Below are 72,089 nucleotides of genomic sequence, written 5' to 3' on the forward strand. Positions count from 1 at the left end.
GGAGGCCAGAAGAGGTTGATGAAAGCCTGGACCTAGCGTTAGGGGTACTTGGGGGCCGCCCTTTGTGTGTTTTGGGAACTAAACTTGGAACCTCTGGGAGAGCAGCAAGCTTTAGCCTGTAAGCCATGTCTGGAACCCCTATTTGTGGTAAACTCCATGTTTGACTGTACATCGGGCACTATGAGACACAAAGAAAATGGAGTGGGTGCAGAAAAGAAATAAAAAAAGAAAGCGAGAAGAGAACACATGGTGCTGGGTCTTTCAAAGCAAGCCTGTGGAATGCCTCACCGCACAGACAAAACAATAGACCAGCCACAACGGGAGGAAGGAAGAGAGCTCGAACTAAGGGGCATTTTTACTAAATTAATAAATAAATGAAAGTGGAAAATTCTCTTTGGCATAGAAGGGACATCTGATCTCCAATTGCAGTGTGTTGGGCACGGTGGTACCTGCTGCCCCTTCTCCTCGGCTTCCTGGTTTGTTCTTCAGTGACTTAAATGCGGAAGCGGGGCCACCAAGGCCATTTTTTGTTGCATCTCTTTCCCCTCATTCAAGTGGGAGCCTGAGTGATTTGGCGGCGGCTGGATCTGGGAACCTGCCTGCCAAACTCCACCTGCTGAAGGGACTTGCTCCAGCTGTTTGCCAGCGCTCTTCTTCTGCAGAGGTTTATCAGGGAAAAGAGAGAGAGCTAATAAAAAAAGAAACCATGATGAATCAGGAGACAGAGAAGACTGGAGGCTCGGGCTGTAATCGGCCTCCTGCTTGGGAGCTACCCCGGCTCTGCCCAAGCACCCACCTGGATGGAAGCTTGAGGAGGGTACTTTGGGGGCTTTGAATGAATACTGACTTGAGATTCTGTTGTATTCCCTCAGCAAGGAGAAATGACACCAGCAGTGCCACTCTGCTGCCCAGGGGACCTGAGGTGAACCCTTGGTGCGGGGTGGGGTGTGACTAAGGGATGTCTTGGATCTCAGAGGGGACCTCCCATCACTCCCGGAATGTCTCGCCATGTCAGCAATTGTGCACACATATTGTGAACTTTATAATTTATAGTGAGTTCTTTATTCCCCACTTCTTGGTCTTTATCTCTCTGTCTCTGTCTGTCTCTGTCTCCCTCTCTCTTGCTTACTCTCTCTGGTGCTAGTTCCAACCCAAGGCCCCTATCCCTCCTCCCTCAATTTATTTATTTTTTTGTTATTTTAAGTCCCATGTAGGTTTATATGCCTGCAGGTGCCCACAGGTATCAGATCTCACAGAACTGAAATTCTACACTGCTCTCCACTGCCCACGGTTGCTTGAGAACCAACCCCAGGTCCTCTAGAAGAGCATTGAGGGCTCTTACCCATTGAGCCATCTCTCTAACAGGCCGCCTCTTAAGTCACTGTCTTGCTTTGTGACCTAAGTGACCTGAAACTCCTGATGCTCTGCCATAGACTCCTGAATGCTCCTGGAATGACTGACATATGCTGCCATGTCCACCTTCAATGTGTCCCTTAGAGGTGAGGGGGCTGCTTCATCTAACACATCCAGTAGATGGTGTTCTCTGATCTTTGGGAGAGGGGAGAATATGGCTTTCTTAACCCAACAGGAAGATACCCACTCAACTCCACCCCACCCCCAAGATGATGTCCTAAGAGATTTCCAAGAGTAACCTTGACGTCAGTGATCTTTGCTTTACCTGAGATTCAGAATGCATCATGCGTGCAGATGTCTGAGGCTTAGGTACACAGGAGTCCATTCTCTCTGACTTCTAACCTTAGTGCAACCACTCAGAGATTCATCTGGAAGTATTCTGAGAATGACCGTGCTAGGGGAAGAAGGGTAGAAGGAGAATCCTATCCCTAAAATGTCTATATTCAGGAGTCGGCTAGTAACATAGTGATAAAAGAAGAGAGAAATGATGTCTACGTACCACAGTGTTCTCTAACTCTGGGCCTTGATACAAATTTTCCCATCATAACTCTTGCCTTGGCCAGACTTGTATACCCTACATACCCTTGCACACAGCAACCTATACACTCCTGAAGGCAGAGGGGTCAGGGGTCTAGCCTAGAGTCACAACATTTCACAAAATAAAATCTGCCGGGCACATTGCAAATGGGGGATCTGGGTGTGAGGGTTCATGCACTTGTTCAACAATTGTTTACTGAATGCCTCAGTCTCAGGGAAAGACAAGATACCCTGCCCAGCAAAGGCATACACTAAGAAGAGATCATAGAAGGGTCGGAGGGATGGTTCATCAGTTGAGAACTTGCTGCTCATCCAGAGTCCTGGGGTTCAATTCCACACACCTATATGACTGCTAACAACTGTAACTCCAGGGGACCCAGTGTCCTCTTCCGGCCTCCATAGGCACCAGTCATACACATGGTGCATAGACATACATTCCGACAAAACACCCATCCATGCTCATACACCCATCCATACTCTTAAAATAAAATAAAATTTAAATGTATAAAAGGCCGTAAAACCTATTATCAGAAATCCATCAGTGACTTGACAAAAACAACAACAAGAAACAGAAAACAAAACCACAAAAACAAAACAAAACAAAAACAAACAACAACAACAACACACACACACAGGCAAAGTGGACAGGGAGACAGTGGTCAGTGTTTGTGGGCTCACCCTGAGATCTGCAGGTGGCAGAAGAAAATCTAAAGGGAAATTGAAGCAGAGGGCCAGAGATGAGTCCATATGAATTTGTTTAGTTGAGGTAGGGGTGAAATATTCTTTAAGTTCAGGAATACAGGTCCGTAGCCCAACTTCTGCTAGCTGACCCTTGTTCAGTGCCTGCCATTTGCCTCCCACTGGACTCTGCTCCCTGCACTGCAGGGTACTTGTAGACAACAGGATCATTTCCTGGCTAGTACAGTTGAAGGAGGGTGGCAAGGTAGGAATGTTGAGTCGGAAGGTTGTGATAGAGCAAATTGCTTACTCTATAGTGGCCTGGAAGCACACAGACAGAACACCAGGAAGTGGCCTGAGCGGTCCCCCCACTACTCAGTAATGCTATGAATGGGTAAGCCATTCCTGATGTTCAAACTTACATGATCAACTACTTCCTTGAAGCCCTCCCCATCCTCCCAGAATACCTTGTATTAAGGACCAAGCATTTAACACACCTCCCTAACGATGCAACCCTTTACTACAGCTCCCCATGCTGTGGTGACCCCCAACAATAAAATTATTTCCGTTGCTACTTCATAACTGTGATTTTGCTACTGTTCCAAATCTCTGTGAATGTCTGTGTTTTTGGATGGTCTTAGGTGACCCCCGTGAAAACATCATTTGACCTCTCCCCCAACCCCTAAGGGCTTGTGACCCACAGGTTGAGAACCCTTGCTTTAACACATGACAAGGCAAAACGACAGAATTTCATGTCTGAATGGTGGCACACAGCATGCATGCACTCAGAGCAGAGATGTTCTGTCCTTCCCAAGGACTCGATGGTTGCACATTTCCTGGGGAGTTCCATGGCTTCTTGCTTTACAAAGCACCATGCTTGCTTGACTTGATTTTCTTTTTCTTCTCTGGGCACAACCCCCTCTCATCTGAAACACACCACAAGGCGCACATTTGGAAAACAAGCAATCGGTTCAGCACATCCCCTGTCAATCCCCAGTTTCCTTGGTGAGGCCCCGGGGCAGATTTCCTGGGCCCAGCCCAACATTGGCTTCTTCACCTCTCCTTGGCAGGTTTCAAGCTTTTCAAACACGGGTAAAGCAGGTATTTCCCAAGACAGCTCCTACATATGTGGCAGGGATTGCGTTTTAATAAGGGCTTTCAGAAGCAACCTTCTGCTTCTGAGCTTTGCAAAACACTGCTCTATAAAAAGTTAGCGAGCCCCTCGCAGTGAGCCTTGTTAGCTCCCCTCGCCACTCGCTTCCTGTTCGTTCCACGATTAAACATTTCGCCCCCCCAACGATATGAGGCATTTTGTGAGAGCGGAGCGATCTTGCCGCGAAACACAGGGATTTAGAGGGAGCATTTTCTTTCTCCCAACCCCTCTTTCTCCAGACAAATAGGAGATTTACAGTAATTAATGCCATTTAGATTAATCTATAAATGTTTGAGGAAGTGATGTTATTTGTTTTAAGTACTGCTCTCAGTGAGAAAATGCAGAGGCCCCTCCAGTTTCTGACTTTATTCTCAAGAGCTAATGAACTGAATTCTTAGTAAACACATTGGCAAGAAAACGCCTATGAACCGATAGAGACGCTGTCTGTGGAGGGACACGGAGATGGGGCTCATTTTGCACAATTGACTTGATAACCTTTTTGGATCACTGGAATTAAAGACTGATTAATCAGCCGTGATTAGCATCTATTGAAGCCTGTGACACTGTAGCACTGTCACTCTCTTTGTTTTGTTTTAAAGCCTTTTTTTTAAAAATCTTTTTCCTTTCTTCTTTGTACCCCCTACCACACCCCACATCTCTCCTGGGGTTAATGCTCTCTTACACATTTAACTGCTACTCGATCATCCACGATGGGGTCAGAGGTAGTCTTTATGGACTTTTAAAATTAATACTAGACAGTTCTCTCCTGACATGCCCTTGCTTCTGCAGCCGCGCTCTGCTGTTTAATTGTAGAGGTGGCCTCTTGTGGCCGCATGCTCCCAGTGTTTAGCAAGGGTTGGAAATATGGATGTTAGGAGAAAAACTGGCAGATGGCTGACAAGGCATTTTTACTCATAACACACTGGTAAAACTTTAACTCAGAAGATTTAGTGCAAGAGCGTTCCAGCCAGCAAGCTGCAGCCATATGCAGATTTTTTTTCAAACTTCTAAACTGATGGTTTTGCAAAGTGTGCATAAGCAGCCTTTATTGATTATGATGTTAAAAATTGAAGGCGTCAGTATCATTTAGCTCTAGACAGTTTTAAAGGAAAAATGAACATTCGTTTTCATTATGAACTACGGAAAGGCCAGGGGCTGGCGAGGGCCACATTCATTATTTCTTCAATTCCAGGGAGAGAGTCTCTCAAGTCAGTGTCTCTTCAAAAGGGGGGAAAGAAAATGCGGTTCACTCGATGAATGGGAATCAAGAGGTATTCACCAGTTCAAGGTGAGATTGTGTGTGGCACACAGGAGCGATTTGGTGGTGGGCGGTGGGGCCCTGGTGCTGGACCGCTTCTTGGCACATGGGCAATAGTATTTATAAACGCAACTGGCGTGTGTTGATCTCATTCAAAAACTGTGTAGATAACAGACTCTGACGGGAGCCCACAAGACCAGGACAAGCAAGCTTGGAGCCTGTCACATGTGATGTGATTCGCCATACAGACCTTGTTGGCAGCTCACCTGGCCAAGTCCAGCAGCTTCCCCTTCTAAGACATTTTTCCTTCTTTGTCTGTGTCCAGAAATAAGAAGCAGGATGCTGGGTTTGGCTCTGCCGACGACGTGGATGTTCGTGGCGTCTGCACAGGATCATACTGCAGTTCCCCCTCTGCTGAGTTAATGTTTAAAAGGCCCAAAGGCCATTTGTTTCTATTACAGCTTAATGGCTTAATATTTTCTCTTAAAATGGGAAATCATTGCTAGGTTGGAGAGAAAAACAACAATAGCAAGAACAAAAGAGCAAGGGATTAGAGAAATCGCTGTGTTCTGCTCAGATAATCTCTTCCCCTCTGCCGTTAAACACATACCACCCAGCCCTCCACCCTGGGTGTCAGGTGTTGCTTGGGGCTGCTGGAGAAATCAGAGCTCCCAGAGACAGATCCAAGCAACTCCATGCTGCTGAGATGGTGACAAAAGACGCAACAAATCTGACAGAGGTGGAGAAAATGGGGTGAGAATATGTTCTCAGAGAAGATGCCAGTGTGCTGGTTGAAACATTGTCTCTGTACTCCCGGTGTTGCTGGAGTCTCAGTTGGAAGAGCCCTGGACTCTCAGTTCCCTCATCAGCTCCATTTAAACAAATGGGATGGAGATTTGAGGTACTGATTTGATTGCCAGCAGACTAATAACTTGCCCCCAAATCCCCCATGAGACCAGGAAGAACTTCTCAGGAGAGTTGTCTTGTGGGAAGATAGGAAGTGCCGCCATATTGGATGGTAGAGATTTCTGCTCAACTTACTAGTATCCTACATATGCTTCATAGGAATAACCATGTCGCCTACCTTGCTTCACAGTCTGGAGTTAAAGGATCTGTCACCACAGAAGGTACAGAGGTCACCAGGGTAGAGAAACAGATCAACATCAAGACAGTGATGGTTAGTGTCTGTTCTGGAGAAGTTGGTGCTGGCTTGCACGTTGTTAGCACCAACCTGGAGATAATGAAACATTTGGATAAGTGAAGTAGAGAGAGTCGTCATTATGGATAGAACCTTCCTTCCCAATCACGGGACACTTTGCTTCTGGGCGATAGATGCAGGTAAATTCATCACCAAGAGGCTTCATAGCATCATAGGGTCATTACACAGGCTCAACTGCCAGTGGGTTTAATGGAGAGCTCTCACCCGGTGCCCTGACAAGTGATGGAGTAACTGGACCAGTATCAGTCAGACTTTATTTTCTGTAGGATTGGGCAATTTGATTGCCAGAAACTGAGAGCTGTGGAGGGACTGGCTCCATTCCCTGGCTGAGGGATCAAATGTTTGCACAGCCACCAAAGTTGAGCCCTGGTCTTTTGTCTTCTTTTCTGTACAAAGCTATTTTATAAAGTGGGCGGGAACATACATTTTGCCATAAAGTAGCATTTTGCTGGGTGTATCGGTTTTATGACACGGGGCCTTCGTGGGGCCACACGTCACATGAGATCTGCCCACGTAAGGACTGAGTTAGAGGCATCAGGATCTGACTTCTCTGAGCTCCACTTGAATTGAGATTTTCCCATTTATATCCAGTTGGGACCGGTATCTGAGAGCTGCTGACCTGAGGACCACGAAGACCCAGCAGCACCATTCAACTCCAGAGCATCCCTCATCTCTTATATAGCTCCAGGCAAGGGTAGGGGTGGAATGGGCCATCTTTACTGGTCCAAAATTTGAATTAACTAATGCTTATTGGATGGTGAATTATAACAGAAACTGTTAATGTGTGGGAGAGCCACATGAATATCAAACAAATTCATTATGATCGGTGCTATTACAGTGAATACCAAATGAGCTCATAATGACGGGACAATGAAACTGTTACCAATAGATTTTATTCCTGTAACAAATCCTCCATGTAAGAGCCCCTCCTGTAGTGTTAATTCTAATATAAGTTTGCATCTGAATATTAGCCTCATCCAGTAAATTATGGGTTCCAATAGCCACCCCATAATGTCCAGGGGTGTATTTTGGGTTGTTCGGTTTTCTCTGTGCTAAAAGTCCTCTCCGGCCCCTCACTTCCATGGCCACTCAGAAGGCTCACATCTTACTTCAAATGGTCCATCATTCCTGGTCAATCAGTCTGCTTAGCATTTCTGGCATCAACCTTAATGCAACAGGACAGAATGACAAGTCTCATCCATCAATATAGACGGGACATACACTTCTGAGAGAGCTTCTCTTTCACCCAGCAGGAGTGTAGCCCAAGTCAACAGACACTCAGCATGAAGTCTTACTGGAGATGAAGGCTTGGTGTCTCTTGGCCGACACCTGGAACCCTGTAGAGCTACAGTTTTTAAACCCACTGTCTCCAACTGGTCTAAAAGGAGGTACAGAGGGAGGTCCCTAAAGCTGCTCTGGGCATGGCAGCTGTAATTAATTAGAAATTTGTGGTAGCAGGAAGGGCAAGATGAAGCTTGTCATGGAAGAGTTTCTGGTGTTCTAAGTGGCTCAGGTGGTCTTAAAGTTAGAGAGAGACACACAAAGACAGCAAGACAGAGACAGAAACAGAGGGAGGGAAGGAGATAGACAGACAGACAGATAGACACATATGTATGTACATACATAGACAGGCAGACAGACAGATACACAGACAGATACACAGACAGACAGACAGACAGACAGACAGACATAGAGCGCACTTGAACCCTTGAACAATCAGAGAGGTGACCCATTCAACGTCTACCAAGCCGATCTGTGGAAGACCCAAGAGTTCAGGGCTGTCACTAACCTAATACTAAAATTGTAGCTTTCCCTTCAGACTGCGGCCAAGTTTAAGTTCTCAATACTTATTTGAATGAATGCATTTTTTCTTTTTTGTGTATGTTTTATTTGCTGTTTCCAGGGACCGAATGTTGGAGTCCAGCGATTAACAAGGCTTGTATTTCCTTGCTCCTTCCTGCCTCCCAGTCCTCCAGGCTGCTCAGTCACTCTCAGAGAGGTAATGAAGAATCTTTTAGTGCTCCCAAGAAGACCCTGAAGAATCCCGCAGACCCTTTGTGTCAGGGTGGTTAGCAATGAAAACAACACTTGGTTTGCTGTTGCTTGTATGCTGAATGCCTTAGGAAGGACAGAGCGACTTAACAGACTTAACAAAGTCCTCATTAAAAGACCCTTAGTGCTCTTCTTCAATAAGAATAAGGATGGTATTAGTCACACCTTCAAAGTGTTCTGGACTGATCACAAATGTGCACACACACACACACACACACACACACACACACACACACACACAAGGGTGCTCTCGCGAACACACCATCTTAAACCAAAATTCCAACTGGCTGATTCCCAGGCTTACAGTTAGCTCTCTATCAAGAATTAATGCAACATCATGCACACACCATTACTGAAAAATTCTACGCTGTTTTTTGCCAAGTGTCCCTATATAATAGTTTTATCACAAGTCTGACAGCCTCCATAAAAATTCCAGGCATTCTATATCAACAGCCCTCTTTGTACTAAGTTATTAAACATTAAATTTTTATTCGTCATTTGTATTCTGTTATGCAAAATAAGCTCCTTGATAAGATGTGTCTTCTTAATTGGGCCCTTGATGCTTCTTGGATCGGAGTTGTCAGATTAGCTGGAAGAAGAGGCACTGCATTGAGCCAGCGAGCTACCAGGAGACCAATAGCTTTGTAACAACGATATTAAGTTAGAGAGGCCAAGTGGAGGGCAGCACCAGGCTCAGGTGAGGCTTTGCATCTGTGCATGTCTTATGTTCGAGCACTTTTCTCCTGGCATCAGCAGGGCTGATGGAAATAGATTTGTTTGTTGTTTACAGCATGCAGCTGTGGGCAATGCTGCACGGGAGTTGTATAAGATTGAAGCAAATTTGTACTGAGACTAAAATATTGAGCTTTGCTCCCGTCAGCAGTCTCTGGAATCTTATTGTCGAAAACTTTATCTAGTTGTAACCTTCCCCAGGGTGATTTTCATTTGCAGCTGCCCTGTTCTGTCTCTCATCTCCTGTCGCTGCCCCCCCCCACCCCCAGCCCCAACTGCCACTGCGGCTTTAGTACTTAGCGGGAGCCAGCCAGCCCTAGGCCGGAAAGCAGACTCTTCCTGACAGGGCCACACACAAGGACCCAGTGACAGGGCGGCCATTTTCTCTCCTAAACCCCAGCTTCATGCTGCCTCCTGCAGCTAATGCCTGCTGCCTCTCATCACCTCCCTCTTTGCCCTCCTGCGTGCTGTCTAGGTGGGCTCTGATCATCTAGAGGGTCACCCACTTGCCAGTCCAGCCTATGATATTTGGGCAGTTAATAAAACGTCGGTGCGCCTTTGTAAAAACCATTTTACTTTTACCATATGATGTCTATTTTGGTACCTGCAAGTGTCTCTTTGTCCTGACGATGTGGGGAGGAAAATGAAAAGGATTTCCTCATTCCTGCCACTGCCCAAAAGAAACAAAAACCAAAGACCAAATTTTCAGGGATCCCAGGACAATTTCAGTTGGATAAAATGGGGACATACCACTGTGGGCTGTGGTCAGGTCCGGGTGACCTGTATACGAGGTGGGCTGACTTCTCTGGGAAAACGCTTTGTGTCTTGGAAAAGCAGAATGTGTGTGCAGCACATATGTATGAGGGAATCTTTCTTTATGTATGCTCGTGTGTATGTTCATGTGCAGATGTCTGCATATGTTTGTCTATTTTCAGGTATGTGTCTGTGGGTAGCTGTGTGTATGTAAATGTACAAGTACATATCTGTGTGTCTTTGTGTTGTGTATGTGTCTATGTTTGTGTGTGTTTCTGTGTGTGTAACTATGTCTGTGTCCATATATATATGTATATATATACGTTTAAGTACATGTGTGTTCATATATGTATACAAACTTTTGTATCTCAGTAACTGAGTATCTATGCATGTCTCCACATGCCTTTAAGTATACACATATATCTCTCTGTGTGTCATATCATGTTTTTATGTGTACATATCTACATATATGTATGTGTCTCTTTGTATGTATATGTGTGTGTATGCGTTTATATGTAATTTATGTGTCTCTGTGGTTTTTTATGTATGTCCCTCTATGCATACAGGTGCATATATGTGTATCACTAAGTATACACATATATGTATCTGTGTGTGATTCTGTGTCTCTGTGTACGAGTATATTACCAGTCTCTGATGCCTGGAGCATGGTGTTTTCATCGTATGCAATATCAGTCCACGATAGTCAGGATGTCTTTGGGATTGGCTAAGTCCTCCCTGGCTGACTCTCCTTGACCTGGAAGCTCAGAAACTGTCCGGCTGAAGCTGCCACTTGTGCTGAAATGAGCCCTGCCCTTCAGACTCCAAGGGAGGATGGTGGTCTTCAGCCATTTGTTCTTCCTCAGAGAAGGACGGGCTGTGGTCACAGCTTCTCAGTGGTCTACTGCTCCCTGAGCAGGGGCTTTAGTTTTGTTTGAGTGTCTGTCCAGAGCAGGCTCTGTTCTCTGGCCACACCATGCTCACCCAGTAGTGGGTTCTTGGCTTAGGCTGTGATGCCTATAAAGCTTAACTTGGCTCAGAAATTCAGAAGTTTCCATCCATGTCCAGCTGGTGTCCCAGCATTCGGGTCTAAGATGAGACAGAACATTATGTTGAGAGAATGCGGTGGAACAAAATTATTTTTCTCATGGTGGTCACAGAGAAGGCAAGAGGGGACCAGGAAGAGATCCCAAGTATATATTCCATTGCCTACTTACTCAAACTAGGTTCTGTCTCTGGAACTTTCTACCATCTCCCAATAATGCTTCCAAATCATCAGTGGGGTTCTAAACCCACTAGCTTAAAGCCCTCCAGGGCCAAACATCTGTCCAGGGGTGGATTCACTAACTCAGAAGTCTACACCCCAATTACTGCTTTTCTAATCAGGATATCAGTAATTTACATCCCCCCCATCACAACGGTGAAAAGAATATGCATTCTATGCCTTCATATAAAAATCCTTGAGATTTCAAGAAATAGAAAGTCAGTAGCCACCACACATGGTACAGACCCTGACAGAACTCAGCTGGTCACAATGCAGAAAACAACTGATGGTGGTGTGCCCTGCCCCTGACGACATATACACAGCATAGTCCCTGCCCCTCAGGCATGAGAAGCCCTGTGGACAAGGGGACAGGGAGATTGTAAGAACCAGAGGATCAGTGTGCCTCCAGCATGATGGTGACTTCTATGTATAATTGGGAAGCCTCATCCATGAAATCTCAACAGTATCATCACCTCAACAAGACCAGCACAACCACGGCGCCAGCTGACAAGCCAATGCTGAAGAGCTACAGGCAATTAACAGGTGCTGAGAGAAGGAGGGTCAGCCTTCCGCAGAGATGAGAGATGAAATCCGTTATCCAATGTCAAGTAGTAAGCCCAAAAAAGATACATATACAAATAACAGCAGATTTGGCAGGTGACATTTACAGACAGACAGACAGACAGAAAGAGATGTAGGTATGTGTGTGTGTGTGTGTGTGTGTGTGTGTGTGTGTCTACAACAGTAGAAAATAGTGAAAGCAAGAAAAGAAAGAAAAAGACACCAAGTTAGAGGAAGTCAGGGAGGTGTGGAGTGGATCTTGGATAAGTTGTGATAAAAATACATTGTAAGAGATTCTCAAGAGGAAATAGAGAATAAACTCAAAATCGTTGGAACCAATATATAAATAAATGTGTGTCCGGTGCCATATCCAGGTATAGGGATGTTGGCTTCGGAGATGGCTGGATCCTGTGAGCCTTTCTCTGCTTCTGTTCTGCACACTGCATGTGGTCTCCTCTGCGGTCAGTTCTCCCCACACAGCACCAGGCTGGCCACCAGCAGGGCCAGCCTTGTACTGGGCAGGCATCCCAATGGAAGCTGCACACCTCAGTCTTCGGCACGAGTTGAGATTGCAGGTTTTGACTACTGTAGAAACCTCACCGTGAGACCAACCTCCAGGACAGATAGAAAGTGAGGGAGGACTTAGGTACTTATGACATGGACGGAAGAAGAAAGGCTGATCTATTGTTACAACTTTGTGGTGAAGGTCCTACCATTCTGCCCGTGTTCTAGAGCCTTTCAGAGACATTCCCCCCTCCCCCACCTTCCTGCACCAGACTTCACAGACAACGGTGTGAGGCAGGCCCCTGGAACCTTTTTCTGTCTCCTGAGTTTATGTCCTTCTAGGTTTATGACTCTGTTCGTGCACATCTGTTGTCATGTAACTCCCGCCTGTCCATGGCTCCCACTACGTCAGCTCTTGCCAGTCCCAACCCGGCATAACCTTAGAACCCACAGACAGCTTGCTTTCCAAATACCCAGCTCTTGGTGGACTTAGACTTATCTTCCTGCGTCAATCTCATGACTACTGGGATTACAAACCTGTGTCACCATGCTCAACTTCTACATCTTTCATGATAACACAAGCAAGCACTACTCTGCGGATTCCCCCCAGTTGTTGAATTCAGTATCACTTGAGCAGCATAATGAACACAGGCTAAAGTCTCAGCCAATTAGATGGGCGAGTGCCTAAGCGCTCAAAGCTCTGAACTACCTTGAATGCAAAGGAAATAAAGCAAGCACACAGAAGATTCAAGACCCTCCATCCTGGTCTTCTCTGGTATTATCACAAGATGGGGGTGGCTAGAACATCTGCAAAATTAAGACCCCCAAATTGCCACCAAGAACAAAGAGACCCTGTGGCCTGCCCTATTAGCTCCCACCCAGGTCCCGAGTCATGGGAGAAATGTGAAGCCTCCATTCTGCGGGTCTCCCCACACGGAGACTGTGAGACTGATAAAAAGACAGACATTATCTACATTCTAAATACATATAGGTTAATGAAAAGATCACTATATTCTGGTAATCCATAATTCTCCCAAGATAAAGGACTCCCTCCTGTATATTCGGGAGCCAATAGCCACTTGGTTTGGAGTGGCCTTAGTTTCAGCTCCTGGCTGTGTTTTGACATTTCAAATTTGTAGAGGTCATGTGTGCAGCGGGAATGGCTTGCTAGAACACTGATGATAATATTCCTGGCAGGCACAGGCTCTGGAAATTCCGGTTTCACGATATCTCATTATCTGCAGGTGCCATAATGGGAAAGGGAATGCAGAGCTGTCAATCACGGAGGAACGTTTGGAAACGCCGCAGCCTCATAAAAGCTTTCCATGACTTAGGCCCTCTGCTCAACGAAGGCGCTCAGAGAGAGCTGCCTTGCAAGCAGCGAGGCTGCATCAAGCAAAATGGCATGGACATGATGGGGCTGGCACCTCTCATAACCCCACTTGTCCCCACATCTGAGTCTCAGGAAAGTGTCTCAGTCTGCAGAGGAGACAGAGGTCCCCTACGTCATACCAACCTTGGGCATCTCCCTGCTAATGCCATCATATGAGGCATCATCTGTGACCCAATACCAAGACCTAGAAGCTGTATACTTCATTCTCTGAAATCTCTGAGAACCCTGGTGAAGTAGAAGGTTCTCAGACAGGACACTCGAGAATGAGAGATATTTATAGTGTTGGAGCACTTGGAAGTTAGGTATCAGCAAAGGCAAGATTAAGGGGAACTGGGGGCCAGAAAGCTTTGTTTACATTGTTGTTTGACCCTCTCCAGGGATTAATTTGGGTGAGTTTCAAAAACTTCTCAAAAGATGGGCTGGAGAGATGGCTTAATGATTAAGAGTACTGGATGCTTTCACTGAGGACCTGGGTTCGATCCCAAGGCAACACATGGTGGCTCACAACTGTTTGTAACCCAAGTTGTAGGGGATCTGATGCCTGCTGTGGCCTCCACATGCAGTACATGCACACGGTACATAGATACACAAACAAGCAAAACACATACACAGAAACAAAAAAAAATTAAAACTCAAAAACTTAAAAGAAACTTTCTTAAATCATAGTTAAACGTGAAGGCTACGAGGTGTGAACAAGTATTTTTTTTTAAAAAAATCATTTAAAAGTTAGTATTCAGGGCTAGAGCATTGATTGAGAGTGCAAACCACTCTTGAACAAGACCCAAGTTCAGTTCGTAGAACGCACGTTTAATGGCTCAGAACTGCCTGAAACTCCAGCTTTATGGGATCCGATGCTTTTGGCCTCCTTGGACATCTTAACTCACAGACTGGACACATGTACACTTATATTTTTAAAAAATTTCTTAAGAGATGAAAATAAAACTGATATTCAGCCAGACGTGTTGACCTGTGCCCGTAAGAATGAGGCAAGAAGATTATGAATTCAAATCTTGCTGCGCTGTATGGTCCGACTCTATCTCAGACAGGACGAGACAGAAGGAAGCAATGTTCAGACATGATGCTGCTAAGTGGAGTACCATAGCTCAGGTGCACAGCACTTCCTTAACTTCCCTCTGTGTGGCTAGACTGGGCTGGTGCATCACCTCATTTCCTGAAGGACAAGAAGGACAAGACACAGCCATGTGAATGAACTTAAAGGCCTCACACAGATTAAGAGCAGGGGCTGTGCCTACACGTGGCACCCAGGAAGGACAGGGCTCTCACAAAAAGCCAAGAGCTAAACGGGGGCCCTAGGAGTAGAAAGGGCCGTCCCTTCATCCCTTTCTTTCTTCCCTTCATCCCCCATCCATCCCTCTGTCCTTCCCTCCTCCCCTCCCTCCTGCTCTCCCTCCTTTTTGTCTTCAAGTGGCAGCTGCATTCCCCTCCAGTGTGATTTCCGTAAGAAGAAATGGCTGGCAAGACTTGCTGTCTTTGTCACGAAGTTGGACATTCAACACTTACATTTTCAAACTCTACGTACAGTCACTGTGACAACTCATATGTACATATGGCTCAGCTTGATCATGTTGACCCCACGAAGCTTTCCATCTTAAATCGTGCTGGCAACGTACTTAGATTCTAACAATACAAGAAAATGGTGTCTTGAATGCCCGGTTGACAAGGCCTCCGGAGACAAGTAGAAGTCCCTCTCTTGACAGCAGGACATCAGAAGGCTCTGTCCAGAAGAACCGCATGACAAAGTCATTTTGTCAATAATGGAAGAACTTTACTTATGGGATAAATTTTCCTTTCTTACAGATTGAACACTTTTGTTCTTAATAACATTCCTTCCCTTTCCTCTCCACTTCCTCCCCTCTTTCCTTCCTCCTTCCCTTCTTTTTCTCTTCTCCCTTCTCTCTTCTGTTCTCCCTCATTCTCTCCCTTTTTACCCCCCTTCCCTTGGAGTTGCAGGCTTCAGCTAAGTGTTTCTGGGCCAACAATAAAGCTAATGAGTCTTAAAAGCCTTCCTTGAGATCCTGCCTGTGGGGGACACTTGCTAGAAAGGAACAGCAGCTACCTTGGAAGGCCATAGCCCAGGACTAACAGGAAGGAGCCCCTTTTTATCCTGGAGGTTAGTATGTTGGGGTTATTGTCGATGACATCTGTCCACTCTAAGGCCCTCCATTTCTCCTGAGGACAGAATAGGCAGGAAGTGACCACCGTAGAAAATGGCTTTCCTCAGCAGTAGTGTGCTGTACCTAGGACAGGGTCACTGACTGTGGAAAAGACCAGTCTGTAGGGTGGGATAGAGATTGAGGCAAGGGGGGAGGAAGCACCCATGCCATCCTCCTCCTCACTTGAATGATGCAGAAGGAGGAGTGGCAAACCCATGTCAGCACTCAGCCAAGTAAACTGAGGCTAGCAGACTTAGGATGAAAGTCCAGACACAACATTTCATTGTCCCTTCAAGCCTCAGTTTCCTCTACTATAAAATGATCTTAACCTATCCAGTCTGGCAAAGCATAGTCCTAATTGACAGAGATCGTATGAATGGAAGAGTTAGTCCAGCCAGGGAGTACCAAAATTAGTCAATAAAGAAGAAACAGAAAATTATTTATGTTAAGTCAAAACCCCCACATCCTGGAGTTGGAGAGACATTTCAGTGATTAGGAGCATTTATTGCTCTTGCAGGAGACCCAGGTTTGGTTCCCAGCATCCACATGGTGACTTATAACCTGTAAGTCCAGTCTGGGAGATGTAATGCCCTTTTATCCTCCCCGCCCCAGGCTCCTATATAAATGTGATACACATACACTCACACAGGCAACTGGACATGAATGAATGAAATATAAATCGTAAAAAAAAAAATCGAAGAGCTGTCTAAACAAGATTTGAGATGTGTCAGGAAGTTGTGAGTTCTCTGCTCCGGGAAGTGAACTAGCAGAGAGGAAGTGGCTAGCTGTCAGAACACCAGTGTCTGAGTGAGTTGTCTATTGCTGTTAAAATAGACACCATGACCTAGAGAAGGCAAGCTACAGAAGAGTTTATTGGGACTTTTACTGTCAGAGGGTTAGACATCATGGTGGGACCACGGCAGCAGGCAGGCAGTTGTGGTGCTAGAGCAGTAGCAGAGACCTTCCAAATCTTCATCCATGAGGTGAGGCAGAGCGACGAAGAAGGATGAAACTTCAAGCCTACTCCCACCCCAGTGACACAGTTCTGTTGGCAAGGCCATGCCTCCTAATCCTCCCCAAACCAGCTGGGTTTTGAGTGTTGCAATGTACAAGCCACTGGAACCATTCTTATTCAAACCATTACGGTCAAAAACCCTTTGTGTTCGATTGGGCTTAAAGAGCAGTTGTATAACTACATCCTCATTATAAATGGAGAAACTAACATACTTACAAGAGGATCAAGCCCTGCAAGTGTAATTTCTGTGTACATATGTGTGAGGATGCCTGTGTTTGTATGTGTGCACATGTGTGCGTGCACACCCTTGCTTATACACAGATGCAATTCTGAACAGGACAAGTCAGTGGGATTTCTAGCAATTCCAGTTTTTTAAATAAAATGAATAAGGGAATACGAAATGTTGTTGTTGTTACTATATTATTATTGTTGTTGTTATTATTATTAATTTTCTGTGCCCATGAGGGAACTCAGGGCTTTGTATATGCTGTGTTACATTCCTAGCTCAATAATTTTATTTTAAAATCCAGCATCACCAGAGGCTGAACTCCATAAATGCCCAGCGCAGCAAACAGCTGAGCCCTCATTATCAAGCGGAGTAGCACAAGGCAAATGAGGGCACGCTTGCATTCCCTGGCTTTCTGTGGGCAACTTCACCCAGACTGTTAATCCTTGAAGTGACTGGCCTAGGTAAGACATTACCTTTGCTAAAGAGGGAGGAGGAGTCAAACATGATCTTTTTAAAAACATTTCTTTACTCATTTAAATTATGTGTATGTGTGTGCCCAAGCATATGCTTGAGCACACTATGCCTGCAGGAGTCCTCAAAGGTCTGAAGGGGGAATAAGTCCCCCCTGAGCTAGAGTAACAGGTGACTGGAGCCTCCATACGGGTGTTGATGGGAACTGAACCCTTGTCCTCTGCCAGAGCAATAAGAACTGTTCACCACTTAGCCATCTCTCCAGCCTCTTCAGATATCTTCTTGATTCCTCATTTTCTAGTTTCCTGAGCTCTTTAATGCCTTTGTCTCTTCTTCCCCTAGATTCTGGAATGCCCTTCCCAGACCTCAGCATTGAAGGTATAGTCCCCAGTTTTGAGCTACCTTGAGCTGATATTAGCTTTAAGAGGTGAGGCCTACTTATAGGGTGCTATTTCTTCACGTCTCTGGGTCCAGGGCTTCACAAAAGATTATGGGATATGGGCCGCTTCCTGTCTGGTTTGCCTCTTAGCCCTGACGTGAACAAACATTACTGTCTCTCACTGGCCTGCCAAGATACGCCACCTCATTACACTGGCCTAAAACAAGCAAGCTAATGGGCCTAGGGCAGAGAGGGCTCTTCAAGCTGAGGTAAACTTTTCTCTTTATAAGTTGGCTGCTGGGGAAGCTGACAGCACTGTCACTCCCTTACCCAGTCCTACTGTCCAGCCTTAAGAAAGGCATCAGCGCCTCTCAACACGTTTGAGCTGATAGGAAACAGGGCTGGGCCTCAGTCTTATCCTGCGACACTTTCCTGGCAGAAGGAAAGATGCCTGTAGAAACCCATCAGAAGACAGAGACAGCAAGGACTTTCTGGAGCTCCGACCCCGACCCACACTTGCAGATGGCTGTTGGGTTTGCCACGTGTAAGCAACTGAATCCCTAGTCGACCCAATGAGAAAGCACGTGGTGCATTTTCTCCCTGTTAGTTGGTTTTGCCCTGAAGTTTCAAGAGATCATCCTTCTATCTCAATCTGTATACTCTTTGGTCTCAGACTTATTATCTAACTTCATGCAAGAAGAGCCACCCTAAGGCCCATCTTAGATTGTTGACCCCTGCGGAAACATTGAGCGTGGTTCCCCACCCCTGCACTCTGGCCCATTCATCCTGTCCCAGTCAGTCTTCATTCCTGATGCCGCAACTGCAGCCCACTACCCTAAACCTCACTGGATAAATCTGGAAAGATGTCCCATGAGCGTCTCTGCGTGTGAATGTGTGCAAGTGTGTGCATTCGTGTACATATGAAACTGTACATCTGTATGCCTGCGTGTGTGCATGTGCATGCAAGTATATGCATGACTGTGTGTTCTTGTGCAATTCTCCAAAAATACAAACTGATAAAGGTCCCTCCTTTCTTCCCTCCTCTTTCTATTCCCTCCTCTTGCCTTCCATCTTCCCTCCCTGCCTTCCATCTCTCTTTCTCTTCCTTTAAAAAAGAATGGAGAAAGGCTGGAGAGATGGCCTAGCAATTAATAGAACTTGCTTAGAAGGCACGAAGTTTGGATCCCAGAAGCTTCCTCAACAGCCCACACGTCCTCCAGACTCATGCAGCACCAGTTCCAAGGGATCGCACATCCTTTTCTTGTATCCGTGCCTACACGGACACACGCATGTGCACGTATGCTCATGAAAACACGTGCAAATACATACATAACAAAAATAAATAAAATAAATCCTTTAAAGAACCAACGTGAAACTCCATTTGCCAGTCTGAAAGACACACTGGGCTGATCACTTCCCTTCACTCTGTGTCAGAAAGAACGGCTTTTCCTCCTTCAAATGAACGTGAGTCAGAGCAGCTGGGAGTGACTTTGTCGTTTCTGACACAGGCTCCTCACATCCCAATCCCTTCAGGCACTTGCCTAGCCTTCCTTTGCTGGCCTCCCCCTAAGGGCATCCACACCTCAGAGGGAAACCCCATGTCCCAGTTCCACTGGGGATCAGGGGAACTCCCCACATTATGAAAACCTCCCCACGGGGACTGACTGACACATATTTTACTTTTAAATGTTTAAGCTGATTGATTCTTCCTGACAACATTTTCTTACAGGCTTTCCCCGCCTAATGAATCTGAAGCCTTTGCGAGCACCGTGTGATTGACAGAGCCACAGACTGACAGCTTCAAGTTTCTTCGAGGACTAGGGTTTGTGGCAGCCTTTTTGGGCCCAGGTGAGCAGGCAGTGAGAAGGATGTTTCCATTTCAGAGCGTGATCTTGATTGCTTGTCTGAGTCTCCTTAAAAAAAATCACTTAGACTTTTGTGGATTCAACAAACATTTCTTGGGTCTCAAAGACTTGTACCTTGGGCAATGCCAAGATACTCCATGAATACAATATGCCCTTTGCCCGTTAGGGAGCTCTGACTTGCAGGGTTGGAGAAGAGGGAGCTCCAGAGGACACAGATGCAACTGTGCCTGGCTTTGACTACAGGAGAGGAGGTGTTAACCAGATTAACCTTGCAAACAACAGGAGCTTGAACAGTGGTAAGCAGTGAAAGGCATCAACTCCCATTTATGACTTGGCCAGGAAGACCCCTCTCTCAAGGACACACATTCTGCCGTGACTGAGGGATCAGGAAGACAGATGTGATGCCGAGACTGGAGGGCCACTGAGGTAAAATATCAGGAGAGCGCACAAAGTGCGTGTCAAAATGTTTGGGATTTATCCTATAGCCAGGGTAGCTGTTGAGCATTCCCAAGGAAGTAGATAGCAAACGAGTGGGAAGTCCTGCTTACAAAGATATTTCTGCAACACATACGACAGCAGATTAAAGAGGGGGAATCCAGAGACCAAGTTGTGAGAGTAGCCTTAAATAAATCAATGGGTTAATTAGCTTTTGCGTCACTGTTAACAAATATCTTGACGGAAACAACTTACAGGAGGAAGGCTATGTCTTGGTTCATGGTTTCAGAGGGTTCAGCTCAGGGTTTCTTGGCTGCACATCTTTGGGCAGAACATCGTGAAGGTGAGAGTGGGTAGAGTCTCCTCACAGCAGACAGGAAGAGGAGAAGGAGGAAGTCACTGGAATCCAGTCTAACTTCCACAGACACACTTTTAGTGGTTCATTTCCTTGTGCTGGGTTCCACTCCCAGAACCTAACCACACAATGCCTGTTGCTGACTCAAGAACTCAACATGGGAGATCTTTCAAAGTCAGACTACAGCCATCAGCCTTCAGAAGGTTCATTGAGTGACTCTTACGATGTGCAGTGTTGGGAGCAGATAAGTTGAGGAAGGTTCTCCTGTTGGAAGTGGGTAGGTTTTGTTTTGTTTTTAAATACCTATTTTATTTTTAAGTTTGTCTCTGTGTGTGTCTGTGTGTGGACAGGAGCGCATGAATGCAGGTCCCTGGACACCATAGATAGGCATCCAATCCCCTGAAGTTACAGGTGGCCATGAGCAACCTGAAATGGATGCTGGGGTCTGAATCCAGTAGAGTTGTTTCTCCATCCCCTCAAGAGGGATAAGTTAAGGGAGGCACTTATGCTGGAGACAGGTAAGTTGATGCAGGACTCATGGAAGAGGGTGCTTTTCTCTCTCATCTCCACCATCAGGCACCAGCGGATTTGGTCATGACACCACAGATTAAAACAGCAGTAACAAGTCTACCATTTCAATCTAATAGGGATTAGGCTTGAATTTAAGCCACAGGTAAGGCTGAAAACCCTTCATATTCTATGTAATAGGGAGACCATCTTCAGTGTCTTTCACCTAATTATGTAAAATGCAGCCCTGCTAATCAGTATTGACCCTACCCTGGTGTCTGACAGTCTGTCTAGACTGTCAGACAGCAGCTCCCTCTAGGCCATCCCCAGGACTGTTCTACCATGTCCTGCTCTGGTTCTTTGGGCGAATTGTAGCCATATGTCTAGTCAGGCTGAGCATCTGTTTGGAAAGAACGCATTTGTAGCAAGTAGACTTCCCACCTGAATACTTCAAGCCTCGCACACAACCACGAAAGTGTCTATCACTATCCATACAGTGTAAGATCAAGGACCATCGCTGGCTCTAGGAGCCCATCCATAGGCATCCTCTGCACTACAAAGTGAGTGTAACTCACCAACCCAAGGTCTCTAATGTTGACTTGTGCCAGGAGATTGGGGCTGTCCCACTGAGGCCACCCTGCTATTGTGTTCTCGTGGACGATATTTAACCCTGTGTTTTACCTTTAGTGATTTCCCCCCAGTGGTTACTTCCTTCTCATAGCACAGTTCCCATCACCTCATCACTGTTGAAACTAGGATGGGGTCGGCAACACCACGCCACCATTCATGGTTGGTGAGTTTTCACCCAGAAATCCAGGCAGGGAAACAAACAAACAAACAACACCATCTAAACATAAAACTCAAGAACTTTCCAGGGACTCTTAACCACCGTTCCTGGAGATATTGGAAGCAAGAAGAAATACCTCTGAAAGGCTCCTCCAGAAAGACTAGGGGAAAGAAGTTTTTCTTGAGGCCCAAGGAAAATTTGGCCAAGATCTGGGACCGGTCACAGCCTGAATCCCAGGCAATAGCTCAGAGAGTGACATGGCAAAGCAGTAAATTACAGAGTCTTCCAGGAATGGTGCCAGAGAACTTGACATTTCGCCTTCCCTCACACATTGGCAGCTGTCACCATGGGTAACAAAATGCAGGCACTACCCACAGCTCAATAGGTAGCCTGTCCCCCAGAACTTAGAAGTGCCATCTCTATCTTTGACAGTCCTGTGTCTGGGGTCGCAGCTCCAGATGTAGTTTTGATAAGACGGAATGGTACACATTTAGTGGGAATGGCATTTTGTGAATGTACACACTGGGTTTAGAATAGAATCAAGGAAGCTGACAGCTCGAGCCTGCAAAGGTTTTATGTCAGAGTCTGTGTTATACCATGTGTGTTCCCCCCATTCCTAAAATAGGACACCGTCATTGAGAATGATGTGGAAAATTCAGAGAGAAGGCACAAAGGTGATTTAGAAACATCCATCCTGATATAATTATCATGTTTGGTTACAAACATGAGAGAGAGAGAGAGAAAGAGGGAGGAAGGGAGAGAGAGATGAGATGGCATTATATACAATTGACAAATATGTAACTAACAAAAATATTGCATAATTTAATATAGGTGCAACTGAACCTGCTATCCTGAGCACAGTGCCCCCATCGGTCATAAGAAGTCTCATAGCTTCTTTATTCGGGATAGGCTGGCACTGTATTCATGAAGATTGGGTCGACAGGTAATTAATGGAGCAAAGTCATCTGTACTCAGCAATAAAACATCCACCCATTCACTCAGTTACATATTGACTTCTTCTAAATCACAATTAAAGTAATCAAAAATTGAACCTATATTCCTATCATTTTAATAACTTTTTTTATTCCTTGAAATTTCCCTATGTTTACACAGTGCATAATTGACCCAATGTGTGCACTGTTCACTTCTATCTCCTCAGGCTCCCTCCTGGATTCATGCTCTCTTTTTATTTAACTGTTATTAATAATTCTCTGAACCCATGTAGTCCTGCCCATGAGCACATGAGTTTGTGGTCATCTACTGGGGCGGATGCAACCTACAGGGGCTATTTACACCAAGGAGAATGAATGACTGTCCCTTCCTCAGTTGCCATCAACATCCAGTAACCCTATTGGTAACATCCAATAGGACTAAAGCCTAGTGCCTCTCCCTCCCCATGCTGGAATTTTGACCGGCTTGATCTTGTACAGGTCTTGTTCAGAGAAGCAGGGCTGCTGTGAGTTCATGAGTCCAACACCCTGTCAGGTCCAGAAGGCACTCTTACCCGTCTTCTGATTCTTGTATTCGTTCTACTTTTTCTGTGATGTTCCATGAACCTTGTGTGAGGGGAGATTGGAAGAGAGCTGAGCATTCAATGGTCACTTAATCTCAGTACCATACTCATAAAGAAGCTTCTCCGGCCCAGGTTGCAAGCACCACCAATTTATAGATAGAAACAAAAAATTAGAATGCACTTCCACAATGTGAGCAAAATATCAACAGCAGGATGCTGCTCTAGGCTTCTACCACCCCAAATGATGCGCTTTTTGCTAGGTTTACAGTAGCAGACATGAAACCCCTCCTGTGAGTCAGCTCACATATCTAATGAGAAAGCAATTGGTTACCCCCATAACCTTCATGCCACTATTGTGCTAGTGGATATTTCTGTGCCAGCAGGTCAGTGTTGTAGTGGATACATCTAGTAGTATACAAGTCAGATGTTGGGGAGAAAGTTTCCTGGTCAATTCCAGCTTGTTTTCTCTGTGTTTTTGAAAGTATGCTGTGTCTTCAGGAAGAGTCTTACTGTCTAGTTACAGTGGATAATCAAGATTAATGACAATGCCCTTTGTCGTTTGAATACCTCCCTGACTAATAACTCTCTCGTCCATAAGTAGTGATGTGTAGCTTTGTGGGAAATGTTTTAATACACACTGGTAATCTTGATTACAATATGCTCAGATAGTTTAATGATTGCCAGTTGATCTTCAGAACACATCAAAGAATATTAGGAACTAGGTTGCACTTTCCATTTGCTGGAATTTAAGAACAGATTAACCCTTTTCCTCTCTCAGAGTCAGCCATGCATTCTTTGAAGATTGAGGTTCTCTTGAAGGAGCGCTAGAAGCTCTAGGCAGATGGGTATTCAACACCTCAAAGTCCCTCAGAGAGTGTCACCTGTATCTCTTAGAACCATGGACATTTTGAGCCCATCACAGTAACCTGGCAGTTTCTGCCACTTTCAGCCATCTGTCAGGAAGGTGGACTTCTGTCTTCCTGTCCACAGACATTGACCTCACCCTGAATCACATCAGTATCCATCTCAAGGAATTTTCATTGACAACCGGTGCTGTGATTTTTAATTAGCATTCTCCCTTCTCTACTGCCCCAGCACTAATGACTCTCAACAGAGGTGAGAGTCTGACAAATGGATGTGCTCCCATCCAGAGCTACCTTGGCTGTGTAAGGCAGCATAGCAATGTCACAGGCTCCTTACTAAAAGCAAGTGTTTGGTGGCATTGCTAACTAGGAAAGCCCATGTTTGAATCTCGTGCTCAGCTCACTGGTACAGGCCTTGAAAACACTCTCTCTGAGAAAGGACAGTCACAAGGGCTTAGCCTTGACTGGGTACAGCACACAAGCTCAACGATTCTTCCTTTGCTGCCCTCGTCACCATCAGCAGTGATTGTGTGACCATGTAACTTCTCTGAGCTCTTCTGTGTTGGCTCATGAAACTCTTCCTGCCACCCAACAGGTTGGAGCCACTCTGTTCTGTCCATAGATACAGAGTTACATGGAAAAGTGAAGCTCTCTGCAGTGGTGGAACATGTCTTTAGCCCCAGCAGTACAGAGGCAGAGACAGGCAGATCTCTGAGTTCAAGGCCAACCTAGTTTATAGAGTGAGTTCCAGTACAGCTGGGGTGACACAGAAAGGCCCTGTTTCAAAAAAGGAGGAGAAGGAGGAAAAGGAGAAGGAGCAAGAGGAGGAGTAGAAGAAGAAGAAGCAGCAGTCATCAGATTTATCTACCTGAGAGGATTCCAAAGCTCTAAGAACTGCATATACTAATTATGTAGACGAGGGTCAGTATTTATATGTTTACGCCATTTTCTTTTTAAATTACATATTTATTGGTACATATTTATTATACAAAATGGTGGGTTTCATTATGTCATTTTCACACATGTGTGTCACAGACACTTTCATTTACCCTCTTATGATCTCTTGTCCCTCCTTCTCCTCTTCTCCCACTGGTTTTCTCCCTCTTCCCAAATCTGTATGTGTATGTTCATGTGCTTGTTAATGTGTATGTGTATGCAAATGAGCATGAGTATGTGAATGTGTATGTATGTATGTATATATAAATGTGTATGTGTATGCGAATATATATGCAAATGCACATGTGTATGTAATTGTGTATGTGAATGTGTATATGTATGTAAATGTGTATGTGTATGCGTCTATAAATGTAAATGTGAATATGTATGTGAGTATGAATATGCATGTACATGTACGTGTATGTGTATGTGCATGTGCATGTGTATATGTATATGTTCCCCATGTGAGACAAAAATTAAAAAAAATAATATATGTGTTTTGTTTAATATCATCTTTTCCCGTTACTGTGAGAAAACACCATGACCAAGACAACTTGAGGACGAATGAGTTTATCTTGGTTTATGTGTCCAGAAGAATAAACATTGATGATGGCAGAACAAAGACATGGCAGTTGGGGCAGGAAGCTGAGAACTCATATCTTGAACTGTGACCATGAAGCAGGGAGAGCAAACTGGAAGTAGATGAAGTATTTTAACACTCAAAGCCCTCCCCTAGGAACATACTTCCTCCAGCCAGGCCACGCCTCCTAAACACGCCCTAACAGGGGCACTAAGTGGAGGCCAAATGTTCAAATATGGGAGCATATAAGGGTTAACCTCATTCAAACCACCACAGTGATGATGTCCAGTTCCATACATGTGTATTTGTGTGTATGTATGTGCGCGTGCGTGTGACATGTTTATCTTTCTCTGCAGTGGAATAGCATTTCATTGTATATATGTATATATGATACTATATATTATCTATTCTTCTATTAATGACCTGGTTCTATATCTCTCCTATAGTGAATAAGTACTGCAGTAACCACAGATCTTCCAGTATCTCTGGGTGCTTACTTGACTTCTTTTAGGTAGGGCCTCAAGAATGATAAGTCTAGATCATATAGGCAATTCTGATATTAATTTTCAGTAACTCTCCATGGACGTCCACACAGCCTGGCTTAATGTGAGTTCCCACCAACAATGTATAGGGCACCTTACCTCTGAATCTTTGTCTCCTTGATGACAGTCATTCTGACTGAATTGAGACAAGCTCTGTGCAATAGTGGCATGGATATTGTTCATGCTCGTGTCTTATACCCTTTCCAGTCTTCCTAATGTGTCCGTGTAGTCCTGCATCACATTCTCTATTATGGCATCACGGTAACCCAATTCACAGCCCTTAGCCACTGTCTTATTCCTGGACACTTAGCTTATTAGAAGGCATCAGCACTTTAATTAAAACTCTGGCCAAAGCTTTGTAGTTGAATCCAAAGTTAATATATGTTTATTATTTTAGATCACATTCTTTAAACTGGTATTTTTGTTCTCATCTGTATTCCAAACATCACCTGTATTGACTCATGAAATCCAAATTGCTACCCAACTGGGTTGGAGTCACTATTTCTTCATGCACAGGTGGAAAAAACAAGGCATGAAAGAATGAAATAATTTGCTTCATATTACATACAAAAATGAAGCCGAATGTAACTATAGAATTCTAAGTATTGAGCATACTCTACCTATGTAGACGAGATGGCTTGTTAGTTCAGGACCCAAAGGAATTATAGGGATGTGGAGTTTACATTGTTAAAGAGAAAAATTCTGGTTATGATTTGTGGGTGGGTCTTGACACCTTGAGTCTATGTGACTATGTGATGGCCATAACATCCTTATAACATTGAGGCAATGGCCAGCTGTAGAAATGAAGGTGGAAGGTCTACCAGATGGCCTTTATAGCACAGTGTGAGATAGTGTCCATGGGTGTCAAGGATGCTTATGTTGAAAGCCATTGATTGAGGGTCTGAGTAAAGGTACAAGGAAAGTTACTGGGTTCTGTGGATGTGAGAGATGCTTCTACGGGTAGCATGGAAAGAATGAGATTGAAAAGATGAAGGTAATGTCTGTTTTCATGTAAAGCTGAAAACAATGGGTCCAAGGAAGGGAGGTCTCTCCGGAGCTGACATCAACGCCTATAGCGATCCTTGGGTGGAGTGTTCCAATGTCTACGCGTTCCCTCAGCCCTGAGTGGATGGCTCGTGGTAAACAAAGGGATGGATGCACAGCAGGACGCATCTTCCTAATGTCTCTCTTGTGTCCAACTCTCTGCCAGCTATTGGAGGAAGGCAGGAAGCAGGCACCTCACAGAAGGGGTATCTCGGGATCCTCAGGACCTTCTTTCTGCACAGCACTCACCATCATCATCATTCACTAGGACCCAAATTACTCCAACCAACATGGAATTTTCAGCTTTTTTCTCACAATGCCAAAATCATTTTGGGGAGAAAAATCTGCATTCAGCATTGACAAATAAACCTTTCCAACATGACACTCATCTCATAAGTGTTTCATTGCTGAGCCGTGGAGAGTTTTTTTTTTTCCTCAGTGAGGAAGTTTCAAGGTTAGGAAGCACTGAGGAGATTTTTGCAGGGATGAAGGGCCCTCTTCCAAGTCAACAGCCCACCCAAGGCCAGCCATCCCATGGGAAACAGATAAATAGATTCTCAGAAAGAAAACACAAGATGTATTGCTTCCCAGGTCTTATAATGAGGGGATAATGCCAAGAAAGATGTCCAGGCTGCTCTGTGGGAAGTGTGTGTTAAGGAAGAGTAGGGTTCAATGCCAAAGCCTCTGCACACTTCTGCTGTAGCACTCAGTGCTCAGCTCTCAAGATAGTATCAAAAATGTTGTTTCCAAAGTGCACAATTCTGATCCTACGGTTGTAGGAACAAAGTTTTATTCAGACATAAGCTGTTATTCATTGAGCATCCTTCCCAAATCAGGCACTTGCTCCAGAAAAGCATGCATGGAAGCCTTGATTTCATTAAGCTTGGCAGGATAATTGTTCATATGTTAGTTTCTGACGCATTAGGATGAAGACCACACACACACACACACACACACACACACACACACACACACACACACACACACATGATCCTTGCCCTGGTATTATAGCATTTTAGCCTCTTAGGACTGGTTCACCTTAGCAAATGACCTTCCTTTAAAAATGATTTATTTTACTATTTTAAGTGATTTTGTGTGTGTGTGTGTGTGTGTGTGTGTGTGTGTGTGTGTGTGTGTGTGTGTGTGTGTTTGCATGTGAGTTTAGTGCCCCTGGTAGCCCAAAAGGACACCTGATCTCCAGCTAGGACTGGAGTTACAAGAGATTGTGAACTGCCTGCCATGGGTACTGGGAACTGAACTGTAGTCCTCTGAAAGAGCAGGAATCACTCTTAACTGCTGGGCCATCTCTCCACTCTACAAATAACCTTCCTGCTCTCTCTCTTTCCAGGTTTCTCTTGCGGTTAGGTTAGGAAACCCAGCCTTGAATCTCTCTTTTCTCTGGTCTCCAATAGCCAGCTTAAGGGCATTCTTGTGCTGGCCCTAAATTAGCGTAGTCTCTTTGTTGCAGCCTGCCTAGTACATGGCAAACCTGTGTGTCACTTTTCCAGGCCCCCACCTTAGCAAGCTGGTGGTTAGCTTCCTGTCGCCCTGACAAATTACTTGAGATATATAGTTTATAAGGAGGAAAGGTGTGTGCTTTCATCGCAGTTTGGCAAGTGTGTGTGTGTGTGTGTGTGTGTGTGTGTGTGTGTGTGTGTGTGTGTGTTGAGAAGGGAGATATGTTGAGGCAGTACTTCATGACAAGAATATGTGGTGGTGGTGGTAGGTGTGTGTGTGTGTGTGTGTGTGTGTGTGTGTGTGTGTGATAAAGTTACTTACCTCATAAAGGCCAGGGAGAGAGAGAGAGAGAGAGAGAGAGAGAGAGAGAGAGAGAGAGAGAGAGAGAGAGAGAGAGAATGTGAGAAAGACAGATCCTAATATCCAATCCCCCAAGAGCATGCTTCCAATGACCTCACTGAGTCTTGTCTCCTAAGGCTCCATCACTGTCCAACAGTGCCACATGACAGGGACCGACTTGCTAACATGTTAACATATGGACGTTTGAGGGTGAATACTTTAGATCCAAATTATAGCGTCTAGACTGTGGGAAGAGGATTTATTATATATCACATAGTGAAAGCCACCTACCATACCCGCTGAGAGAAATACCATTCTACCCTTGTGGCAGGGTGTAAGAATTGTGAAAAAACTACTTCTGCAGGGCATCTCCTGCAGCAGGCTTCATTCTGTCACCCCCACAGTACCGACTTTATGCTCGTAAAGAATGTGGAGCATCCACTCAGGTGAGTCCTCCACGAGCACCGGAGGGTATTGATTTGTTTACCATTAGGTGACGGTCAGAAGAGGAACCACAGGACTCACGCCATGGGGGCTTATACACAGTTCCCAACACTCTCGTGGTTTAGACTTCAGTCCCACACTGAGCCCAGCAGTGGTAGAGGCTGACTGAGCCCCTCCCATGGTTCCATCTGCTAATGCCTGCCAATGCTGGCCTCCAAGGGGAGGGGGATACTCTTCCAGGCACTGATTTAAAAGGACAAGGCAAGCGCCATGTCTCAGGATGGCAGCCATCACTAGCAACCTCAAGCAAGACATAGCAATCAAATGCATCTAGCTTTGAGTGGACAGATATTGACACCGAACCTGCTGTCTAATTTAGCGTATTTATCCTCATGACAGAGCAGCAACCCGCACTCACTAACGTTCCATGAGACCTAACTATATGCCACACAGTGATAGTAGCCACCCACCATAGCATGCTGAGGGGAAGTGTCATTCTTCCTCTGTGGCAGGAATGAGACTTCTGCAGGGTCTCTTAACTAGCCAGAGACAGGTCTGGGGCACCAGAGGTGAGCCTGTGGCCTTGCTGTATCTTCTTTTCTTGATACAGCACTAGGTTCCCCAAAGCCCAGCTATCTAATGGCAGGGAATGTGAATCACTTAATGTGTGTGTGTGTGTGTGTGTGTGTGTGAGTGTGTGTGTGTGTGTGTGTGTGTGTGTTTTAGAATGAGCTATAAATGGCTGGCATTTGAAAATCAAAATCGACATCATCGGAAGTATAAAAATAATGAGGCGAGTGGTAAATGGCACCTCAGAACATGTGAGCAATTTGCACAGGGAAGGAATGGGGGCCATTTAGAGCCAACAAAGAAATGGCTTCTCTGTAGTCCCAGATAAAAACTACCATATTCAGCATTAGGGGATGGCGGCTTCTAAGCGCTTCCATTTATTGTTAAGCCTCTTTTTGATTATGGCAAATAAGTTTCCCTTTCACAGGAGACTTTCCTATAAAGAGGACGATGAAAATAAGCTTTGTATTCTGTGACAAACGGTCTTTTCAGAAGGGCTGTCCTTGGGGCAGGGCACGTGCTCTGTCTGCATGCTGGTTGGCATTTGGTGGATGGAGCCTTGCGTGGTGCAGGGGTCTCCTCGGCTGACCATCGAGGCAGCTTATTATCTCCCAGAAGCGCATAATGTGTTGTGCCAACCAACTGCATTACGGCAAGCCCCTAAATTGTATTTGGACAAAGAATAATTGAACACTGGACAGAATAACAAATGCCCCGGTCAAGTTTGCTTCATGGGTTTATCATGTTGTATTAACATGATAGAAATATGAATACTTAAATCTTATCTCTGGTACACTTTATAACTGCATTAATCATTTACCGTATTATATATTTTTCATGTCAGTGAGATTGGGAGGAAAAGATTCAATTTCCACGGCACAGTCAGAGTGTTTCAGATAAGTAAGAGGCCAGGATGAAACCGTTTCAACATGGCTTTCAATTGCAGACCCTATAAAGGGAAGGTTAGCATATATCAAGCAATATTAAGCGGCATCCTTTAGCCTTAGGGAAAATAAATCAACACATCGCTCTGTGCCATCGTCCTGTTGGCCTGAATCAGATAAATACTTACATACTTTTTTTTTTTTAATCCAAACTGGGCTGGTGAGAATTCCTTTTGCCCAAACCTGATGTTTGCGTTCAGCAAAGCGTGTCAGTGGTTGACTTTTGATGCCTGTCTGGCAGGTGTGTGGGATGGGGAGGGTAGAGAGCACATGGGTGCAGGATAGTGGTCCTCTGGCCTCTAGTGTGTGTTCTCCTCTGGGAATGTTGGTCCCAGGAAGACATAGGTAATAAAGCACTCTGCTTAGCCTTGCAGAACCTTGGGGTAGATAGAGAGGAAGTTGTCCTCTCTTGCAGGTAAGTGCCTGATAGAGGACCCCATCTGGCTAAATCCCCCAGAAGTATGTCAGACCTTAAACTAATTTGCCATACAGTCTTTCTTTAGACATTTTTCTAAGCCCCCAGCTTCGAGCCTTTTTGGAAAGGGACTAAAATGGGCAGTCTTTGCCTTAATTCAATGTATTGTGCATGTATCTATGCATGTATTTATATATGCATGTACACACATATGCACTCTGTATTATGTGTGTGCACATATGCATATATGTATGTATTATATATCCATACATGTAAGCATATATTATATATGTATTATGTTCACATAGGCATATATGTATATGTGCATTATGTATTATATATTATGTGTGTTTGTAGCCATACATGCATGTATGCATGTATGTATACATGTATGTAGTATTAGTAGTATTGTGTAGTATGTATGTATGTATGTATGTATGTATGTATGTATGTATGTATTCACAGTCTGAGTCTGTTATAGCCCAGGCTGGCCTATTACTTCTCATTTTCCTGTTTCAGCCTCCCCAACAATGAATTACAGGTAGATGCTACCACACCTGGCATTTTAGTCTTTTAAACATAACCTTCCTGAAATCCCCATTCACTCCAGCTCTCCTGGTCTAAAACATCCTGTGAAAGGCTTATCATGTTCCTTGTGCCCTTGATGCCTTTCTCCTTGCCCAGCAAAGTGAAGTAGAGGTCATGACACAGGAGGACATATTTCTCAGAGTTTGGGGGAGGGGAAATCAAAACAGCAGGCCGCAGAATAGAAAGGTGAACGGCAAAGACACAAATCACTTCCCAGTCACAAAAATTGCCAAAAAAATAGCAGCTTGCAGCTGCGCACAGCAGGGACAGAAAACATTAAACACATGTTAAATAACAAATAGGAGACTTAAATACAGCTAAAAATGGACCTTATTCTGAATAAATCATGCACGCTGCATCCTAACCATCCCGAGGAATGTAATGGATCATGTGAAATCTGCCAAATTTGTATTTAAAAAAAAATCAATAGCCCGTGCCTCGTCTTTCTAGTGGCACGCTGTTGGTTTGGGAGCACACTCTCCATTTCCTTCCTTTCCTTTGTTGCCCTGCACCCCCCTCCCCACCCGAGAAGTGGGAAGACCACAGCTGGGCTAAGAGATTTCACTCTAGTCAGAGACAAGCAAGACATGCATTTGAATAAGTCTAAGGTTTTGGGGGGTGACGTGCATTTGAATGAGTCTAGGGTTTTTTTAGGGGGTGACATGCATTTGAATAAGTCTAGGGTTTTGGGGGGTGACATGCATTTGAATGAGTCTAGGGTTTTTTGTGGGGGGCGGTTAAAAACGATTTTAACACCTACTCCGCTCCATTCAGTGTCTCCCAACACTGTCCCCTCTTTCTTCTGAACATGTGAAGGCGAGTGTCTGCTCGTCACTCAGAATTGCCATTATTTTAACTTTCAGACTGCAGAAGATCTTTTTCTCAGCCATGTTGAGCATCTGCTGTTGGTACCAGGTTTGGAGGAGTTTTTCTTCTCATCTGTGGGGCAGGAAGGGACATTGCTTTTTTGTGACAAAAGGCAAAGTAGGTCTTTAGGCAGAGTATTCAAATCAATCCAGCTGGCAGATTGCATTGTCCCGACATGTTGGTGGCCCATACATTACTGTCTTCACATTATCAATAGGTCTCTTGCCTTAACATTTCGTGGAGGGTCACTTTTCCATGTAATATGTGTACCTTTCTGTGGAGATGAACAACAAACAGTGGCCAGACAGAGGGACACTCTTTAACTGGCCTTTATTTTGCTGTCCTAATAACACATCCTGCTGTGGCACAGATACTATTACATACATGCACATTTACACATGTGTACACGCGTGTGCACACATGTTGGAGGCATGAAACACTTGCCCAGTCCTTAGGTCATATGTAGTCAGATACTGATAGCAGTTGTAGAATCCCATTGCTGTACATGTTGTCTTTTCACCAGCCATCAGTACCCAAGGTTTTGAATGTGAGTTGTGGAGAATATTGTGAGAATCTACGCTCGGTCCCAGTAGGTGGGAAAAGGCCGAGCACACTCACACTGTCTTCAGTGCCCAACATTTCATCCCAAGGTATCTTTTCACCCATAACACGCTCTTTGCAAGAACAGGAAAACATGGCTTGGAGGGCAAAAATCTATGCATATAAAAGAGAAGGAAGGGAACATTGAGGGGGAATAATTGAAAATACAGGACAAGCAAGGTCCTTAAACAGAGCTTCTGAGAGGCCTGATCTGTGTATTCAAGGGGCTCTCCCTACCCCTGGCTTCTCCCTTCTGAATGTGCCAGAGACATTTCCCTCCAGTCCTGCTGCAGTGGGATCACCAAAGCCAGAAGATCCCGTGCCACGCAAAGAAAGTGCTATGAAGCCTCTGCTTCCTGCCTTTCAAGGGCATGGGTGAAATTACAGATGCCAGTAGGTATTCGCAGTGATGTCCAAAACAGGGGAAGATATGTAGGAGAGGAAGAAAATAAAGAATTCTGGAGGGGGGGATCAAAAAGGTAGAAAGGACCAGAGGATAGAGAAAGGCAAGGTTGGAAGAAGGGAGGAAGGTGCGGTTTGCTGTTTGTGAAGAATTCACTGGGGTTGGGGATTTAGCTCAGTGGTAGAGCGCTTGCCTAGCAAGCACAAGGCCCTGGGTTCGGTCCTCAGTTCCGGGGTGGGGGGGGGAAGAATTCACTTAGCACAAGCTGGGGGGCGGGTGTTGATATTGTTTCCTGGAGAGAAGTCTAGAGTGAGCACCGCCATGCCATCATCAGTGGGGAGAGGACCACAGGTTCACCTAAGGGAGGAATCAAGGCTCTGTCCTCAGTACTGTGGCTGAGGAATATCAGAAAGCAACTGGGTTTGCTCCTTGTCAATCTCCTCCCTGACCCAGGAAAATTCCTCCACCAACCACCCCACCCCCCACCCTGCGCAACCTCCCCCAAAGCCCATCCTTTGTGAACTTAGTGGTGGCATACAATTTTAAATGGCAGTGGCCAAGAACTCCCTGGCCCACCATTCTGATACCATCCCAAAGAAGAAGAAAAGATTACAATTGCAACAAAAATCTCTGAGCAAAGCAAAACAGATTAAGGCAATCACATCTGAAATGCCACCTCACCGGGACTCTGTTTCCAGTCTGCCCCCTTTTGTTCTTCACCATGTGTAAGCTCCAGTCTGGCCAGGTTAGGGCTCGTCTTTTTGTTTTGTGCCTCTTTGGAAGAAAAAAAATTCTTTTCCTTTCTGCAATCCCTCCTCTAACTTGCCCAGCGAGATCTTGTTTTATTTTTTGAGCCATCAATTACTCAAACTTTGGGTGCCTATCTCTCCTCAGCCATCTGGATCCCATACCTTATTTTAAAGCATGTTCAAATAATGACAACCTTCTTCTCTCAATTAATTTATGGGCTGTGGGGACCATTTTTCATTTGTTATCATGCACTCCCATTTGATCTCCCGTATCTTTCTTCAGCATCTGCAAGTGTGGTATATAAATCTTCCACTCCGGCATTGTCATGGTGTCCGAGATATATAGGTACGACTCCCTATTAGTTCCACAAAACTGACCTTAATTTCTAAAAATGGTATCAGATGCGAATAAAGTTTGGTAAGATGATTTGTTTTGATTTACTTCATACCACTTATCTCGGAGTTTTCTTCCTACTTTTCTTTAATCTAATTTAGGCAGTAGAGTCTTGTGAGCTGGGCTACAGTTTATCCATTACCTTCCTGCCGATGCTGTTCCTCAGAGAGAGATAGGGCTGGGAGATTTGGTCTGTGGATAATAAAGAGGCCTGTGGACTTGCCTTAAGCCCGTTGCTGTTGTTTTCTGCTTTGTTCAAGCTGACCTCCAAGCTTGAATCTCTCTCTCTCTCTCTCTCTCTCTCTCTCTCTCTCTCTCTTTTCTTTTCTTTTCTTTTTTTGCAGAAATGCGAATTTTTTTTCCCACACGCCAGCACATCGATGAGGAGACGCAAACGCTGAAATTCAGGATGAAGATCTTCTCTTCGGCACCTCAGGTGATGATGGGCACATTGCAAAGATGCACAGCTCCCACCACCATTAGGGGAAAGCTGCACTTGGATTACTTAAGGGCTGTGGCTTACAGACACCACCCCCCATGAGTGTGTGTTTTGTTTTACATAAACAGACTTCCGCCCAAACTAAAGAATGCTAATTAAGCAAAAACCACGGCCAGATGTTTATTAACACTCTCAGGTTCCTGGGATTTGGAGAATATGCAGTTTTCATGAACTAATTTAAAAAGGGAAACACCTTTATTGGAATAACAGCCAATTATAGCTGCCGACTTTGCCCCTTCTCTTCTCTGCCCGTGGAGTTGAGGGAGGAGGGGTCCCTCCTAGTGGAGAGATGGATGGCGTTTGCCCACATCCTGGCATAGCTGGCTCTGCATACACACACGCACACTCTTGGGTGTGTCCTTCCGCCACACACCAGAATTGCTCTAAGTGGAGTCAAGAAACACACCCATGCAGACACACAAAACAAACCTTGGGTGGTTCTGTCGTATTTGGTTTCTGTTCTCTCTCTCTCTCTCTCTCTCTCTCTCTCTCTCTCTCTCTCTCTCTCTCCCCCTCCCTCCCTCCCTCCCTCCCTCCCTCCCTCCCTCCCTCTCTCTCTCTTTTGCATGATCCATTCATCTAACATTCACCTATCTGCCTGAAGACTTTCAGAGAGGACTCTGTAAGCCACAGAACGTCTCCAGAATGTCATCGAGTAGAGACACACAGGAAGAGGGGCTGTCATGCCTCCGAGTGGTGACTTCACTCTGGGTCCCGGACTCAAACCGTGGAGCAATAAAACAGAGCAGCCCCATATAAAACTCCGTGTTTCATAAGACAAATATTGCCGTATGCATTCCCGTCCCTTGTACTATGTTAACTGTAGAAAGAAATAGAAACAGTTTTAGTGACCCCCTGGGACCTATAAAGGCTATTTCTGAGTCTGAATCTTGCTGTTTAATTTAATCATTTATTATATTAATATTCAAATGGGCTGCATCTTATTAGCTACTGCAAAGATGTTAGTATGTCTGAAATAAATACCTAATTATGCTTTTGAAGAGAGGGCTTCTAAAGACTTGGGTATGTTTGTGCCTAATAGAACAGTTCATTTGCAGGTTTTTCTGCAGAAATCAGCAGTTTGAGGCTTTCTCCCCCCTTCTTTCTCTTTTAAGAAAATAAAAACAGGGATTGAAAATCTGAGCAGAGGCTTCAAGAGCAGATCCGGGTTCTCCCAGCTCCCAAGCAGCCTTGAAACTATGGGGTTTTGTTCTCTGCGCCCGGGTGAGCGTCCACTTCCAAATGACCACTGCTCTCAGCTCAATGGCACATTAATACAATTAACTGTTTTAATCAGATGACCATGAAATTAGATATGTTCTTATTCAAAGGGGGAGGGGAACAAATGAGGAAATATATATTTTGAGTCCAATATGCTAATATTTCTAACATGACGGTTTCATTATTTTCTATCTGCAGTCTCTCTGGCTTTCTCCCTCCTTCCCTCCCCTCCTCCCTCCCTCCCTCCGTCCATCCATCCCTCCCTCCCTCTCAATTCCCAGAGCAAAATCAAAATCTTATGTAGGTCATTGATTTTTACATCCACAGACAATGGACACCACCAGCAACTTGCAGATATCAGCCCACCCTGCGTGTAGTTAGGAACCAAGACAGAAAGCCACATCTGCTCAGTGGGGTGTGTGTGGGGAGGGCGGGGTGTGGACACCCAGCCCTGTGGCTTGGTGAACCCGCTCCTGGTGCATCTGAGGCCAGAGCCTGGCAGGATCGGTGACGAGTCCATTTTGCTAATGCTCAACATTAGCTTCATGAGGATGGATTATGCCGCCGGCATAATATACACAAACGGTGATGATAAATTCTAAACTAAATGTACACACTGCATTTGGTGCAGTGGAGAAATTAGTGGTAAGTGCACAAGTTACAGTCTGAGAAACTAGGAATTACACATTACTATCTTTCCAAAGTAACTGCCACCGGATTCGCTATCACTCTCTCATTTTATTTTCGGAGATTACTAAGATGGTGTGCCTACTAACGCCCAATTATCTGCTTCACCATCACCCCCCCCACACACACACACACACATACTCTAGATGGATGTGAGAACCAAAGGTTAAAAACCTGGGTCTGTGGCCTAGAGACTTCTATGGCTAGGAGGATGCCTCGCTTCCCCCTTGCTGACCTCCGTTTAACCTTTAAATTGACCTAGAACGAGTTTATTTTCCTTCTCCTCACATGGATGCCTGTCCCATGAGAGGGGACCCCTCTTCTCCTGGGTGGATAATTACATTGCCACTGAGATCACCTTTCAGCTGCACAGCGCTCCCAGCTGAGATAGCCACTGGCAACTCCCTGCCCCGTCCCTCTCCCTCCCTCTGAATATCCTTCCTGTATACCTGCTGAGTACTGGGTCTCACTAGGTTTCTGGTATCTGGGTAGTACCTGGGGACTTGTTATGGAGGTGAAGGATCACGACTGAGCCTATGGATGACTGAAGGGACTCTGGAAGCAATGACAGCTGTCCCCCCACACATGAGTGTGTCGCTTCTAAATGACTTGATCAGTGTGTTTTCTGTCTTCCGTGGAAGGTGGCCAACTGACTCTTCAAGAGTGGGAGAAATCCACAAAGCACTTCAGTGGGTGCTAAGCAGGAACCGAACCCCAGGGATGGGCTCTGCAGACTGTGCACCCCTAGAAACCTTCAGGAATCGCTGCCTTCTGCAAATGAGTGTCCAAGAGCTTATCCCATGCAGGAAGGGAAGGAGGCAGTAGACAGACGCAAGCCTGTTAATGGACAGTAGATCTGCAGGCCTGTGTGGAGAAGGCTCACAGGGTGCCTTATCTCCAGTCCTCAGACCAGCAAAACCATAGCATCTACATCAAAGCTTCCAAGGCCAGCTGGGCATGGTGGCAGATCCACTTGGGGGGCAACAAAAGCAAGTGGATCTCTGTAGGTTTGAGGCTAGCCTGCTACATGCCAGCCAGGGCCTACCCTTTAACCCCATCTCAAAACTGGGGGGGGGGGTTGGGAGGGAGGGAGGGAGGGAGGGAAGGAAGGAAGGAAGGAAGGAAGGAAGGAAGGAAGGAAGGAAGGAAGGAAGGAAGGCCTGCCTTAATACTGTCCCCCGGAGCTGGGACGCTCCCTGGTGGTGATTGTCTGAAGTTCACCTAGAGGCTCTGAACCTCCCGTGTTGTCTTTCTAGAGTCAGTTGTGCAAGACTCAGATGCATGCATCGAAAACAGAAAGGAGAAAGGGCCTTAATCATAATCGAGGTTGGGACAAGGAGGACAAGAGGTGGCTAGATAGTGCCTGTCTTAGGGTGTTCCTTCTGACTCCTGCTGGCTGGGGAGGAGTTAAGAGGACCCCGATTTCCAAAACTCATCATTTTTCAGGAAGGGCAGGACAGCACAGCACATCCAACAGCTCACACACCCAGATAATGGCAAAGGCCTGGGCCCTTTCCCAGTCACCTGAGGGTATCAAGCAGCTTGTTTCACTTCTGGAACTGATTCTGTCGCCGCCTTCCCTTATCCTGGAGTCTAAGATCTTCAAAATAAATAACAATAAAAAATGTTTTTAATGAAATGAAAAAGGATACTAAGTTCATCCAATGATTTTTTTTTTTTTACAAGGTAAAAATGTAGGCTCTGATTTTTTAAGATTATTAGGAGTTTTAAGACGGTGTAATCAGAGCTTTTACCAGGGAGAGGTCACTGTAATTACAGAGCCATGTGTGGCGACATGGCTCACAAACATCCATAGAGTCTCCGTGAAGAAACCTTTTCTGACTAAACCATTGTATACTCTGAACATCAGGTGGCATACTGCAGGAACTCGATGGACACGGAAGAACAACCCTCCGCCCCCGCCCCCGCCCCGCCCCCCGCCCCGCCCCTCTGACCTGCCAGGACGGCGTGCTCTGTCCCTTGCCAACAATAGACAAACAGAAAACAAAAAACGAACAAAATCAACCAAACAACCCATCACACAAAAGCCAAAACAAAACACAGGAAGAATTGGCTGAGCTAGTGAGGAGCCTGGGAGTATTTAGTTACTATTCCACCCCTAGAGAAGGGACAGATGACCTCTAGTGTTGGAACTGATGAAGAGCTCCGTGGACAGAGTTTGGACAGGGGAGAAGCGGGTGTTTCAGGCACAGGCAAGTAGCAAAGGTGGGAAGCTATGGAGACCCGCAATGCATACTGGGACTTACAACGTGGAACTAGAATATGGAGCATATAGAGGACACAGTGGGAAGCTCTCAGGGCGCTCTGGAGTCCCCTCGTTCCCTCTCTGGCTCGTGAAGGCTTCCTTTAGCAATCTTTCCCAACAGAAGCATGACAGCTGCTTAGTCCAGGGCAGAAGGGAGGTCTCCTCATCCATTCTCAGAAACCGAGCAAAGGGTTTGCCCCAGCACCAGCAAGGAGTTGGGTACTGGTGATGGCAGTTGAAAGGGTTCAGGATTCTTAGTTCTGTCTGGGAAGGACAGTGTGCAGGAGTCTTGGGTAGGGATCATCAAGTGAGTAAGGAGCTATGAAAGCAACAGTACATGAATTTTACCATCTCTAAATATTCTACCAATCTACGTATACATCTATCCAAGCTCATCTATCCAACTACACACACACACACACACACACACACACACACACACACACAACCAGCTCATACCCACCAGTCCATCCAAACACTCACTCACCCACCCACCCATCCATCCATCCACCCACCAATCCATCCATCTAAACACATACCCATCTACCTATTTTTCTAAACATACTCTGATCCACCAATCTATTAATCCATCCACCCATTCTCTCTTTCTCCCACTGTGTTAAGAGGGAGGATGAAGCCTACATTGTATGCAATATATTGTGAAGGCTTCATACGAGTTAATCAGGCAATCTTGCAATGAGGAAGCCACAGTTCATTAGGAGGGGTGACCGCGCTATGAAGACAAAAAGAAACGAACAGCATCAGGAGGAGATACTAATAGAGGAAGGCAAAGCTCAGGAAGATCGTGGGAGACAGTGATCAGGAGAAGTGAAGCTACAATCCGGGAGGGAATCTAGTCCAACGAATACATCCTGAGCATGCACTGGGCTTAGGTCCGGAGATGGGCACAGCATCCATTCAAAAAGCCTGGGTCCCACTTGACCCCGTATAGGAATTGCTAAGTGGGTACTTCAATTCTTGGGTAATGCTTCTATCTCTAGGGAGGGGTTCCATCCATCTGACGCCCAGCAATTTAGGGGAAACGAGGATAGAGCGTAAAGCAACAGGGGGCTGAGCAAGGGGCGCATTAGAAAACGTTGCCCCCAAACCCAATGAGCCTTTTCACCCAACAGAAGTTAGTCCCCAATCTCTATGGGCTTCTGCAGCTGGCTTCTTTGCATTTCTGTTCATCATCGCAGCCTGCCTTTTCTCCCTCCCTTCTCAACACTAGATTAGACTCTCATCAAAGGTCTGGGGGTGGGGGTTGGGGGGGGGAAGAGAGCGTTTATGCAGATCAGTCTACGTTCGGGCATCAGTGGTTAACCCGGTAATAGACACTTCTATTACCCTCCCTGGAATCCTTGGAGGATCAATGTATGGGTTTAACTACCACGCGCACCGACAAAACGTAGATGGGCGGCGTTGCCTTCGAGCGAGCACCGGAGCCTGTGTATATGTTTCTCTCATTATTTGGATGTGCGTTTGAGTGTTATGATCAGTGATTCAGGGCACATGATTCATCAGGAAGACGTTTGCTCGGCAGACATGTGAGGAGCTGTCTGCCTCTTCAATCTCACTGACAGGGCAAAAATGCTGATTTATAGTAAATCATTAAAATCTGCTTATTATGGTGAGACTTGTTCTTCTTCCCCAGTTGGAGCCTGCAACTTGAGCTGCAGCACGTCTCTCACAATTTTATACTACAGCAGGCAGTTATTTGAACAAGAGAGGAGCACTCTTTAGTCTTTATTAGTGCCTATGAAAGGATATTTTGTTTAAAGAAGACTAATTAAGAATGCAGACGATTTGCTTGCTCAGTTTAAAGGGGTGGGGGGCAAAAATAAAGATTTAAAACGTCTAAGAGGAACAAAGAATTCCTGGACTGAAAGAATGCTCCAAAATGAGATTGGGTGCGTATTTTAAAGAGGCCTGAAATAGCAGTTCAGATGGTGCCGGTGTGTTTGGGCAGGGCTGCGGAGGGGGTCATCTGAGAGGCCGGGTCAGAGGAAGGGCTCGAAGGTCTTGAACATAAAATGAAAACTGGAAAAGGATGATGACGACGCCATTGTGAGGTTCAAGGCCAGTACTGTGACAATCGGCCTGTAGCTTTAAAGACCACCTGGGAAGCGTTATATTTTGAACAGAGAATTTCAGATTTGGTGGCAGCCTTCGAGGGGAGTGCGTCACATGCTAGGTAAACAAAGAAATAACACAAAGAGGTCTATATTTTGTATGTGTTACTTACAGTATAAAAAAATTAATTTGATGCCTGGGGACAGAAATCCTTGCCACTGAATTACAAAGAAGTGAATAAACGGGCTCAAAATGAATCCATCCAGATCTGTCCCCTTAATAAGACTAATTCCGGAGAACAAAGACGAGCATAATGCATTTTAAATTAAGTTGGAAAATGCATAATTTATATTTGTTTTATTTCTTCATATTTTAACACAGGTGCGTTGCAGAATGCTAAGGACTATGGAAGGGCACACTCTGTCCACCATTCCTCACTTAAAAAAAAAGAAAGAAAGGACTACTATTTCTCTCCTGGTTCCGGCAGCAAGGGCAGAATCTGACAAAAACAAAATAAAACAAAACAAAAAAAAAAAAAGCAGGGCAAGGAGAACGTGAGTGTGAGCAGTTAAAATCCATCCCGAGGTCTCCTCATTCCTAAAGCAACACTCGAAACCATAAAAATAAAAATAATAAATAAATAAATAAATAAATAAATAAATAAATAAAGCACAAAGAGTTAATGGGGCTAAAAACCGTGCTTTCTTTTCTCTCAAGTTGGAGAAATCCCTGTTAAGATGTGTCGCAAGACCCTTGCCCTGCATATGCAGCCCAAGAAGAACCCAGTTGCAAGACAAACACTTCTGGTGCAGAGAGGGAGGTGATTCCATTCATATACATTTCAGGCGTTGGGGCATTGAGAAACAAATGTTCTCCTCCCCATCCTAGAAATGGTTCCCTCTGCCTTCAACCTCTTCCTCCCTCCCCCTTCATCCCACCCCAGTTGACCCCGGATTCTTCATGGCTCTTATACATGGCCATTGTTTTGAGTGGAGCTTCACTCACTCACTCAGCTTTAGCTTAGCTCCTATTTCACTTCTAAGTCATGAGGAGGACCTGGATGGAGATGGAGCCACACCCACTTAGGTACCTGTTTATGAGGAGCTGTGGTGCATCTACTGGGCCACAGCTGCTGAGCTGAATGGCCCAGTCTTTCAAGGCAGGGTAGTGCCACAGTCTGCTGTCAGGAGACTGGACCGTAGCAAGGTCTTGAACATTTCTGTGTCTCTGTGTGGAAGCCTGGCTCACATCATCTTAAGCTGTCTTTGTGATGGTCCTGGATCATGCATGGCTTTAAAGCTTGAGCAGCAACCAGGCCCTCTCTGAAGCTCACACAGGAACAACCCTCTGTATGTACCTGGTGAGTCTCAGTTCTAAATGCTGTAGAATCGACCCTTTCTTTGTGAAACAGAACCAGTGTAGCCACAGGACACAGGCCATTAACTCATTGGTGAGCATTTAGAAGGCAGCTCCATCACAGTGTTTTTTTAAGGAGCCTTTGGGATCTTGGCTTCTGTGCCCTATCCCTGACAAACGGGTAATGAGCATTGTCTTATGCACATGTGCAGAGAAGGTGTTTGCTGCCCTTGAATATAAAAAAATCCTGACATGATCCTGTGTTGGTAGCCCTATTCTAGAGCGTGATGGAGAATTTGGACAATGGGATGTAGTTGGGGGAAGTAAGTCTCTCGTGTGAAGGCCTTTTTAGGTTCTAACTGGTTCCCAGTCCCTTCTCCTTGTGCTTCCTGTGTGTGCCTGAGGGAAAACTTCTCTTATTGCTCAAATGTTATCATGATATTCTGCCAAAGCACATAGGGTCAGACAACCATGAAACTGAGCCCTCCAAAACCATGAGCCAAAATCAGTCTTTCCTTGTGTAAGTAGTTTTGGTCAAGAAATAGAAATAACTTGCCCAGTGTGGTTTGAGGAACTGTTATGGGGGTAAAGGGTTTTCCTCCCTTTGTTCCTAAACCCTTGTAGGAATGCTATTCCCAAGATCTTAGGAAGGCAGAAGCATAAGCTGCCCATGGTATGTAGAAGCATACCTTTGGGTAGTGATTAGATCACCAAGTAGAGGCCCAGGGTTGACTCCTCATGGCTTTTATAAGAACAAAGAGAAAGATTGCCCAGATGGAGACTCTTTCTAAATCTTGCCATTTTTGCTCCTTAAGCTCTGCCAGCAAGAAAATGATCATGACAAAGGCCTGACACCTCCAGCTCCATGTGTCCCAAATAACCTATTTTCTTTATAAAGCGACTTGCCTCCTGTTCTTTCCTTATAGTAATGGCAAAGCTGCCTAACACCAAGTACTTCTAACCTGCTAAGGCTGCCCGCCTCACTCTCTGGAAGGTTAACTGAGCTGCTGCTCAAAATTAGGTTATTCCAGCTGGCGAGGTCTGGGGAGCTGGGAAACATGAGTGAGTGATAAACTGGGTTTCTTTTTATACTTTTATTCCTGCCTGATCTCAAAAATTGATTGACTGCTTTGGATCAAGTCCTGGTTCTCTTTCCTAAGCTTGGGTGATGCGTGCCAGTTATCTGACACTCTGAGTGAAGGTTACCTGGTACTTCCTGGGCTTGCTAAGTCACATGACCTTCACAGCCTCCTCCCTCCTCTCCCTGTATCACTCATATCCTTAGCTTATGGCCTTGCATCTTTCTGTCCTCTTCAGTGCATCTTCCTTGAAGCCCGTCTCTTCAACATGAAAGAGAAATGGAAGCAGGAAGTGCTCTGGGACAGAAGAGGGCTATTGTTGAAAAATTAACAATATTAGGACCTGGTCAGAGCTTCAGGCATTTCCCCTTGTGACTAGAGGTTTTGCCTGTACCCCACTTTCCATGCCTTAACGTTCTCACCTTCCAATCTGAGTCAATGTAGGGGTTCAGGTGGCATGCACCATGGCTTCTTGATTTGGCAGACCTTGCCATCCCCACAGGATTTCCCTATGCCTACACCAAAGGGCTGGCTCTGAATGGTTTGGCCTGGACCTACTCCCCATACCCTCTGCTCATCCAACAGCATTCAGACTTGTCCTGGGCCATCGGAGACAAGAAGAAGGAAGCAGGAGCTGGTGTCACCACCACACTCCGTGTCTGGGGAGAGCGTCACGTCTGGGGCAGCTGGCTGACTCATTTCATTCCATTCTCCACTTTCACTCCAGAACCCTATGAGCAGCTTTCACCTTAGGACACAGGGAGACACCAATGACTGCTGGGGTCGCTCACTCCAGCGCACTCGTGGGTTCCTCACACTCCCAAATGTGATCCTGAGAAAGATTTTTATGAGTAAGTTGTAATACAGCATCGGTGTCCCATGAAAGACAGGTATCTGTGGCCTCTGAGGCTTTGGGCAGCTTCTAGAGGATTCTGTGCAGTACAGAGCTTACTCCAAAGACAGACTTAAAGGTGGAGCCTAGTGTGCTCAGGGAGTCCAGTTGGGTTTCTTACCTCCTTAAGCTGTAGGGTTAAGATGGGGCTGAAGGATTACTGGGACAGCTCAATGGAAAAGGGCACTTGCCAAGGCAGACCTGGCTGAGTTTGAGTCCCATGACCAACATGGTAGGATGAGAGACGACAACAAGTGGCTCTCTCACGGCCATACTGGTGCAATACGGTTTGTGCGCACACACACACACACACACACACACACACACACACACACACACACCATACATACACCATACACAAACACACAAACACACACATACACACACACCATACACACACACACCATACACACACAAATACACACACATCATACATACATACACATACATGCACACACCATATATATATATATATATATACACACACACACCATACACACACGCCATACACAAACACACAAACACACACCATACACACACCATACACACACACATCATACACATACATACACACACCATACACACACACACCATACACACACAAATACACACACATCATACATACATACACATACATGCACACACCATATATATATATATACACACACACACCATACACACACGCCATACACAAACACACAAACACACACCATACACACACCATACACACACACATCATACACATACATACACACACCATACACACACACACACACCATACACACACACACCATACTCACACACACACCATACACACACACCATACTTACACACACACCATACACACACAAACACACACATAATACACACCATACACACACACAAACACACACACATCATACACATACATACTCACACACATACACCATACACACACACACGCCACACACACATACAAACATGCACGCACACCATACACAAACACACAAACACACACATACACACACACCATACACACACACCATACACACACCATACACAAACACACAAACACACACATACACACACACCATACACACACACACCATACACACACAAACACACACACATCATACATACATACACACACATACACACACCATATATATATATACACACACACACACCATACACACACGCCATACACAAACACACAAACACACACCATACACACACACACACCATACACACACCATACACACACACATCATACACATACATACACACACCATACACACACACACACACACCATACTCACACACACCATACACACACACCATACACACACACACAAACACACACATAATACACACCATACACACACACAAACACACACACATCATACACATACATACTCACACACATACACCATACACACACACATGCCACACACACATACAAACATGCACACACACCATATGCACACCATACACAAACACACAAACACACACATACACACACACCATACACACACACCATACACACACATCATTCACATATATACACATACATATACACACCATATACACACACACACACACAAACACGCACACACACAATACACACATATAAACACACACATACACACAGACAAATAAATACATATGTAAATAAATGAGTAAATAAATAAATACAATATAATTTAGTAATTGAGAAATACAGAAGTGAAGAAATCTTCCAGACCACAGTCCAGGGTCATCTCTCCAACCTCCTTTCTTGTTTTGAGCACCTGACACTCAGCTGTGTTTCTGTTTTGGGGAAAGCTGAGGAACCTTTAGCAGGTGCACTCAGGCTGGTCAAAGCAGGTCTTTAGGGGCAGGTCTTCGGAGTTCATAGCCTTCCCCTGGGATTCTGCACGTCTCTGCCTCCTGGCCCACCATGCTGTAAGGAGCCTCCCCCACATTCCCTCACCATGAACTAGACTTTTGAAGTTGCAACACCTCCCCCAGGCCACCTACTGTGGGGTTTCCTCAGAGAATTATAGGGGTCTTCCGCTTATTCTCCTCACAGGCTCTGTCTCAATGTCTAGACCACCTATGTGTCTCCTGACCCCTTCCCGAAGGGCTTCTTCCAGTACATGGAGCTCTCTCACATTGACCTGCCTTTCTAGAGAGTTCTACTCCATGCATTGTGCCTATCTTCCTATAGAATTTTCTGCTTTCCACACCGTATATATAGGTGGGCTCTCCAAAGGACAAGACTATGGATGTCAATCCAGTGTCCCTTTATCAAAGACTTTCAAGCTACAACCCTTGAATCTCCCAGATGCCTCCCCAACCCCCTCCCCTCCTTACTCTCCAGATGAGCTATCAGTGCTGCCTGTGCAGATTTTCTACCTCATATCTGCTCAGTAATTTAATCTCTCTCCTTCTTCATCACCACCTTGGATTTTAGACTGGTGCCATGAGTGGCAGACTTTGCAAGACAGTCACATATCCAGCCGTCCATGTCATAGGCAACAGTCGCCGTGGCCACACTTAAGAGCAAACTGGCTTAAACATCTCCATGCCTCCCATCGTACAGAGATAAAGGTCTTGTGTTGATCAGCATGAACATCCCCAAGCAGTACCCACAGTAGATCTCAAGTTCCGCAGTAGCCTAGAGTCCCCACAGCCCTGGCTCTTTATGCTCACCCATTGGCTGTCTTACTCTTCCCTCCTCTTTGTCCTGTAGTCCTCACCTCCGTCTCATCTCTTGGCTTCGGGATATCTCATTTAACATCTCCTGCCCCAGTGCAGCCAGGGATGGTATTGCAGAGAAAGAGAGAGAGAGAGAGAGAGAGAGAGAGAGAGAGAGAGAGAGAGAGAGAGAGAGAGGAGGGGTAGGAGGAGGGGGAGAGAGAGAGATGTCTAAGCAGATGGGTGGTGGGGGGAGAAACGTGTGTCTATAATCACAGTACTTTGGGATCTGAGACAGGAGGATCATGAGTTTGAGGCTACGCAGTGAGGTTTTGTTTGTTTGTTTGTTGTTTGGTTGGTTTTCTGAGGGGTAAAAAATAGAATCAATCTGTGAAGATCGCCTCTTAAGTGCACAACCCACCACAATGTGACTGCATGGCCACCTGTGTGTGTGTGTGTGTGTGTGTGTGTGTGTGTGTGTGTCTGTGTGTGTGTCTGTGTGTGTGTGTCTGTGTGTGTGTCTGTGTGTGTTTGTGTGTCTGTGTGTGTGTGTCTCTGTGTGTGTGAGTCTGTGTGTGTGTCTGTGTCTGTGTGTCTGTGTGTGTGTGAGTCTATGTGTGTGTGTATATCTGTGTGTGTGTCTGTGTGTGTGTGTGTCTGTGTCTGTGTGTGTGAGTCTGTGTCTGTGTGTGTGCGTGTGTGTGTATATCTGTGTGTGTGTGTGTCTGTGTGTGTGTGTGTGTGTGTGTGTGCACGCCTGCGCATGTATGTGTGTATCTGTGCCTAGCGGTAGGTTCCTGGATACCGTGCTGTATGCACTGGCTGTGTATGAAGTGTGAAGACCAGGTACTGAGCGTCAGGCTGTGGGTGCTCACTTGCCTTTATCTGGAGAAGGGAAGGAGTGCGCATCTTTCATCAGACTCTCAAAAGGCCCGTGACCTTCCCCACACTAAAGAAAAATTAGGTAATTAAAGCCGTCCTACTGGAGGCTTTCTCATTAAAACCCAGAACAACATCACAAATATTAGCCAGTAAAATAACATGTAATAGGGAAACAAGAGGAGGCTCTCTGAGAAAATGGGGGCAATCCTAGCTGTATGCCTCGCTAGGGCCATTGTTCAGCCTGCTAAGCCTATGTTTTTAAAATTCTAAAATTCAGACCCTAAGATGTCAAAATGCATTTTACAGTCAAGGAGTACATGCCAAGTGTTTCTTTGGTCATGCTAAAGTATTTAAAATTATGAGCAATCTAAAAAGTTGATGGTATCTCAAAGTCATAGAAACAAAGTGGCCAGTTAGGAAATCAAAGTACACAAATCCTTACAGCTCTCCTGTATGCCCAAAATAGCCAAAGAGAAAATTAAGGAAAGCAGAATTTGATTTTACAGTAGCATTAAAATGTCATTAACTGGAAATATTTTTTAATGTGTGTAAGTAAAATTTAATGGTAAACATACATAAGAAGAGGGTTAGAATGATTAAGTATATCAAGTTTGACTAGGAAATACATTAGCTTTTAAATAGTATACCATTGCTTTCCCTAATCATTTATAGCATTTATGAAGAAAACAAAAAAGCTCCTACAGTGTTTCAAATTAATTATTTATCGATACCAGTGATGAACGGGAACTTGAGACATTAATTCTAATATTTACATGGAATGAAAACAATGGCCAACACTGTTTACGTATTTTAATTAATATTTTTCACTGGGACATGAGCCTTCTATGTGGCCCAGACTGACCTCAAACACAAGACCCTCCTGCTTCCACCCTAACATTAACGCTATGCATAGGCACCACCCTGCAACCCGTAGAACATATTTCTCTTTCTTTCCTTCTTTCTTTTTTTCTTTCTTTCTTCCTTCCTTCCTCCCTCCCTCCCTCCCTCTCTCTTTCTTTCTTTCTTTTTCTCTCTCTCTCCCTTCCTTCCTTCCTTTGTTCCTTTCTTCCTTCCTTCCTTCCTTCCTTCCTTCCCTTCTTTCTTTCTCTTTCTTTCTTTCTTTCTTTCTTTCTTTCTCTTTCTTTCCTTCTTTCTTCCTTCCTTTCTTCCTTCCTTCCTTCCTTTCTTCCTTCCTTCCTTCCTTCCTTCCTTTCTTCCTTCCTTCCTTTCTTCCTTCCTTCCTTTCTTCCTTCCTTTCTTTCTTTCTTTCTTTCTTTCTCTTTCTTTCCTTCTTTCTTCCTTCCTTCCTTCCTTCCTTTCTTCCTTCCTTCCTTCCTTTCTTCCTTTCTTCCTTCCTTCCTTCCTTTCTTCCTTTCTTTCCTTCCTTCCTTTCTTCCTTCCTTCCTTTCTTCCTTCCTTCCTTTCTTCCTTCCTTTCTTTCTTTCTTTCTTTCTTTCTTTCTCTTTCTTTCCTTCTTTCTTCCTTCCTTCCTTCCTTTCTTCCTTCCTTCCTTCCTTTCTTCCTTTCTTCCTTCCTTCCTTCCTTTCTTCCTTTCTTTCTTTCTTTCTTTCTTTCTTTCTTTCTTTCTTTCTCTTTCTTTCCTTCTTTCTTTCTTCCTTCCTTCCTTCCTTTCTTCCTTCCTTCCTTCCTTTCTTCCTTCCTTCCTTTGTTCCTTCCTTCCTTTCTTCCTTCCTTCCTTTCTTTCTTTCTCTTCCTTCCTTCCTTTCTTCCTTCCTTCCTTTCTTTGTTCCTTCCTTCCTTTGTTCCTTCCTTCCTTTGTTCCTTCCTTCCTTTGTTCCTTCCTTCCTTTGTTCCTTCCTTCCTTTCTTCCTTCCTTTCTTTCTTCCTTCCTTTGTTCCTTCCTTCCTTTGTTCCTTCCTTCCTTTCTTCCTTTCTTTCTTTCTTTCTCTTTCTTTCCTTATTTCTTCCTTCCTTCCTTCCTTTCTTCCTTCCTTCCTTCCTTTGTTCCTTCCTTCCTTCCTTTCTTTCTTTCTTTCTTTCTCTTTCTTTCCTTCTTTCTTCCTTCCTTCGTTCCTTCCTTCCTTCCTTTCTTCCTTCCTTTCTTTCTTTCTTTGTTGTTTTTCATGACAGGGTTTCTCTTGGTTGTCCTAGAACTCACTCTGTAGGACAGTCCGTATTCAAACTAAGAGATCCACCTGCCTCTGTCTCCTGAGTGCTGGGATTAAGAATGTACGCCACCACTGTGTGGCTCACAGGACACATTTTACGAAGATTGTTCTTGTAGTAGATATTAAAGCAACACGTGCTAAAAATTGCAAGGCACCATTATATGGGTGGAACTGCTAAGAGGTAGACAAAATCAACAGAGCAGACCATTCAGAAACTGAATCCAGTATCATATATACAGCACCTCTTTGTGCTTGTCTCCAAGATACATTAACAACTCATTCTAGTGGCCTTGGTCTGTGAGCTATTTACAAAAGGAAAGTCCCTGAGATGGAATGTATCGTGGCCTTCTGTGACATCAGAGAACTACCCCTTGGCATTAGGGTCTGTGAGAAAGAAGCACAGCACACACCATGAGAACAGGACACCGGTGAGGAAGATCGGGGGAAAATGCAAAACTTGAGCCTTGCCAGGCCGTGCACATTAAGTGTTGAAGAATAACGTCCAAGTGAATCAAGCTCACACACCCTCCACTGTGCTCACAGGTTAGGACCAAAGAAAATGTCAGTCTTCCCAGACAGAACTGGTGTATTAGTTACTTTCCTACTGCTGTGATAAAGACCAGGACCCAAAGCAGAGAAGTTTATTTGGCTTATGATACCAGAGGGCTAGAGTCCATAATGGTGGGGAAGGCATAGTGTCAGGAATTAGAGACTTGGCCCATCACATTTTCATCCACTCGAAGGAGCAAGAGAGTGGGAACAGGAGGTGGGGTGAGGCTGTGCAGCTGTAAAGCCTGCTTGCTTCAGTGACACACTTCCTCCAGCAAGGCTTAGCCTGCTACTGGGTTCCCAAACAGCGCCACCAACTGGGAGGTAAAATCAAGTTTGTGCACCTAGCTGGGGGTGGGGGTTGGTGTGGGGTGAGGGGATATTTTTCATTCACTCAGCCACAACTAGCCTTCAAACCATACCCAGGAGACTCTCAAACAGTAGGGTCTGGTCCAGACACCACAGGGCTAAGGTGGGAATTGTTTCCAAAGGCATGAAACCTGGGAATGGGTACCATATGATCTGTGGCTGAAGATGAAGGACGCTTAGTGAATGGTGATAGAAATGCATCTTGGGACATTACCTACATAGCATCTAGACCAAGGGTAAAAGCACGAACTTTTTCAAAGACATGGAAGAAAGCACTACAGTGGAATTCTCCTTTTCGACCACAGAGGGACAAAAAGTGCTACAGGAATTCTGATCTACTGAATTCAATGTAAAATTTCTACCCATTGAAAAGTGTCCCTGAGTCAGTTAGAAACAGATAAATTTGGGAAGAAGTAGTTTCAAGCTTCATAACGGCAACCTTCTAACACTGTAACACTTCAATATGTGCAAGTATTTATCCCAGTGAAAAGATCAGAAACAATTAAAACAGGGGAAGTGAATAAATCATGACTCATCTATACTAGAAAACATGTTTTTGGAGAAAATGTATTGGCACAGGGAGAATTCTTAAAATCTTAAATACAATAACACAAGATTGGAATTATGCTCAATGTAAATGATGCATTTTCTATTTCTGTATCTGTACCCAGCGATTTATCTCTATGTATATGTGGATATATACAGGCCTACAGAAAAAAATTGAAAAAAAATCTAACTACACGTTAGTGGATGGTGATATGATGGGTGCTATTAGATTTTGCATTATCTTAATTATTCTCAGGGATCTTCTGAACTCATCGTCTATTGCTATTATAGCAAATGATTACAAAAACAGTGGACAGAACTCTTTGTTTTCTTGTAGTTGTGTGGGTCTTGTAGGGGTGCATTCCACCCTGGAGAACTCAGGAAGGAACTAGTGTCATCCCAGAAGTTGTCTCTACTTCTTGGCCCTGTTGGCAATTGTCCTTGGTGCTAAAAGCCAGAGATGGACAAGCCTATTACTCCTATGCCACATCTTCCTGACCCTTCATCTCCCCTCAAATGTCTCTCAGACTCACTGAGGCAGAGAAGTTATTTGTAAGGATCACAGAAGCTAGGGAGGTCCACTAATATAACACCAGATTCTAGGGATTAGGGGCCAGATGGGAAGGCCCTATTCTTCTTACTCAAGCTGGGCGTTTTCTGAAGCACACACTTTCTCTGAAGGGATGCACACAGGCCTGTCCTACGTCCATCTTTATCGTTGCCATACTGAATGACTCTGCTGGTTGCCATCACCAGATACCAGACAGAAGCCACTCAAAGCAAAAAAAAAAAAAAGGGGGGGGGGAGGGGCTTGTTTTGCTTTGCTCCTTCAGAAAGCTTTCAATCCATCACAATGGGTAAGGCCTGGTGACGTGGCTCCAGGGCAGTGTGAGTATGGGGAAGTAGTGTGTTCACATCATGATAGGCAGGAAGGAGAGGAAGTTGGTCAGAACCAGAAGCTCTACCCCCAGTTTTCTGCATCTTCCAGGTAGACCTTGTGTCCTAAAGGTTCCCCCACCCCATCTGTCAAAGTAGCACATGCACTTAGGGATCAAGTGTTCCAAAGGGGGAGCCTACGGAGGACATTTCAAATATGAGCCGTAAGAGTCACCGTCATGGAGAGTTACTTTGTTCTTAAACTTTTATAAGCATGTGGATGCATGCCTGTCTGGCTGTATGTGCACGTGAATGTAGTATCCACAGAGGCCAGAAGAGGGCACCAGATTTCCCTAAGCTGGAGTTACAGGAAGTTGTGAGCAGCCCAATGTGGGTGCTGGGAACTGAACTCGGGTCCTCAGGGAGAGCAGCAAGCTCTCTTAACCATGGAGCCATCTCTCCAGCCCAGAGACAGTTTCTTCATCTTTGTCACAGTCACCATTTGAGTCCTTGTAGAACAATTTACAGACTATCACCCATAGACCAAATGCAGTATGCTACCCAGATTCATAAATATCAATTTCTTTGAACACAACTTTTTCTATTTTTTTCCCAGTGTTGTCTGTGTTGTAATCAACAGCAGAGCTGAATTATTGCAAGAGAAACCATCTGGGCCAGCTTAGCATGCTGACCCTTTACAGGAAGGAGCTAGCCACCCCCACAGTACACCACATTGCACAATCTCAAATGAAAACTTAAGTGGGTTAAGCAGTAATAGCTTTTCATGGCACCTACCCATTCAGTCCTCGTCTTTCAGAGGACCAGAGAGGACCCCGTGTGTACGTATGTCCTCTGGGACCACACTGAGTCTATGAAAGCCACTTGATTGAGGATCTCTGAGTGTTCCCTTCCTAATCCTGCTTTGGTTCACATCTTTTAAGTTATCATCAATCCCAGGGACGCACCGAATCTGTCACAAATTGGAAAAAAAAAATGAATTAAGGTCAAAATGGTTGCCAACCTGTATTTCCCGTGGTGCCATGGGATTCACAGCGGGTAGTGCAGATGCGGGTTTAAGGTCCTTTGCATAGCCAGCGTCATCATACCTATGACTGCAGATGATGGCCACATGGCATCTATGGTCCACCTTTGCAGCCAGACTGAGCTGCCTGTGCAAAAGAGAACACTGTGCTCATCACGCAGCCCACAGTAACAAGAATCACAGTCACAATTGGTCCTAAGTCCCTTCCAGGTTAGTCATCCCCATTAGCATTTATTTTATCCTCCCCTGTGGCCTGGTCAGAGATGCTGTCATTATCAGAACTATTTTTAAAAAAGGAAAGAACAATATTAAGTGTAACTTCGTTTTAGAGATTACAATTGAAAACAGTGGGGTCTACATCTGTAGGCGTGTGTCTGTCTATCGTGTAACCAACTTAACTTAAGACCTAGATGCTAAACATTTAAGTTTATAAAATATGCACCTATGGAAATATGTCATACCAAGTGTCCTTGTCATTAATCACTGCAAAATTCCTCCCTTCTCTCTTCAACTCGAGTTCGTGGGCATGAACTTTTTAGTTCTGGGGAGATGCGCAAATCTTTGGCTACCCCACAACAAAGCTCTCTGGGGAAAGCAATAGTCAAATTGCAAAAGTTTTCTACAAACATTTCTTCAGTTTTCACTTCAAAGCTGTCCTGGAAAAATTACAAAAATCAGTCTTTTTTTCCCCTCTTTGGAAAGGAGGAAACCCAGACAGGGATTTACCCAATGTTTTCTCCTAAGAGAAGAAGCTGGGCTTTGAAACTTGTTCGATGGATGGAGACTGGTCACTTTGAGGCCTCCTTGTCCCCAGACATCCTTTCTCTCCCCACATACCCCAAACAGACACTGAAAATGTACACACACCCTACATAATTTATTCATAGCATAAGTAAAAGTTCATTTGCAGTTGCTTGGCTGGCAAAGAATATGACATTGTGGAAACATTTAAATATTCATTGATTTTGATTGGGTAGGGTGTGCAGGTTGTCAGATCGTTTGCCCTCAAACCCACATCTCGCCAGTCTTCGATGTACTGTTGCCTGTGGTCTTTTTTTCCCCCAGGTTTCCCCTAGGCCAGTTTCCTGGTGCATTTGGAGAGCAGGAGGCTTGGGTAGGAGAGTGAGAGAAGAAGACAAAAGGAATGTGGCTTTGTTCCTCCGGTACATGCTTGTCACATCTCTGCTGTGACAGCTCTAACTGATGGAGCCCATTTTGTGGTCCCAGGTGTGTTGGTTGGCCCATGCGCTGGGCAGTTTTCTGTCAACTTGACACAAGCTAAAGGTATGCAAGAGGAAGAACTCTCAGCTGAGGAAACGCCTCCTTACAATTGGGCTGTAGGCAAGCCTGTAGGGCATTTCCTCAATTAGTGATTGCACAGGGAAAAGCCAAACACATCGTGGGTGGTGCCACCCCTGGGCTAGTGGTCCTTGGTGTTACTAGAAAGCAGGCTGCGCGAGCCAGTAAGCAGTACCCCTCCACATCCTCTGCGTCCGCTCCTGCCTTCAGGTTCCTGCCCCTTTTCAGTTCCTGTCCCGATTGCCTCGGATGATGAATGATGAATGGTGACGTGGAGCACAAATCAAACTCACCCCTTCCTCCCCAAGTTGCTGTGCAGGGATAATCCTGATCGGGACAGCCGATCTCTAGGCTAGGTGGTATCTTTTCCTCTGTGCTGGCCTGAAGGTGTTGGCCTGGGATCCACACATCTGTTCATCTCTGGTCTCTTCATTTTCTTCTGTTGTCTTCTCATTTCCAGGGTCCATGAAACAAATTCTTTTGCCTCAACGGGCCTGGGCTCTGCTTTTCTTCATTTGGACGTGAGTTAGCTGAGTATCTCAACTCGGACACTTTAAACAGCTCTGTGAACTCACACATCTCTATGCCAAAGGTGCTTAAAAGCGGGTGTCCTGAGGAAGGACAGCTAGCATGTGGACAGAGGGACATTGTATCACCTCCATTTCTACCCTCTTCGAAGTTCACATGTCTGCTAACATTTGTATCTAGTCCATCCCAACGGTCCACTCCACCTATCAATCTGCCCTGTCACTTGATAGCCCATTACATCTGTCTATCCGTTCTCCATCTATGTACACATTCGTCCACATATATTTCTGTACATCCATTCTTCTGTCTTCCCATTCATTTCTCTTTCCTTCTGACAAATGTGCACTGCTCATGGGCTAGGCTTCAGGCTGGAGTTTGGAATCAGGTTTGTCTTGGTTCTTGATAGGGAATAAGCTCTTTGGCAAGAGATTACAATCCAGGGGAAGAGATACCCCACAAAGCTCCACTACTGTAGAGAGTAGTGAGCTGAGAGAGCCTGGGCTAGAGTAGGAGCTCCGAGAACACAATGGTACAGGCCTCAGGAGATGACCCAGTGCCGTCCCTGCTGTACAGGCTTGAGGGTCGGGGCTCAGAATCTAAGCACTGGTGTAAAACAGTGTGTTTGGTTGCATGTATCTAGAATCTGAGTGCCGGCGGTGGACCACAGGGGACTGATTTCAGGAGCTTGCTGCCCATCTAATTTAGCGGACTGGTGAGTTCTGGTTTCAGATTTAAAACCCAAGTTGAGAGGAAGATGCCCCCATGTTAACCTGTACGAACACAAACACATATGTTACACACACACACACACACACACACACACACACACACACACACACACCCTTTTTAAAAATTAGTTTTAGAAGGCCTGTGGAAGGAATGCATGCAAAAATGCTATCATGGAAATAGTAAAAAAACAATCTTGGGTTTAAAGAGACAGTAGCCACTTATGTAGCACAGAAAGGCAGGGGAGGGGTCAAAGAGAGGGTTGTGGGAGGCAGTGTAAGGGATCTAAGTACTTCACTTCTATGTCTAAAGGGTGAAGAACACTACTCGGAGGATAGGGCAGTCTGATCTGGCTTGGAGAGGCTGGGGGTGGGGGGAAGCCAGAATGGGATTTGGAGAGCATGGCAGCCAGGGAGTGAGGATGTATACAAAACACCATCTTCCTGTCAGTCAAACCCATGTGTCTGTGCCCCGTTTCAAAGGTGCCTGTGATGTCTTCCACAGTCCCGAATGTCACCATGCCTTCTCTTTGCATCCTGTATCAGTTATCATTACAGAATAAATTCCCCCAAGAACGGTTGCCGGGCCAAAGACATGCTTCTTAAAAAAAATTAATTTCAGTTGACAAACTGCCCTCCAGGAAGGAGTGCCAATTTACATCCCTGTGACAATGTGTGAGGAAGTCGATTTTCCCACATCTCTGCTATTTTGGGTCTTTTGTCAAACTTTTCATCCTTTCTAATATGATGGGTGAAAACGATGAGTCACTTGTATCTTCATTTAGTGGGCTTAGTGACTAATGCATCAGATACTCTTCTGTGTGTGCTGAACACTGTACATTTTGTGTTGAGACCACTCTTGGTTCCAACTTTTTCCTCTGTCCGCTGAGTACATGACTGTCATTTTAGTTTAGGAAGCTCCCCTGTTCTGTTTTGTATTTTTCGCTCTCATTTTTCCCAAGTTAGGACTGCCAAACCTCTTCTCTGTGACCTGCGTGGCACTACTCTCTTTGTTAGAATGTTAATGTTTTTGATCTAGTTTCATTTAGGCACACAGGACAGCATCATAGTCGGAACAATAGGCTACGAAATACAGGGGCTACTTGTATCCAAGTGCAACAGTTCTTCCATATGTGGATTTTCTTGGTTTAAAAATATTGTGTTGGGGTTGGAAGGCACTGTCTTCTGCATTCCAAACAAGTGTTCTACCATCGAGCCACACCCCAGCCCAAGTTTCCCAAGTCTCTCTCTCTGTCTCTCTCTGTCTCTCTCTCTGTCTCTCTGTCTGTCTCTGTCTCTGTCTCTCTCTCTGTCTCTCTGTCTCTGTCTCTCTGTCTCTGTCTCTCTGTCTCTGTCTCTCTCTGTCTCTCTGTCTCTCTGTCTCTGTTTCTCTCTGTCTCTCTGTCTCTCTGTCTCTCTGTCTCTCTCTCTCTCTCTCTCTCTCTCTCTCTCAGTATCTCACTGTGTAGACAAGGATGACAGAGATGTGGGACCAAGTGTTGTTACTCCTCCTCCCTCTATGCGAATCCCTTTACCTTTGACCCCATGACCTCAATGCCCTGGGTTCCTCTCCATTTCTCTTAATGTAGGAGCTTTCGGGTCCATGGGCAACCATCTGCCAATCTCCACCCTCCAGGGAAATGTCACAAGCTTGGCCTTGAACATTTTCAGAGGACGGAAAGTCTCACAATCTGAAGAGCCACTGCCCTGTGCGGACGGCACAGTCACTGGCCGTGGCTGAAGGTGACACCTAAGGCTGTGACATTCATGAGACAATAGTGAAACTCGAAAGCAGGGTGTGCTGAGAAATGTGGTTTTTAAGTTTTATCTCACATTTACATTTATTTATCTATTTAGGCTTTTGTTTATTTGTTTGTTTGGTTGGTTTGTTGTTGGTTTTGGTTGTTGTTTTTGAGTTAAGATTTCTCTGTGTGGCCCTGGTCTCCTAGAACTCACTCTGTAAACCAGGCTGGTCTCAGCTCACAGAGATAAACCTGCCTCTGCCTCCCAAATGCTGGGATTAAAGGCATGCACCACCATGTCCAACATGCACCACCATGTGCAGCATGCAACACCATGTCCAGCTATATGTTTATGTTTTTTGAAAGCACAATTCCCCTAACTCTGTTCTGTACCACACATCCACGGCACACTTCCCTTGGTAGAGTAGGACTTTGGGAGCTTAGTCTACAGCGTGTAGCCCTGACAGAGTTCAGAAGACATTTTGTAACTCCAGCCCAGGCTTGCCCGGAAGTAACTGAGTATCAGTGAGAGACAGAATTCAGAGCTAGCTTCTCACCACGTGCCACAGAGCCTCAGTCTAAGAAGCAGGGTAAACATGGGATACTTCTTCCCCAGGGATCCTGGTCCTTCCAAGCTAAACTTGCCACTCCTTGGAACACATCAATGCATGGTGACAATTACCCCCTGCTGGGTACACAAGCATGGTCACTGTGCATCTCCGTCTGCCCTGGAACCCGCAAAGCGTACCCTTTGTCTTTTCCCACCAACTGCACAGGGGCTGCTATAGGCTGACCACTTACTTCACAGTAAGTCATGTCAGCGGCTCCTGGCCTCCTCTATCATCTCAGCTTCAGGCCCTCTGCCCTCCGCTAGGCTGCTGAAGGGCTGTTTCAAGTGACCCTGAAGCCGACGGTTGCTGGTGTTGTTAGGAAGGCCTCTATGGCCTCCTATCTGATCCATATCGTCTACAATGGCTGAAACCAAGTTGTGCACATAGTTTTTCCAGGTGCCCCTGGATGGGCTCGGGCGCTCACGCAGAGCTGAGCTGCTAATGCTCTAAACTGCCTTTTCCACGCACTTGAACGGGGTACCATCCCTCTCGAAACTGGAAGGAAACTCAACCCCTTTACCTCCTACCGAAGAAATTCTATGGACTGTGCTCCTCCCACAGTTTGCCAGGTCCTCAAGGTGAGTCCAGTTTCCAGGTACAGCTAAATGTTTGTCTGGCTGCTCCCCTTTGCTAACCTGTTCCCCCTCCTGAGTTTCGTTCCCCGGAGACTTTCCAGCTGAGGCTCTGCATCTGGGAAATGGCAAAAGTTAATTATGAAGCCTGTGTTCTTCCCTCACTCCTGCGGGTCCCGGGGCAGGATTTGAACACAACACCCTACAAAAGCTGGCTCTTCGTGTTGCACATTGAGTGGGGGCTACCCAGCAGCACCGAGGCAGTGCAAACGTGACTGGGGGGGGGCTGAAGCGTACAGCAGGGCAGATACAAGGTTAACAACGCCATGCACCATCTGACCTGGAACATCTATGACCCTTGCTTTGGGCTCTGAGGACATGGCTGAAGAGGGAAGTCAGAGAATCCCACCTGGCACTCAGAGTTGAAGCATCTGGAGCTTGTTACACAGGAGTTGGCACAAGCTGGGCATCTTTCCAAGCTCAGAAGGTTCCAGAGAAATTCCAAAATGAGAGATGTTTATAAAAACTGCTTTTTCAGTTGCGCACCCCCATTTCTCCCCCCAAAGGATTTCTTGGGGTCGCCACCTAAGCCAGGTTTCTACACAGGACCTGTTTATATCAGAGATGCCTCTGAGCTCCAGGAAGGGAATGGTGGCTGCCTATCCTGGCTCATTTGGTGACTTTCGTGACAGTGAGAGCATCTCCCATGCCCTTCCAACCTGATCTATGATGTCATTTCCCCACAAGCTCTAAGGTGAACTTAGTGCTCCAATTTCAACACTTCGCATTCACCTCTGAGAGACTTTAAGGGCACAGAACACTTGACCACTCTGCCAGGGAACCGTCAGGCAAAGAGGAGGTGCCTCCCCCACCCCCACATGAGCCTCTTTATCAAGGGACACTTTAGCCTTTTCCCGTTGTGATGCCCATCACCTTGGCAAAGGACACACCTGACTCTCTCCAGAATGGACTGCTCTCTTTATGGCCTTGTTTCTTGGGCTATTTTGATTTGCATATTTGAAAACAACTGAAAAAGCAATTAATTCAAATCTAAATAACTTCCATGCTCAGAGTTATGTTTATGGGCTTCCAGAAGACAAATTTATGGGGACGTCTGGGGACCAGGCGTCTGACACTGAACGAGCATCAATCTTTCCCTGGACGGGCTGTGGGTTTATTTCTAAAACTCATGTGGAATGAGCGAGCAGATATGGAGTCTATGATACCTAATGATAATCACGCCCTTCAGCATGCTCGCACCATGGTGCTGCTGGAGACACCGGCTGTGGCTTTTCTTAACAGTTCTGAGTGGGGCTTCTCCCAAAAGACCATCTTCCCTCAGAGAGAAGATACTAAGTTATCTACAGTCCCAGGAAGGAGTCTGGTATGATCAGCCTTTCTTACTTCTTTCTTTCTTTCTTTCTTTCTTTCTTTCTTTCTTTCTTTCTTCCTTCCTTCCTTCCTTCCTTTCTTTCTTTTCTTTTCTTTCTTCCTCTCTTTCTTTCCAAGAATAATTTACACAGAAAGGGCAGACTGCCAAAGCAATAATTGAGAAACACCTGGCAAAAATGTCTATTAAATGATGATAGCTTTCTCCTCCCCAGTCCTTATCCCCCTAGAAAGGACAAAAAGGGAAGCATAAAAGGAGCGATGGCAGACAGAGAAGGGGGGAGTGGACGAGAGAGGCGAATGGATGTAAGAGTCAGAGGCTGGTGTCTGCGCTGCCCCTACTGTTACGTGAATGTGCGGAGCAGAGCTGTGTTGAGTACTAGGAGAGCAACTAGGACCACTAAGCCATTCGGGAAAGACTATGCCCACAGTCAAGTTCAACTTGATTCTGATTCCAAACAAAGCAATCAAGTTCACAATGGTCGCAGCATCCTCGGGGCTTTCCCCATTTGCAACCGTTCCGCATCATTCTCCTGTCTCCTTTCCCTCTGAGCTACTTACTTGCCTTCCACCCTGGTACCCAGGGGCGTGGTGTTGGTAGACTGAACAGTTCATCGCTCCTCAGCGAGGGAATACCACATCATTTATCTTTCTGGGTTTCCTCCATCCCGTTAGCATCAATGCTAAATTCCTAAGGCAAGGGGGCGCCGTAAGGTCAAACTTCAGGGTCCACACGACATCTTACAATTGACCCAGAGTTCATTTGACTAAAGGCCTCTGATCCCGATGTCATCCCCCAACTGCTCACCAAACTTGGAGGGCATCGCTTTAATTTCAAATGTTCCTGACTTCGTTTCCATGACTGCCTGGTAGACATGTGTGGTGCTGGTCTGGTTCTCTTCAGGGCCCGTTTCACTTCTGTATGTACCATTTTTTTCAGAATCCGGTTTCCCAAGGAGGTTGACATGGCAGATCCAGATGTGGCCATCATCTTTCTTTCCCCTTATCTAGCAACAACACTTCAAGCTGAATAGTTATCTCTATAAAATTTAGCCTGTTTTTAAATCTGATTTCTTCCATTTTCATCCCCTTCATGTCTAAAATTCTTAATAGCCAGAAGGCTAGCTCTACGCATATTTCTAAAGTAGGACGAACACATCCTACGAATTCACCACAGTACGTACACACAAAGCAGTGCTTCAACATGGACATGCACACAGAGCAGTGTTTCAGCATGGACACACACACAGAGCAGTGTTTCAGCATGGATACACGCAGAGCAGTGTTTCAGCATGGATATACACAGAGCAGCACAGCATGGATATATTCAGAGCAACGCTTTAGCACGAATACAAACAGAAGTGCTTCAGCATGGACATACGCACAGAGCAGTCTTCAGCATGGACAGCCTTCCAGGTTGTCAGCTCTTTATTGTCAAATATAGCTTGCACCTTTATTCCTGGAAGCTGTACATATAACTGCAGCTCTCAATATTTGAGCATGCCTGTCATAAAGACTATACTGCATGACCTTGTGAGACCAGCTTCTTCCATTCAGTTCTGAAGGCCATCCAGGTTTCTGCATGCAACAGTAATATACCTTGTTCATTGCCAGCTAGAACATCCTTGTACGGATGCACCATTTTTTTAAATCCATTTACAAGGTGGATAACATTTTGCTGGGTTCCAATTTGGAATGATTATAAATCTTTTTTAAAAAAATAAACATTCGCTTACACATTTTTGCTTTTTGTTCAGCAACATCTTAGGATTGAAGTTGATAATCTACCTATGAAGCATATTTGCAGGCTGGAGTGATGGCTCAGTGGGTCAAAGTGCACACAACTCTTCCGAGGAAGCCAGGTCTGATGTCTAGCAACCACGTCAGGCTGCTTTTTCAATTCCTGTAACTCTGGCTCCAGGAACTCTACTGTCTCTGGCCTCCACTGGCATCTGTACTCGCATATCCAAGCCCACACACAGACACAGAATTAAAAAGAAAAGCAAAATTGTTAAGTGGATTTCCAAGTATGTAACAAACTATATACAATTACTCAGGGTTGTTTTGCCATCCCGGAGCATAACAGCAGTGTAAAAGAACTCTAGACGGTTCTCTCCATCCCTGAAAATTTCATATTATATTCATTTTTTAATACTAGTGATCCTTATAGATGTGGCTAAACATAATTCCGAATGAAACCGTGGTGAACACACCGACACGATCACGATCACAACTCAACCAATTCTGCCATAGACTAAGAAAAGTAAGCATTGGAAAGAGCAGAGAGGGTATTTAAAACGATCATAGCTGAGGTAAAGGAAAGCTCAGAGGATGAATCCAGGAGATGGGTGGGTGGGTGATAGATGTGTGGAAAAAGAGATATACAACTCACAATTGTTAAATGCCAACCGAACAAAGTGCGTGCGTTTTCCATCCTGGCAAAAAGTCTGCAAACCTCGAGTGCTTAAGCAAGCTGCACTGAATGAAAGAGTGTGCACTGTACAGTCATCTAGCTAGAGCCTCGGGAGAAGACTCAAGACTCTCACAGAAGATAACTGTGTGTGTAAGAGGTGTGTGTGTGTGCAGGTTGTAAGTGTGTGTGAGTGTGTGTGAGAATGAGTATGTATGTGAATGTGTGTGAGTGTATGTATGTACACGTGGGGTGTGTGTATGTGTGTGTGTGTGTGTGTGCAAGCGTGTGTAAGTAGGTAGGTAGAAAGCATGGGCTTCCGAACCCACATTTCGCTTCTGCAGTCCTGGAAGCTGAGCTCCAGGTTAGTCAAAGGAAACGCTTGGAGTCTAAAATGTCTGTGACTGGCGCAGAATTCACACATCTCACAGGGAGAAGCTTCTCAGGAATTTAGCAAGCATGCCTTGCTTCCTTTGCGCTTCCTCCTAATCTTTCGTGTAAGCTGTGATTTATAAAGAGGCATCATGAAAACCACAGAAAGCAATGGATGTTCTAATAAGTAAAACTAAACCCATTCTGCAGGCGAGGGTGATGAGGAGGGGGAGAGAACATGTCTCAGATTGTGTGAGAAACCAGGAGAGGCCAGAGGAGGGCAGAACCTGGGAGTGCATGGTCTCACACCTCTAACTGAAGAACCCTGAGGTGGCAACTGTGATGGTAGAGACAGGTGCATGAATAAAGGAATGTGGGAAAGGAAATTGTCTTGATGCAAAGAAACATCTTAATGGAAAAGTAGAAATTAACACGATTAAAAAGCACACAGGCAGAGATGGGAAGGAGATGGGAAGACACACAGGCAGAGATCCCAAATTCCTTGAAAAGGGAAGCCAAGTGCCCCTGTATCTCCCTGGTGCAGGTGAGTGTGTTAAGAGCGCTCACCTAACTGCAGGCTGACAACTCTCATGGGCAAGTAATGAAGCCCAGTCATGGGCTCTCTGCAAAGTCTCCGGACAAAATGATTAAAACCCCAATGCATAGGAACTGTGCGCATAGTTTTAAAAATCTTAATTTTTAAAAAGCTGCTACCTTTTCCCCAATTTGATCTATGCATTTAATGTAATGCAATCCAAAGATGTCAAAATGGGTGGGCATAGATTTTATCACTCTGACAAGGTTTCTGGAAAACGACAGTGCCAAGTGTGGCTGTCACTCTTGGCTGGAAGGACTCGCCCATCCTCCTATCTGCAGCCAACATCGCACCAGCTCCTAATAACTCTTTGAAATCTGAAAGCTTAACACACTAGAATAGAAAAATCCACAAATAAATGTATTATTGCCAAGCGATGGAGGGAAGCAGATCTTTTAAATAAATAGTTCTAGACCAAAGTGATATTCATGTGGAAACAAAAATTAAAATTTGATCCCCACATCTATCTTTCCACCCCCAGACACCAACTTTAGGTGGATTACGGAGCTAAATATGAACAGCGAAACCATGAAGCTCGTAGAGAAGAATGCAGGGACATATGTGCAAGCTTTGCTGTGGGGAAAATCTCTCTGAATCTGATACAAACTATAATAATAAAATAAAAAAGAAACAGATTGATACATTTTATCACATTAAAAATGTGAAGTTCCATATAGAGGCAGGACTTAGAAGCAAAGCCAGGAAGTGGGTGCGTTAACATTAGCAACATACGTGGTTAGCCAGGATATTCTACCCAGAATATGAGCTACCCATGGAAATACATAGAGGTGCAAATATGTATATTAAAATATGACGCGGGTGGGTAGGTCTTGATCGTTGATTTGATGGGTTTAAGGTGTATCGGGGAGTGTGAAACACACCTGTGGGCTCATGGGAACAATTCCCAGAGTGGATTGACTGACATGGCATAGCAATATCAGGGAAGAAAAAGGTTTTCTCTGGATGTGGGCAGCATCTTCTAACAGGCACCTGTTAGGATGGGGAGGAAGTTGGCAGAAGACCGCATGGCTCCACGGCAAGCTCCCACCCTCTTTTTCTGGGAGTGTTTCTTTTCTATTTTGAGCCATGGACCACTAATACCATTTAATAATGATAATGATAATGATAATGATAATAATAATAATAATAATAATAATAATAATTGCTCTAAGCTGTAGCTCAAGACCAAGTTAGGTGGTTCTTTCCAAGTAAAGACATTTTAATTTTCCATGTAGACATGGCAAAGAAGGGGTTCGTTTTCATGGGACATTGAGGAGAGAAGAATGGAGGAAGAACAACTCAGACAGGCTGGGGACAAAGAAAAACCTGGGCCATAAAAAGAGACTCCAACGGATCCCTCTATATTCCCTGCTCAGAAAGAGGAGGGTGCATATCCAGAGGATGATGGAGAGGCAGATGCACAGCCATCTGTAATTATCTGTTAGGCTGGGTTAATGCATTAAAGGAACAGCCCTTAGGTAATCCTGTCACCAGACTCCCAATTCACGGCTCTGCCTTCCTCTGGCTGAGGAAGAATCCTTAGGGTCTAAACTGGCCAGTGAGCCTGCTCGACTGCAATGCCCAGTAGGTACTCTGAAGTGTGTCCGACATCCGTACAAACCTCACCTCCCCCTCTCACCAATCTCCAGACATCCCTTCCCGTGACGTAGGAGTACCTTGAGAAAGGAAAGCTTTGGGAAACGAGTAGAGAGGTAAGGAGTGTGTGTGGAGAGTGGGAGAGTCCAAAAGAGGACTGTGAAAAAGAGGCCGAGGTGTCTGGGACTCTGGAGGGAGAGTCAATAAAGCAGGGGTGACGTGGAGCCGGCAGAAGTCTCTTCCTCACCCTGGAGAAACCCTCAAAGCGTCTTGGGGAAGCACTGGACTTGCAGCTTACTGGGTACCTACTTTAAAACTTGTTAAGGGGTGATGATACTGGAACATTCCAGTGACACATAACATTGTTCTTGCACTGAGATAACTTTCCTGAAAAGTTATAGTCAGCATTCCAAACCTATAGAGTATGTACATACTAATGGACAGCAATAAAACAATGGAAGTCTAAAAGGATAAATAATGAAGGAGAGAAGGGATACCCCAGATACACAAGCCTAGGAGGACAATGCCCCAGAAGGATCCATGGGGTTCAGACTTCCACAGTGCTGAAGGCCATTTGGAAATGAGGGAGTGGCCAAGTGGCCACATGGGAGTGTGGCTGAAAGCCACCCATCATGGCATTGGCTGCTACAGAGCCACAGACAGAAGCATCTGCAGGCGACTGTCACCTGCAAGGAAGAAGTGACCCTCTCACAGCTCACTGACGTTCTTGCTGAAAGACACTGCAAGAGAGTGCTTTCTTTTATTCCTTGTAGAAGTTGGGTCCTGGTTCCCCCTCCCAGCCCCATACTTCCAGAAATAAGACTCAGACTCAAAATGCTTCTACAACTACCTTGGCCATAGAGCTAGGCTCTACTCTGACGAGATCAAAACGAAAATAACCCATTTATCTTCATCTCCATTTTGCCGAGTGGCTGGTTACCTGTGCTCAGGTACCGTGAGTCTGTCTCCTTACATCTTCCTGGAAGGATCTCCCGCCTGGCGCTATCCCAGAGTTCTTTCTCCTCCCAGATGTTCCACCTCCGGTTCCCTGCCAGAGCCATAGGCTTTTAGTTGACAGGTGACGCATGCACACAACAGACAAGATATTCTCTCTACGATTCCTTTCTCCTTTACAAGTCACTTCCATGACTCTATTCTCTACCAACACCGAAACACGGGCTTTTATAACTGGAAAAATAAAATAGGTATATAGGGACAGAATAGACAAAGAAAACGCCTCCATGTTCTCATTGGAGAGAGAGCCCTGTTATTGCATCATGGGTTGTGGTATTTAATATTACAGTGGTGGCAAAAGTGACGATGAAGGAGGAGGACTGAGAGGAAGGGGAGGAGGAGGAAGATGAGGAGAACTAGATGAAGTGTGTGTGTGTGTGTGTGTGTGTGTGTGTGTGTGTGTGTTATAAACATGCGTGTGCATGTTGTGGGTGGTGTGTGCCCATGCATGTGTCTAAGGAAGTCAGGGAACACCAGGTGCCATTCTCTGTCACTGTCTGCTTTATCCACTTGAGACAGTGTCTCTCACTCAACCTAGAATGTGCCGTTTGCCAGTGAGGCTGGGTAGCCAGCAAGGCCCTGCAGTTCTGATGTCTCCAGCTCACCTCTGCCCTGCCCCAGGCCTGGGGTCCCAGGCACACGTGTCAATACCCCAGCTCTAATGTGAATATTTGGCACCTAATCCCAGGACCTCCTGTTTGCATGGCAAGTGTTACAAACCATTTCCCCAGCACCTAGGCACATGTGATGATAGAGTTCTCAATATGTAGGCTGCATTGAGGGGCCAGGACACTTGCCTCCCTGCCTTATGTCCCCATTGCCATGTAACCAAGTTCCTCTCCTATGTCCCCAGTGCATAACAGGCCCCTAGACCTTAGCACAACTGATGCCACCGTGTTAAAGGCACCATCCTGATCCTAAAACCCAGCATGTAGGCCCAACACCTGTCAAAATGGGAACAAAGACCTAATCAATCAATGACCTAGTCCATAGTTCCAGGAAAATCCCTAAATGTACAAACTGATTTTTTTCTTTTTCTTTCTTTCTTTTTTTTTTTCCTTTTCTTTTTCTGGCTTCTCTAGCTCTTGTTGCTAACTGAAGTGTGACAGCCAGGATGTGGCTTTAGTGCATGAATGTCAAAGGGCCCTTAGGCTCAGGGCTGTGTGATTTGGGCAAGTTTCCCATGCAGCTGTTGTCTGGCAATAAAGACTTCCCTTTCAGCTTTAAGGGTGTCCATGTGGCAGTCTCTGATGGGCTTACCTTGCAACAACTAGCTTTGAAGGGGGGAAGAAAGGGCAAAACCAGTGCCATATAACCAAGGCTGAGTCTCCACAGGACTTGTGTATTTTGGCTTGCAGTCTTTGGCCTTGGCGTCTATCAGGAGAACATGTCTAGGCTAGCCTGCCGGAAGAAGAATGTTGGGTCCTTTAGGACCCAGGACCCAGAGAGCAGAGGCTAAGGCCAAGCTTTGGAACTGACTTCCAGGATCTGAAAAGATCAGGGACAAGTTCCAGGAAAGAGTAAACGACAGCACAGCCCTGCAGAATGAGTCCATAGGAAACAGTGACTGGGTCAAAAGGCAGAGAGCCAGTCAGAGTGCAAACTGTCACCAAGTCTCTGGGATGTGTCTAGAGCCCTACAGTTATTATGGGGTAGTGGGTGGGAGGGGGCATCTTACAATCTGAGAGTTGTATCTGGGCTTGTACCCAAGTACGATAGACTCTATGTCCATAGATTCAACCAATTGCGAGTTCAAAAATATTGATAAGAATTCACATCTGTGTTGAGTATGTGTCATTCACTACATAATACCAAGCACAGCAGTTACTTCTCAGAGTGTGTGTACGTTTGTGGTATTGGTGATCATGTATTGCACCATAGGGTCCTCAGTGATCTGGAAATGACTTAAAGCACATAGTAGGAGGTAGGCAGATGACAGGCAGGTACGATAGCATTCTATGGTAGGGACTGAAACATCTGTGGATTTTGACCTCAGAAAGTCAACTTGTTCTTCCTGAAGGGTTATTCTACCTGTATCCACTTGGGCTACCATGTGTGTTCTCTGTCATCTTACTGCTGTGACTGTACATTCTTTATTTTCATGAGACTCTCAGATGTATGAGATAAAGGCATTCTTGGGAAGAGCCCTTGGCTGATCTACCTGGCCCTGATGTATGGCTCTGGGCACAGGAGTCACAAGCTCAGGGCAGCTATACTGTTTATTCTGTGAGCACCAGAATGCTTGGGGTTATGTGTGGAGAGATTCCTTAGCGGTTAAGAGCACTTGGTGCTCTTGCAAAGAATCCAGGTTCAGTTGGCACCTACATAACCATTCACAACCATCTGTAATTCCAGTCCTAGGGGCCTGACACCCTCTTTCAGCCTCTGTGGGTACTGCATGCATGTAGTGCACAGACATACATAAAAACGAAACACCCATGTGCATAAAAATAAAAAGAGAGAGAGAGAGAGAGAGAGAGAGAGAGAGAGAGAGAGAGAGAGAGGAGAGAGAGAGAGATCGCTAGTGTTTAGAAACCTAATGGAATTCATTGCAAGTGTTCAAAGAAAGCAAGTCTGGGAGTCTCAGTGTCTGGGCTATCTGGTCTCCATTGTTCAGTACAGTAGTCACTGGTCGTATTTGACTTTAAAAGGAAAGTAAAAAATACTTTTGAAAAAAATCCTCAGGTCCAGTCCTCAGTGTCCCTGACCACACCCTCAACCCATACCAGTGACTGTGGGTCTATCTGCCAAGTGATGCTGACATCACAGGGCTGGGTGGCACAGAGATTTCTGTGGGTACAGAGGTCTCCTGCTATACTGTGCTGAGAGAGAGAGAGAGAGAGAGAGAGAGAGAGAGAGAGAGAGAGAGAGAGAGCGCAAATGGCTAAACAAGCATCGCCTGCCAGAATGCAAGGAGATGGGCTGGATGTGTCCTGGTTGCCATGGTTCTAGAGGACCAGCATCAAGGGACCATCCTTCCCCATACCACCCACCCACACCCACCCACACACACACACACACACACACACACACACACACACACTCCCCATACACAGTTGAGTGCAACCTCATTTCGACATGTCCATTGAGCTCTGTTCTCATTATACAACACCCACCCACCAGAGATAATGTCTCATCATTTGGGGAAAAAAATCACTTGCAAGAAAAGCCCAGATGTGTGCACAGGGTTCCTTGTGACACCCAGGCTTAGTACATTGAGTTTAATCCAAATCTATTTTGAAAACAGCGGTTTCGATTGTTGTAAACTGCAGAACACATGGAGGATCCCTGGAGAAACAGATGTTGGATCTTCTGATAGCAGAGAAACAATCCAAAAAAATTCTTGTAAATATGAGCAAACTTGACTAATAGAGTATTTGGCACTTAAGGAGGTAGGCGCGCACCACGGATGTCATTTGGCGTTCTAAAATACTGGCATGAGTGTCATTAAAGAAGAAATATTCTTTTAAATGTCTGTTATTTAGTTTTAAAATGAAAAATATTGAATAGTTAAACTTTATTAAGTGTAAAATTGGTTTTCGGCGTGCTTTGGAATGGCAGCTACCGGGGAAGCAAGACTTGTGTCATTGAAAGCAGCTGCTCACGGAGAGGGGGCGGGGCACGCACTAACCCGAGCATGTTCAAAGTGGAGCTCAGAGCTCATGGGCCTGTGGTCACCTCAGGGCTCCTACCGCACGGTGCTCTGCAGTTTGTGCAGGATTAAGGGGACAGAGCCTGGCTTCTAAGAACTGTAGCTGTGTATATTACTCAAGCCCATTATTTGGAAAATGCGTGTATCAGAGTTGTAAAGTGGCTGGCTGCCATCTTCTATCTCCACTCCTGGTTTGGGCGTAATTTTTCGTTTCGTTTCGTTTTGTTTTTTAGTGTGTGGCACTTTGTTCCTTTAAAGTGGGAAAGATGGAGGAGGTCTGAAAATAATTCAGAAGGCTTTGTTTTCTCTGCTTGGTCATTGTTTCTTCCTTTCTCTATCCTTCCTCCATCCCTCCCTCCATTTTCTCTAGCTTCCTCCCTTCCTCCCTTCCTTCCTTCCTCCCTCCCTCCCTCCCTCCCTCCCTCCCTCCCTTCCTTCCTTCCTTCCTTCCTTCCTTCCTTCCTTCCTTCCTTCCTTCCTATTTTCTCTACCTTTCCCTCCCTTACTCTTTTTTTCTTTAACTTCTTTCCTCCTTTCCCTCCGTGAGAAGCTGAGAGGTTCACCGGAAGTTGCAGGTTGCCGCGGTGCCCCTGTTCCTTTGCTGCTGCGTTAGAGTGTCTGTTAACTGGCTTTGCAAATTGGGGATATAGTCAGGAGGCCAAGATAGCCATTTAACACAGGTCACTGTGCCACCCATCAGAGTGGAGAGCCCCAGCTCACGAGACAACCCCTCTGTGTCTCACTTCCCTCTTTGTTACTCAGCTGCTGTGACCTGTTCAGAACCCTGCCAGGCTGAGCACTTTCCACCCCGAGACCCCTTCGTGGGCTGTGCTCTGCCTGAGCCGGAAGCCTCCCAGCATCAGGCCCGCGCAATATGTTTTTGCAGCCTCTGCCTGTCAACCAGCAAAGCAAAGCCTGTAAGTCGTAGGCTCCACCAGTACAGATAGATGCACAGAAAGCAATACAGATGCCCAGGTAAGAGAGCCAGGGTTGCGCTACGGTTTGAATATGGTTCAGATACGTCCCTCAAAGGCTCGCCTGTTAGAAGTTTGATCTCAAGGATGGAAACGTTAAGAGACAGCGGGCCCTTTAAAAGGTGGGGCCTAGCGGGAGGGCACTGGCTGGATCATTAATTTAAGGTAGTTAGTTCCTTCTAAGATGTGATTTCTCTCCCTGCCTCTGTCAAATGCATATCCATTGTGATATTATCGATCCTTACTCTCTGCATAAATATTGAACTTTCAGCTTCTCAGACTGTGAGTTAAATAAGCCTCTTTTTTTTTCCCCAAGAAGATGCAGCTTCGGGCATGTTGTCACAGCTGTGAGAAAACTGAAGGAAACCATTGTCGAGTGGGCTCGAATAGCTGTACGTTTATTAATCCTCTTTTCTGAGCACGCCTCCTACCCCTGCTACCCTCACACAGCTTCTTTTCCGTCCCAACTTGAACACTGTGTGGATGATTGACACCGGCTAACTCTC

Source organism: Rattus norvegicus, chromosome 1 (genome assembly GCF_021556685.1).
Source record: "Rattus norvegicus strain SHRSP/BbbUtx chromosome 1, alternate assembly SHRSP_T2T, whole genome shotgun sequence".
NCBI classification, from domain to species: domain Eukaryota; kingdom Metazoa; phylum Chordata; class Mammalia; order Rodentia; family Muridae; genus Rattus; species Rattus norvegicus.